The sequence below is a fragment of the Rhinopithecus roxellana genome, chromosome 4 (assembly GCF_007565055.1).
Source record: "Rhinopithecus roxellana isolate Shanxi Qingling chromosome 4, ASM756505v1, whole genome shotgun sequence".
In the NCBI taxonomy this organism is placed as follows: domain Eukaryota; kingdom Metazoa; phylum Chordata; class Mammalia; order Primates; family Cercopithecidae; genus Rhinopithecus; species Rhinopithecus roxellana.
The window spans coordinates 162145819-162217907 of record NC_044552.1 but is presented as its reverse complement, the minus strand read 5'-3'; the positions used below and the strand labels follow the sequence as shown (position 1 = coordinate 162217907).

The 72089-nt window shown below is 33.8% G+C and overlaps 1 non-coding gene across 1 annotated transcript; it reads left to right on the top strand.

Moving 5' to 3' along the window:
- The first annotated feature begins 45434 nt into the window (after window positions 1-45434).
- Window positions 45435-45538, top strand: LOC115897138. The gene has a single exon (XR_004057074.1). It is a non-coding gene; the product is annotated as a U6 spliceosomal RNA (small nuclear RNA).
- Window positions 45539-72089: the final 26551 nt, after the last annotated feature.

The following is a 72089-nucleotide window of genomic DNA, read 5'->3' as shown; positions in this document are numbered from 1 at the left end:
CATTATGTTTTTACATCAAAAACTGTGTGGTTAGAAGAGTGAATAATATATGCTATGTTCTGTGTAAGGTAAGGATAAATAAAACTATATATTTTCATTTTCTTATGTCTGTATGAATGAATGCTAAATAGATACATTTAAAAAATAATAGAAATTGTTTCCCTCAGCGGATGGGGGTTTGGTGTGGACATAGGCACAAGGATAGGAATGGCATTTCAATGTTTATCATCTATCATTTTGATTTTGATCCATGTGAATATATTTACCTATTGAAAAAAAATCTAAGTAAATACAAATTAAAGGCAAAAAACTGCTTTTTATATTCTTTGTTTATTTGTATATTGAGTTGTATGTTTCTTTCTTACTGAGTATAAGCTTTCTTTTCAAAATACAGAGATTGACCCTTTGTAATATATTTTGTAAATATATTTTTCACATTAGATATTTCTCTTTTTGTTTTGTTTGTGGTATTTTTCCTGTTGGAGAAATGCTTCATTAGTCAGTGATCAAATTCATTTTTATTTTATAACTTCTGTGTTTTGTAGGTTACTTAAAATGAGTATTTGCCTCACTATTATTAAAGAAAAATTTACCTATTATATGATTTCCTTTTATTCAACAATAGTCTTTGATCTATATGTTAATTTATTTTGGTGTTTCAAAAAAAGTAGATAGCAATTTTTTCTAACCTTGAACAATTCTAGCCAATTATTATAATATTTATTGAGTGATGCATTTTTCCTCCACTACTTTAAATTACACTTTAATTACACACTCAAATAAACTACCTTCTGTCATCTTTCTTTATACATTATTTTTGATCATTTAACCTATTTTCTGCTGTTATAAATAGAACATTTACCTTCATTATATTCTCTTATTCTTTTCTTTGTTTTGTTTATAGAAACTATATAAGCTTTTATTCCTTAGTCATTTAATCAACCACTTACTAAGTTTTCTTATAGCCACATAGTTTATGGTTAATGTTTCGGGATTCACAAGTATAAAATCATATCAGTTCAAAAACTTAATTAATTCACTGCATAAATTTAGAGTAATAATGTGTGCTTTAATTAGTTTGAACTTGTCTAAATGAAATCACTTCTTAGTAAACCACACAGAATAGAGACATATTAATGTTGCCTGTGTTGTCTCTGGGTGCTTATTTTAATAATTTGCTTTGCTTCCCATAGTCTAGCACTGGTGAAAATAAAAAAAAGAGAAACAAAAGTATAAATGTCATATTTTTTCCTAGTCCCTCTGAAGTCAATTTTGTACAGGTAAGAATAAGAATTGGAGTTATTTTTCACAATCAGTTGCAAAGATTATTTTCAACTTTGTGATGGAGGAGGCTCAAGGTTTAGAAGAGAATGCATTACCTCTAAAACAAAAGTATAAATAATAATCGAGGTCAGATTACTTAGTAATGTATAGCGTTATTTTCATCTCAGACTATTACATCCATAATTCTCAGCTAGTATTTTTGCTCTAGAATAATCAATACTCAATACAATGTAATGATGTTGACTAACACTGCAAACAGTTTTCATACATGTTTTGCAAAAGTCTACAGGACAAATGATCCCTTTTACCATTTGCGTTCATTTACTTCATTTTACTTTTGTTAGTTATTCTTTGTTTCTTAGCAAAATTATTAGCCATTTGAGCTCAGTTGCTTTATAATTTATGTAATTATCGCTGTGTTCTGTCTTAATGTTTCTCTTCAGAATATGTTAAATCCTTTTCACTTTTCGAAAACTGGAAACAGGGCAAGCATCAGGTTCAGTTTTTTTATATGTCAACACTTAGCGACACATACTCAACATTTAAAAAATTATGTAATATCTTGACATATCTGTTACAATAAGATCTATTTCAATATAATATTTCTAAGATCTGTATTGAGAAAGCTTTAATTCACATTCCCATGTCTTCGGTGTGTCCATGTGCTGGCTGCCTTCTTTTGCTGACCTATTCTATTCTAGGAGTGAAAGCGTATTTTCATGTGCACACATAATAGATAGAAACCATCAGTTCCTTCCTTTGTGTGTGGATAAATTTAATTCAGAGGATCATACATTATCATAAATTTAAGTGAAGATAATTAGGGAGTGCAGTGATTCTGGGCAATTTTAAAAGTAACTCAGAAGTATGTAAATTAGGTTGTCAATAATCAATCAATTATCTGAAACAGTACACCATCAGGATTAATATATAAATGTAGAAGTATGTGTTTCAATATATAAGTATCAATGGTGCTTATGATGTGAAACATTGGATATTTAGAAAATGTTGCCAGGTAATGGTCAGAAAATCATGGTTTTAAATATTTTTGTCACTTCAAAGGACACTTCTAAATTTGTGCATGTTTATTAGACTGAATTACAAAATATTTCAGTTGTTCTAAGGAGATGCAATGACAAAAGAAATTTTAAAAAGTAAAATTTGAATGTAAACTTTCTGTTGCAATTAAAACTAAACTTGCAGAGATTACAGTAGATTATGCAAATTCCTTTTTTAGTTAGAACATCACCTTAAGACACTCTAATTTCATTAATATTGACAGTAAAATATCACTAGATTTGAGTTTTAGTTTTGAGGATAGATTTTGTATTTTGACATATTTAGGAATGAGTAATGAAGTTCCTTTTAAAAATTATATCACTTACAACATAACAATTTATGTTTTTATCACTTATAATTAAATTTGAAATTTTCTTTTTTAGTTCCTATCTTTTGAAACATATTTGGAGTATATTTTACATGTCTTGTGGTTTTTTTTCTGAATGCTAATTGGGACATACTCCCTCATACTAACTTCTAAGAATTTAGTATTTCCTCCTTTAACATATTTTTTTCTGTAGAAAAATGTATAAAATATATGCAACATTTATCTATTTTTTTCTTAAAAAATTGCATAAATCATTTGAAACTGTAGAACGTCAAAATAAGATTGGAAAATGCTTGAGTGATGATCTCTACTAGCTATTTGCATTGCAGTTGGGTACCACATTGGAGAAGGCCTGTGCATATAATCTTAACTCTTCCCAGTGAAATCAAAGCATGGTTCCTTGTGACTTTTACCTATTACTTTCAGTATTAATTTCTGGGAAAATAAAAATGTTTGGCATTTATTCTATACTATTCCCTTAAACTATTAGAAAAACTATTGTTTCTTATAGGATTCATGTCTATAAACAATAAGTAATCCCATCCTCTTTGTATGCATTAATTTTAAATGTCATTCTTGATACTTTAATCTTAGAATTTTTAAAAAACTTGGTATTAAATAAATAAGTGTTTTGATGATTTTTGAAGAGCTAGGATTTGGGGCCAGGTAACTTTTTAAGATTATCTTACTTAGTACAAAAACTGTGTAATATAATAAATAACTCCCAAATCTCAGTGACTTGATACACTAAATGTTTTTGTTTGCTACATCACAGTTCATTGATGTCAGCAAAGATGGGAAGTAGATAATTTCCTATGGGAAACTTATGGGTAAGGTGAAGAGATTGCGCAACTTTCATTCAGGTTCCATCGGCCAGAACTCAGCCACATGGCCCAAATCTAACTACAAAGGATTGGAAAATGTGGTTGGGTTGTGTACACGGGAAGAAAATGAGATTCAATTGCTCAATACCTAACATTATTGCTGCCTCAGTCCACTTTTATCAACAAATATTTGTCCCTCTTAGTTTTCCAAATGAAGACAATCCTCCCTGAGTCAATGGTCCAATTAATGCATTCAGCTTTAAGATAAGGTCCTTTGTTTTACATACAATCCCCTGTCTGATGTGAATGTGGCTCTTTGGTTCAAACAGCCTATGAGCTATAATGGCAAAGCAAAGCAGAGAAAACAATTATTTCTTTTTGCAAAGGGGAAGAATAAGAGTCCTATGACAGTCACTGGCCAATAGCAATTCTGAAATTCCTCTGGATAAACAGCATAAAAGCCTTCTATTCTGAGGATCAAATAGTTCCTTGAAGAGGCCATGATTCTGCTCTCTGTGCAGTTTTCTTCATCCATTTTTTTCTAGCAATATTCTATGGAAGGTTTCTTTCATCTGTTGATGGGGAAGGTGTTGTTTTGTAGCCTTCTCCATTACCTAGGGTCGTTTTAATGTTCAACTAACAGTATCAGGCATTTTGAAATCAGGCTTTAATGTTCTCAAAACCAATGCAAATCTCTCCCAGAATTAGTAAGCTTCTGATCCATTTGGTTCCAGCAGGCCCTGTATCAGTACTTGCCACTCAAATACTATTTTCCTAGACATGATTCTGCAATCTTTGCTCTGTATTTTTTCTTCTTTCAACTTGTTAGTGCAACTTGGTGGCTAATAAGCTTGTGTGAAAATGACACATCTTTTATCCATTCATTGTCACAGAGTCATTATTTTCAAGGGAGAAGGCATATTGGGACTTTGTCACTGAGAGTCTATTAGAATCTAGTCTATTACTATTTATGTCTAGAAGTTGTCTTTCCTAAATCTTCAAGAATCCGTTTCTGAACACTAGTTTTTTCCTTTCTATTTTCTATTAGGCCAGTTATTTTTTTTTTAATTCATTTTTTTCCTATAATTATTTGCTAAGTGCAGTCAAAGAAAACCAATGTAGATGATTACTAACCATTTTCCTCTAGAGCTACAAGCTCAGTAAGCATAATAATTTCTTTGAATTTTCACAGGTGATGGTTTTAGCAAAGGTGTTGCTGTTATACTGCATTAACACATTTAATTTAGGTATTTTTAAAAGGTTAATGTTATAAAATGTCATATTAATTTACATTTTAATAAAAATGAAATTTCAATTATAAAAATATTTACCATTTAATTTATGGTTACCAATTGGTCTAAGTGGAAGTGTAACCTTGAAACATCAGTAATGTATTTATGATAAATTCCTAACTTCGATATCAATTAACCTGTCTTTAGAGGTTACAAAAGCAGAGATTAGTGTTAAATAATAAAGTTGAGAATAAGTTAATGCAGATATTTGAATACTGGTGATTTAGTACATGAGTAGTAAAATATTTAACTCTGACTCAAAGTGAAAAGACATTAATATTCACTGATTATACTTTATAGCTAACATGCATAGTAAGATTTGTATAAGAAAAAACATTTTGTATAGGCCTTGAACTTTGTTCAGAATTTTGTATAGGCCAGGCACAGTGGCTCACGCCTGTAATCCAGCACTTTGGGAGGTTGAAGCAGGCGGATCGCTTGAGGTCAGGAGTTTGAGACCAGCCTGGCCAACCTGGTGAAACCCCATCTATAATAATAATGCAAAAAATATTAGCCGGGTGTGGTGATGCACACCTGTAGTCCCAGCTACTTGAGAGGCTGAGGCAGGAGAAGAGCTTGAACCCAGGAAGCAGAGGTTGCAGTGAGCCGAGATGGTGCCACTGCACTACAGGCTGGGTGACAGAGTAAAACTGTGTCTCAAAAATAAAATAAAATAAAATAAAGAATTTTGTATAAACACATTAAGAGCATTTAACTCAGCAATGACAGTTCAGAAGTAAAAGTTATTAAAAACTTACCACCTTTGGTCATGTCTTCTAGAATGCTGCAGTAGAAAAGAGATTCCTTTTAGAAATATGAATCATGAAAGTCCAACAATTGATTTCCTTCCAGTCCAATACATTAGACAACTTTCAAAATAAACACACACTTGCCACAAAAAAGGAGAATAAATTAAATGTTTTGATTTCAACCACTTTCCTCTAATGTTACACTGATGAAAATATTTACAATAACTTGCATTTTGATCACATAATACATGCCATGTGCTGTAATATGTGATTTATACATTTTATCTCTATTAATTGCTATAATTTCATGGAGGATGAAATTTTCAAAAGATGAAACTAGGACTTAAAGAGGTGAAATAAATCTTCCAGTCAAAAAATGCATAACTCAGGACCCAATAGCTCACGTCTGGCTCATTGCAAAGCTAATACCTTAACAACTATGTTAAACTGCCTAAAATTAATTAATGAAAAGTCTTTAATATTTAAACATTACTCCTATAGTCAAAGCTTTTTTTATACTTATTTTAAGGAACTCTTCTTTTAGTTAATAAGTAATACATTCTTACTTACCTAGAACACGAATATTATTACACTTTCTCGTCTCCTTTAGCCTGAGACTACATGAAATATCTAAGGCATGATATTCCTGAGACTAATGATGTCTAGCTAATAGGCTCTTGACCTTTAGCAAAAATGTTAAGGGATAACTATGTTCATAATTATACCTTATATTTAAATGGGTTATGCTTCTCAAATTGTCTGTAAGCTTCCTTATTTTATATTTATTTTAGGCCTGTGAGGAAATAAATATTATTCTATATTTTTGTGGAGAATTAAACACAGCATATATGAAAATCCTTCTGTTAAGGATAACCTAAAAAAAAGACAATTATGAATAAAACATAGAGAGTCAGAATGTGTGGATGGAGTGAAGATGAAGAGGTGGGTAGGGATCTGTGAGGGAAATGTGTGATGTTTCTGGAGACACAGCACTTTTTATATTCCTTTTGGTGCTGGGAAAATTTCCTGTCTTAAGCATCCCACATACTCCCAACTCAGGCAGAAACAAGAATTCCACTTTGCTAATCTCCATTTGTATCCAGGTTGCTGGCCTGTGATGTTGGCTCTGCCAATCAGACTCAACTGCATGAGACGTTAATTCAGATATGGTCAGTGTGACATGTCTTAAGCAGACATATTAGATAGACATCATTATAGTCATTAATCACATAGTCATTATAGTCTCTGAAAGATCATTCCTCAGATTTATCATGTAGTCTTCTAAAAAAGATGAAAGTTTAATAACATTCTTTTTCTAGGTAAGCAAGGGTATACTACTTATGTATACCTTATGTATATTTAAAAGGAAAATATTTTCCAAATGATAGTGTGAGTATAAGATGCTAACATATTCTTTGGAGGTTAATAAAGAAAGAAGAAACCAAGAGGAATTTATTTGAGAATGATGGTGGCATTAAACTTCTAGGGCAGTAGGATGGAGATTCTGCCACTTAGGTCAGCAGCAACTAGTATGGCATTTGTGTTGTATCTACAGTGGCTAAAATAGACACAGTAAATGTGATTTGAATATTGTCTTTGAATGTGTGATCTTTGGCTTAACCATCTGGCTTTTTTATTTGGCAAGTTCTTTAATAGTCTTAAATATTTAAAAAAAAATACTTCAAGAGGTTTTTATTACTTGTATCTGATTATCACTGACTGACACAGGACATGGCTTCCTAAGTCTTTAGGTGTTAAAGTTTACTGTTTAGTATATATTTAGTAATGATCAGAATACTAATTTAAAGATTATATTTTGTTAGGGAAAATAAACTTGCCCATTTTGACTACTTAAATTTAGCTTCTTAGAAATAAGCACCTGACAAGTCCTAGTATCACTAAGAAGAAGACATCATTTCATGTAGCGGTAATTACCTCAACAGAATATATAAATTTCACAGCTCTTAATTCACAACTATGTATTTAACAATATTATGTTGAACATTTGGGCTACAGTAAGTTAGTGCAGTCTCTATCCATGAAGAACCTATATTCCAGGGAGACCATGTTTTTAATACAATCAGTTTCAACAATTTCTCACAGGATGCTTAAATTAGATATTAATGTAAGTAGCATCAACCATCAACAGTTTACTTTTAAAAATGTATACATTTATGAGGTACAAGAGAAATTCTATTACTTGCATAGATTGCCTAGCAGTCAAATCAGAGCTTTTAGGATATCTATCACACAAATAACATACGTTGTATCCTTTAAGTAGTTTCTTGTAATCCACCTCCCTTCCAACCTTTTAACTTCCTAAGTTTCTGTTGTCTATCATTCTACTCTCTATGTCCATGTGTACATATTTTTATTTCCTACTTATGAGTGAAAACCTGTGATATTTGACTTCCTGTGCCTGAGTGTTTCATTTAACATATTGACCTCCATTTCCATCCATGTTAGTGGGAAAGATAGGATTTCATGGAAATGTAGTATATACACAATACAATACTATGTATCCATGAATAGCCCTGTGATAAACATATGAGTGCAGGTATCTTTCTGATATATTGATTTCTTTATTTTCCTTTGAGTAGATATCCAGTGGTGAGATTGCTGGATGGAATAGCAATGCTATTTTAAGTTCTTTGAGAAATCTTCATACTGTTTTCTAAAGAGGTTGCACTAATTTAAATTCCCAACAACAGCATATAAGAGTTCCCTTTTAACCTCATCCTCACTAACATCTGTTTCTTAGTAATAGCCATTCTGACTGGTATAAGATGACATCTCATTGTGGTTTTATTTTGCATGTCAGGTAATTAGTGATGTTGAGCATTTTTTTTTCATATATCTGTTGGCCATTTGCATATCTTCTTTTGAAAGTTCATGTCATTTGACATCATTTTAATGGAGTTATTTGTTTTCTTGTTGTTGTTAAGTTCTTTGTATGTTATGTTAGACAAATCATTTGCAAATATTTTCTCCTATACTGCAGGTTGTCTGTTCACTCTGTTGATTATTACTTTTGCTTTGCAGAAGCTTTTTAGTTTAATTAAGTCCATTTGTCTATTTTTTGTTTTATTGTATTGGCCTAAAGATTTTGTTGTTGTTGTTGCTGTTGTTGTTGTATCTCTGCCAGCTTTTTGTATCAGGACGATGCTTGCCTCATAGAATCAGTTAGGGAGGAGTACATCCTTTTCAATTTCAGTTTCAGTAGGAATGGTACCAGCTCTTCTTTGTACCTCTGGTAAAATTCAACTGTAAACCTGTCTGGTGCTGGGCTTTTTTGGGTTGGCAGGCTATTTATTACTAACTCCATTTCGTAACTCATTATTGATCTGTTCGGGAATTCAGTTTCTTCCTGATTCAATCTTAAGAGGGCGTGTTTGTCCAGAAATTCATCTGTTTCTTGTAGATTTTCTTTTCTTTCTTTTTTCTGTCTTTTTTTTTCTTTTTCTTTTTTTATGGAGTCTCATTCTGTTGCACAGACTGGAGTGCAATGGCATGATCCCAGCTCACTGCAACCTTCGCCTCCTGGGTTCAAGCAATTATTCTGCCTCAGCCTCCCAAGTAGCTGTGATTACAGTGCCCATCATCACGCCTGGCTAATTTTTGTATTTTTAGTATAGACAGGGTTTTACCGTGTTGACCAGCTTGGTCTCGAACTCCTGACCTCAGGTGATCTGCCCGCCTCGGCCTCCCAAAGTGCTGGGATTACAAGCATGAGTCACCCCACCGGATTTCTTCTAGATTTTCTAGTTTATGTGCATAGACATGTTTATAATACTCTCGAATGGTTGTTTGTATTTCTGTGGAGTTAGTGGTAATATCCCCCTTACTATTTCTGATTGTGTTTATCTGATCTCTCTTCTTCTTTGTTGGTCTAGCTAGCAGTCTATCTATTTTATTTTATTTTTTTTCAAAAAACCAGAACTTCAATTCATTAATCGTATGAATGATGGTTTGTATCTGTATCTACTTGAATTCAGCTTTGATTTTGGCTATTTCTTCTCTTCTTCTAGCTTTGGGATTTGTTTGCTCTTGGTTTTCTAGTGCTTTTAGTTGTGATGTTAGGTTGTTAACTTGACATCTTTATAACTTTTTATATGGGCATTTAGTGCTATAAATTCCCTCTTGCCGCTGCCTTAGCGTGTCCCAGAGATTCTGGTATGCTGTATCTTTGTTTTCATTAGTTTTAAAGAACTTGACTTCTGCCTTAACTTCATTATTTATTTAAAAGTCTTTTGGGAACAGGTTATTCAATTTCCATATAATTGTATGGTTTTAAATGAATTTCTTAATCTCGAGTTCTAATTTGATTTTCCTGGGTCTGAGACTCAGAAAAATCAATGTTTGTTATTATTTCAGTTATTTTGTATTTGCTGAGGAGTGCATTCTTCACAGAACTGGAAAAAAAAAAAAACTCTTTTAAATTTATCTGGAGTAAAAGCTGGAGGCATCACCCTACCTAACTTCAAACTATACTACATGGCTACAGTAACTAAAACATCATGGTACTGATATAAGAATAGACACATAGACCAATGGAACAGGATGGAGGACCAAGATATAAGTCCATACACCTACAACTATATGATCTTCAACAAACCTTACAAAAACAAGCAATGAGGAAAGGATTTCCTCTTCAATAAATGGTGTTTAGATAACTGGGTAGCCATATGCAGAAGATTGAAACTGGACCCCTTACTTACACCATATACAAAACTTAACTCAAGATGAATGAAAGACTTAAATGTAAAAACCAAAATTATAAAAACCCTGGAAGACAACTTAGGCAATGCCATTCAGCACAGGCATGGGCAAAAATGTCATGATGCAGATGTCAAAAGCAATTGCAACAAAAGCAATAGTTTACAAATGGGATCTAATTAAACCTAAGAGCTTCTGCACAGCAAAATAAACTATCAACGGAGTAAACAGACAACCTACAGAATGGGAGAAAATTTTTGCAAACTATGCATCCAAGAAAGGAGCATCTATGAGGAACTTAAACACATTTACAAGAGAACAAAAACAACCCCTTAAAAAAGTGGGCAAAGTACATGAACCAACACTTTTCAGAAGAAGACATACATGCAGCCAACAATTATATGAAAAAAGGTTCAACATCACTGATCATTAGAGGAATCCACATCAAAATTACAATGAAATACCATCTCACATCAGTGAGAATGACTACTATTAAAAAGTCAAAAAATAACATGCTGGCAAGATTGTAGAGAAAAAAATGAATGCTTATAAACTGTTGGTGGGAATGTAAATTAGTTCAGCCATTGTGAAAGACAGTGTGATGATTCCTCAAACACATAAAGACAGAAATACCATTCAACTCAGCAATCCCATGACTGGGTATCTACCTAAAGGAATATAAATTGTTCTATCATAAAAACACCTGTGTGCATATGTTCATTGCAGCACTATTCACAATAGCAAAGACATGGAATCAACCTAAATGTCCATCAATAAGAGATTGGATAAAGAAAATGTGGTACATATACACCATAGAATACTATGCAGTCAGAAAAAAAAATGAGATTATGTCCTTTGCAGGGACATGGACGGAGCTGGAGGCCATTATCCTTAGCAAATTAACACAGGAACAGAAAACCAAATACTGTGTGTTCTCACTTAAAAGTGGGAGCTAAATGATGAGAACACATGGACACAGAGAGGGGAACAACACACACTGGGATCATTCAAAGGTTGGAGAGTGGGAGGAGGGAGAGAATCAGGAAAAGTAACTAATGAGTACTAGGCTTAATACCTGGGTGATGAGATAATCTGTACAACAAACAGACACAAGTTTACCTATGTAACAAACCTGCACTTGTAGCCCTGAACTTAAAAGCTTAAAAAAAAAAAAAGGAATACTGGAGTCGTTCTCATAATTCAAAAATTCTAGGCTTTAGAAAGATCTCCCTTTAGAAAGTCATCTTGCTTCTGTGTATGAGAGAAGATGTATGTGCTCTGTGTCCATCTCCTCACAGACCTGTTCAAATAGATATGAGTTAAAGAAATGTACTTCATTGTAGTTGATAATTTTAATCACATCCTGCAAAATGTTCTTAGGTTCAGATGACATTTTTCAGCTAGCAGCATTTCTCTATGGATGACACAGTGCATAGACTCACATTCACAAGCAACCTCTTTGACTCAATTAGTGAAACCAGAAAGCCATCCAGTCATGCAGCCACTCCATCCATGCATATACAGACACAAAATTACCAATTCAGTTTTCCTGATATGTAATCATTCTAAGACTTGACTGGTTCGGTAGCTGTGATGTTGGTTGGCCACAAATTTCACATAACACATCTTCATGCACATCCTCCTGAATAATATATCGCACAAAAACAAGTATTGTTGCCTTATTCTCAACATTGGTAGACTCATCAACCTGAATTGTGTACCATGGTGACTCATTCATCCTCTCTAACATTTGTACCTCATATCCTCTGCTATTTCACAAATTCATCTAGGTTATGCTAATAGCCAAAAGAGGAACACATGCCACCTTTGGAACAAGTGTCCTTAGGGTGGATCAAATATCCACCAAAAGTAAAGGGCTCCTTGACTTTAGCAATGTGGTTAGCCACTAAGAATGATGAACTCAGTGGAAACACATTTGATGAAGTGATGATCTTCAATAATTGCTTCTGTCCTTTGTGTTCACTTTTTTTTTTTTCTTTTGAAAAACTCCAAAGGCTTCTCTTTTAATGCAAGGTGCTTGATCTCCATACGGCAAAGCAGTTTGGATGTTTCATGGCTTTGTTGGGTAGCCAGTCGCCACACATTATACAAAGCAGGCTTGGAGAATATGAATCACCTGTTGCAGTGAACTTGTAATTTAAGTAGGATTCTTGCTATTTTATTTTAAATGTAGTTTTGTTGTTGTTGGCAGTTTTAGTGTCTTCTGCTGTTTCATCATTGGGTTCTTCCCCCTTTTCAAAGAAGCTCTGCAGTGAGGTTTGTTATATATTTATTTTAGATAAGTTTAGCTTGTGGACTTACCGAAACTGTGACTGAGACAATTGTGCAGTGAAGGAAAAAGGCATGGATGAATGTGGTAAATAAAACAATGGATGGGTCAAACACAGACTAAAATAAGTGTAAGATGCTGACTTAAAGCCTACCACCAAATGCAGCTGTACAGTTGTACATCAACTCACTTGCCACTATAAAGCAAGCCACTAGATGCAGCTTAATTGTCACTGACAGTCACTGATAGGGTTATGATATGAGTCTGTGAGCAATTGATTTATCATGGTCTCTGTGCACTCAAACCTCTCTGCTAATGTTAATCTGTATTTGCAGCCACTCCCCAGTGCTAGCGTCACTGCCTCAGCTCCACCTCAGATCATCAGGCATTGGATTCTCATAAGGAGAACACAACCTAGATCCCTCACATGCACAGTTCACAATAACGTTCACAATCCTATGAGAATCTAATGCCACCACTGATGTGACAGGAGGCAGAGCTCAGGTGGTAATGCAAATAATGGGGAGTGGCTGTAAATACAGATGAAGTTTAGCTCCCTTACCAGTTCACTCACCTGCAGCTGTGCAGCCCAGTTCCTAATTTCCTGGGGGCTTGGGACTCCCGGCTCTATAGATCCCTGTTCTGTTGATGTATGTGTCTATTTTTATACCAGTGCATCCTGTTTTGTTTACTATAACTTTGTGGTATAATTTGAAATCAGGTAATGTGACACCTCCCACATTGTGCTATTTGCTTAGAATTCTTTGGCTATTCAGGCCTTTTTTGTTTGTTTGTTTGTTTCATATATATTTTTCTAATGTATAAGGAACCATTCTTTTAATGTATATACTTTTTCTAATTCTGTAAAAAATGATTGGTATTTTGAAAGGAATACCAGTGAATCTGTAGATTGCTTTGTGTATTATGGTCATTTTAATGATATTAATTCTTCTGATAATGAGCACGGAATTTTTTCAATTTGTTTGTATCCTCTACAGTTTCTTTCATTAGCGTTTTGTAGTTTTCCCTGTGGAGATCTTTCAACTCATTGATTAAATTTATTCCTAGGGGTTTTTTTTAAAGCTATTGTACATACAATTAGCTTTTTTATTTCATTCTTACCTACATCATTATTGTTGCATAGAGATGCTACTAATTTTTGTGCTTTGATATTTTATCCTGTAACTTTACTAAATTTATTTATCAAATCTAAGAATTTTTTTGGTAGATTCTAGGTTTTACCAAATACAAGATCACAAGCAGACAGGGATAGTTTTACCAAATATAACATCACAAGCAGACAGGGATAGTTTGACTTACTCTTCCAATTTGGATGCCTTTTATTTCTTTTTCTTGTCTGATTGCTTTGGCTATGATTTCCAGTACTATGCTGAATATACATGGTAAAAGTAGGCATCATTGTCTTATTCCAGTTCTTAGAGAAAATACTCTCAACTTTTCCCCATTCAGTATGATGTTGACTGTGAGTTTGTTACATATGCCCTTTATCATTTTGATGTATGTTCTTTCTATGCCTAGTTTGCTGAGAGTTTTTATCATGAAGTGATGCTGAACTTTATCAAATGCTTTCTCTGCATCTATTGAGATAATCATGATATTTTTCCTTAATTCTGTTTATGTGATGTATCACATTTGTTGATTTGCATATGTGGAACCATTCTTGCATGTCTGATATAAAGGTCAGTTGATCATGGTGTATTTTTTTTTTTTTTTTATGTGCTGCTTGATTCAGTTGGCTAGTGTTTTGTTAAAGATTTTTGTGTCTGTGTTCATCAGGAATATTGGTTTTAAGATTCTTTTTTAAAAATGTCATTGCTTGGTTTTGATATCAAGGTGATACTGGCTTTGTAGAATGAGTTAGGGAGGAGTCCCTCCCCTTGAATTTGAAACAGTTTCAGAGGGATTGGTATTACTTTTTATTTGTATGTTTGGTACAATTTGACTGTGAACCCATCTGGTTCTGGGCTTTTTCTTGTGGGAGGAAGGAAAATCTTGAGTCAATCTTGTTACTCCTTATTGGTATGTTTACGTATTGAAATGATGCAAATTTCTGATAAATAAAACAGAAGAAATTTAAAAAATATATGTAAAGAAATATAAATGTATTTAATTAATGGATCAAAATATTTAAAGGGAAAATGTTTTCCAGATGATATTGTAAATATAGGATGCTAACGTATTCTTTGGAGGTTAATAAAAAAAAAAACTCTTCTTTATTTTATCCTGTTCATCTCTAAAATCTGAGAGTTAAAATAATATCCAAAGGAAATATATTCATACTAAAATAAACTTAGGTAAGCATAGCTAGTCTAATCTTACACATTACAGATTGTTGGTCAGTATTACAGGTTCTATTGTTTCTAGGTAATCTATATTTTCTATTTAGATTTTATTGCTCCTAAACTTAACTGTATAAATTTCCATGTATAGTGGTGTCAATAAGAGAATTTGATGAGATGTTTTCCTACATGATTTAAAGAGTGATTTCTGGAGGGATGACTAATGGGCAAGCAATTTTTCTAGCCCTGATTTTTCTGATACTTCCTAGTTTGGAATACTTTTGCCAATGATGACTTCTATATATTTATACTTCTTATATTGATGAACCATCAAGAAAAATTATGTCCAGATTTCTTACTTAGTTACAGGCAACCAAGGAACCACATGCAAATTAGCATAAGTGGTTGTATTTTGAATAGCATTAAATTACATTCATTTGCCTTCGTATCTTTATGTTTACCAGAAGTAAGACAGGTATAGTTATTCTTGCTTATTTATCTTGAAACCTGTAATTTATACAAAATTTCGTCACGTAATTTAGCTTGTAAGATGCCATGTAGACAGCGTTTCAGAATCTCCAACTTCTGGGGCAATAGTTTCTCTATTATACAGTATTTCACCTTAAATTAGCCATGCAATTATAAGCAACATTAGTAATGTAAATTATAAATTATAGTCCACATTTTGTACCAAGTACTCTGGATATGTTGATTCATTTAATCCATGCAACTACCTTAATTTCATTTCATACATGAAGAAATCATAGCTGAGGAATAATTGAAAGGCATAAAAATAATTTAATCATTTTAGTTCCAAAAATATAGATATGGTATCACAAATACCAAGATATAATCTCCAAGAAGCTGATTCTTAAGAAGGAGACAGAAAATACTAGCTTTGGGTATAGAAGCCATGGTTTCAGGTGTTCTTTCTGAGGCTTTCCAACTGTATGAAAGCCAGAAATTATCTGAAACTTGGAGTCTTGTTTTTTTTGTTTTGTCTTGTTTTGAAACTCCATATTTGAATGAGAAATAACTACTCCTTTGCTAGTTGTTGGATATCAGTGAGATGACGTAGTTTGTGACATTTTGTAATATATAAAGAGCCACATCTGGGTGATAAATACCATAATTGCTGTTTATATATGGCTAATTCTCTGATACTACGATACCACCGGAAAAATTATTTTGTTAAACAGGGTGCACTGAAAGAATATTGATATTGATTGAAAGCTAATTCCAATTTCTAATATAAATTAAATGAATATATTTCTATATCGATTATATATAAAGAAGAAAGGGGCTTATAAGTTCTAAGCTAGTAGGCTAAATCAGTTATAGTTCATGTTCCTCATTCCAATATATAAAATTACTATATAATTGGAATGCATTTTAATATATTATTTAAATGTGAGTTTATGGATCTAATAAATTTGGAATAGATTCTAAACTCTTAAGTTAAAAAAAAATGTGCCATCTTAAATTTTAATTAATTCATTCACTTAAATTACCATCAAGACTCTTGTTTCAGAAATAGACTTACATAAACACAAGCTTGAATAAAGAAGAATATAAATGTGATAAGTAAAAATATTCTTTGTATTTTTAAAAGATATTTTGGCACATACCCCTATACCAAAGATGGTTAAAATAAAGTGTGCTTATGGTGCCCCACAGATAGTGACACTTGTGATCATGTAATAAAATGCTTCATGGCTGGGTTCTGTTCTATAATTCCTTTTTGCTCCAAAAGCATAGTGCCACAAGTTATTTTATCTCCCGCCATTAGATTATGTATCGCCTTTCTAGTCCACATGCTAGGAATAAAACCAGACAACCCTGGTGCTCTAAGGGCAAGAACATTTTCACCCTATTTAGCCCAGACAGTTGGTTTTACTCTTTTTATTCAGTGTGTAAGTGAGTATTAATGTATAGGAAATGTAGGGCACATATACCAGGATCTGGAGTTAGAAGATGAAGATTTAACATTTTGTACCATTGCTTATATTCTATTTGACACTGGGAAAATTGATAAAATTCCCTAATCTCTTATTTTTATATCTGTTAAATAGGGTTAATAATAACCTCCACTTGGCCAGGCGTGGTGGCTCATGCCTGTAATCCCGGCACTTTGGGAGGCCGAGGCCACAGATCACGAGGTCAGGAGATAGAGACCATCCTGGCTAACACAGTGAAACCCTATCTCTACTAAAAATACAAAAAAAAATTAGCCAGGCATGGTGGAGGGTGCCTGTAATCCCAGCTACTCGGAAGGCTGAGGCAGGAGAACGGCATGAACCTGGGAAGCAGAGCTTGCAGTGAGCCGAGACTGTGCCACTGCACTCCAGCCTGAGTGACAAAGACTTCGTCTCAAAACACTAAAAATTAAAATTAAAAAATAATAATAAGCTCCACTCAGTGTTATGGTGATGAAGGAGATGTAGATTGCCAGACACTAAAATGCAGGTAACCATTGTCTCTGGCTGAATTATAGATCTTATACAATGAAGCCAGGTGACCACAGCTGTCCTGGATGTGACGTTAAGGCTAACTCTAATTGGAAGAGAAGAAATATTAATTGCTTCCATCATTCTTTGTATTATTTTTGGTACTGAATAAACCAAGTTCCATTTTTCAAACCACGTTTGTTTCTTTTTAAAGTTTTAGGACAGTATTTGTGCAGACTCCAGTATTTTTTTGCTGTTAAATTCTAGATCGAAAACAACAATCTAGCCATCCTTTGAGATACCCATGTAAAAAAGTTTCACAGAACAAGGCAGCTATCTTACTTTTCCTCCCAATTATGTTTTAAAACATATGTTTACTCATGACTGTACTTGGTTATATTTTGTAAAAAAGAAAGAGAGAAAAAGCGTATGCTTACCTTTCTAACACCAGTTTTCTTTTTTTTTTTTTTTTTTTTTTTTTTTTTTTTTTTTTGAGACGGAGTCTCGCTCTGCCGCCCAGGCTGGAGTGCTGTGGCCGGATCTCAGCTCACTGCAAGCTCCGCCTCCCGGGTTCACGCCATTCTCCTGCCTCAGCCTCCCGGGTAGCTGGGACTACAGGCGCCGCCACGTCGCCTGGCTAGTTTTTTGTAGTTTTTTTTTTTTTTTTAGTAGAGACGGGGTTTCGCCGTGTTAGCCAGGATGGTCTCAATCTCCTGACCTCGTGATCCGCCCGTCTCGGCCTCCCAAAGTGCTGGGATTACAGGCTTGAGCCACCGCGCCCGGCCTTACACCAGTTTTCTTTAACTATTCCAAGCATCTGATGGGAGCCAGTGACCTAAAAATAATCAAATTGCTTCCAAGTTCTCTTCAATGTATACAGTTGCAGAAGAGAAAACCTGGAAACCGAAATCAGAATTTTAGAGCAAGGGGTCTTAGAGACTTTCGAATTCAATCTCTTCCTTGTGGAGGTGAGAAACCTAAGGACCAGTGATTTCAAGTGATATTTGTTAATATCACTAGTGAATAGGGGACTCAAGGCTGGGTCAGAACTATTCCCATGGCTCCATGCAGTGTCTATATACATTCTTTAGTGTTCTCAATTGCTAATTTCTTCTATTCTGAAACAGTTGTTTCCTAACTAGCTTCCTGTGATGCCTTCAGGGCCAGTTTTAAAAATACATCTCAAATTTTGGGGATTTTGTAGCATCTCATGACTTTTCTGCTTTGAGATGATTTATAGTAGGGTGCTTCCATTAAGAAATAGCCTCAAGTACTGGCTGCAGCAGACATGTGCATAAAAGAAACATAAAAAAGAAGACCTCAAAATAGTGATGTATCTGTATAGAGGAACAAATAGTCTGCCTCTGAGATAATATTGAAAGAGGAGTTTTTAAACAAAAGAGAATGCTATCGACCAATTGCTTATGTCCTCCCAAAATGTGTATGTTGAAATTCTAACTCACAGTGTGATGATATGAGGAGGTGGGGCCTTTGTGAGATCATGAGGGTAGAGCCCTTCCGAATGGGATTGGTGCTCTTATAAAAAGACACGGGGAGCATGTTTCCTCTCGTTCTGCTCTCTGCCATGTAAGGATAAAGGAAGAAGATGGCAAGCCAGGACGTGGACCCTCACCAGACACTGAATCGGCCAGCACCTTCATCACACCATAATCTTGGACCTCCCAACTTCCACAACTCTGAGAAAAAAATTTCTGTTGTTTAAGCCACCTGGTCTATGGTATTTTTGTTATAGTAGCCCAACTGATTAAGACAGAGAATGAAACAAAAAAGAAGAAACAAAACCCTGGATACTTCACAGGACCAGAATAAATTATATGTGCTCCCCAATTACAACCTAGCTTCCTAATTGAGTACAATGTGGTTCTAATTAAACTTAACGCTGTTGTCAATGTAAATATTAAAAATCTGTCAAGAAGAAAGAATACTTGTCTAACTTGATCACTGATGATTTCATCTTTCTGCATTTGTTTCCAAACCTGTAAACTGAGAAGGGTTAAAACTAAATTACTTCTAAATTACCTTCTGTTAAAACTTTTATAAATCTTAAGGCATTTAACCCATTATCCTCACCTTTCATCCTTCCTCTGTTGACTAATCAACACCAGCAATTGTATAAAGTTTCATTACCTAGAAAGTTTATATTAAAAATTGCAGCATCTCATTCATATTTTGCACTCATTGGTCAAAGTAGTGCAATATTCTTTGAACCAGAACATCTTTGAGTTGATCGTAATATAAAGCTGGATTAATGTGTTGCATTTCTAATTTAGTTATTGCCAAGTCTGACTAATGTATATAAAATATACTGAATGCTGCGTAATATTTTCTTTCCCATAAGAGAAAGCAGTGTGGAAGGAAAATAAAGTGAGCTATGTGTAAAAATAGACCTTAGTGATAGTTATACATGCTATTGTGAGGCAGCCATTGTATTGTATGACCAGAATCAAGGTCATACAAAACAACTGTGTTTCAGACTGCCTCAGCTTCCGATTACACCTCTGACCAGGGCTGTTGCTGAGGGTGGAATCGGTCCATTATAGAAATTAGTTCAGTTCTCGGGTCTGGGTGAAGGTGTTCGTGAGCCAGGCCACTAAGGAAAAAGCAGCAATGGAAGAGCTGCCTGTGTAACCCTCACTACAGAGCACCTCTTCTCAAATTATATCAGAATATAAGTTAAAATAATTCAAACCAATTCTCACCTTAAAGATATCAGAAGCCTATTTCATCCCGATGTTAAGGCAGACATATTTTGTGTGGGATCTGTTAATAACTTTTGTGTAATTTTTGGCTGAAAGCATGCATATTTAGTCAAATAGCTCCCTCCCAAATTGTTTATTATCTCCCCAAATTCTGTTTTTACATATTTCTCCTCTATAGGGAATTATTTTTGGCAATCACATTATTATAAAAGCTCAAGATAAGATTTTTATTGCTTTAAATAATGAATTGTAGTTTTTACGCACAAAATTAATGGACCATTGTCTCTCCACCACACACCCTCCCTCTCTCCCACCCCCACCAAATCAGTGGTTTTATTTCTGCTTAACAAGTTCCCTGCGATCAGCTGAATTACAGTGACAATAACTAAAATGAGCACAGAGTGTGTACTGAACGAATTGATGTGGCAAAATTCTGCTGACTTTCTTGTTAACACTTGAGATTTTTAGGAACATTACAACATAAATGTTTTCTCTGAATGTCTCTTCTTTGGAAAGATTATATTGAGGCAACAGGGAAAGCAAAAGCTTTAGGCTCTCAAGCTAGATAGAATTTTGATTAAAATGTAGGATCCATAACTTTCTAGTTGTGTGACCTTGGGTAAATTGTTTAACCTAAACTTCAGGCTACTTATCTACAAAATGGGTGGGTGAATTAAATCTAGTCTTAAAGAATTGTGAGGTTCAAATGACATAATATGTATAAGTATATAGCACAGTGAATACTTGGCATATGGAAACACTCCATGGATGGTGTGTTATGTTTAATGTTATTTATGTTTCATTTATTTATTATATTATTCATTATTTGTGAGTTTGTTTTGTCAGATGATTATTCTTTTTCATATTTAGTCATACTTACTATGAAGGAAAGAAAAATAACTAAATGTAGTACACAAATACACGAAATGGCTTGGCAATTTAAAATACGATTTTAATAATTTTGTTGCTTACTTTCTCTAGAAATGTATTTTTATGGTAGTTTGCAAAAATATCAGTTACTAATGGCTGGGTCACGGCCTCATGGAGAAAGCAAACTGGTCACTCAGCACAAACAATTAGAGAAACCCTACCTAGAACATGGCATCTTTAACTTTTAACACTCACACAAATCACCCATACCAGGGTGAAAATGAGATTACACATTTGCAACAAACTCCAGGTGAGGCTGATGCTGCACAGAGGACATAATTTAAGTGGTAAAATATTAGAGGATTCTAGACTAACCCGCAGAACTTGTGACTCATTTATATTTAGTAGACAACCATATTGGTCACCATAAATAAACTGAATCGGTCACCGTAAGTTAACTGAGTGCACTGATGAAGTATATATAATGCTCAATTAAGACAAGTAAAAGTGTCATCTAAATTGGCATTATTATGTAATAATATTTTTCAAACATTTATAGTATAAATGTACTGAGATGCCTTCATTCTTGATATGGAGAAGATCTTGGCTCCCTATTGAACATAAAGGTGTTCTTCGAGAGGCAAGAGACATAATTTTGGTATTATAAACTATTCTGGGCCGGAGACTGATTACCATGTCACAGTAGAGGTCACCAGGTATACCCAGACTGCTTGTAAAGCTGCTTCCTGAATATAGGAGACTGGAAATTTCTGGGCTGTTTGCCTCCTGTACACTAAGGACAAAGGAAGAGGAGAAATTTTTACTGAACTCATAGAGTTAGTTAAAAATGCCTGGAGTAAATTCCAAGTGAAGACAGGAATGAATTGTTGGTGAGGAAAGTAAATACTGGAAGAGACTCCTGAGCCAACAATGTAATGAACAGAGAACCACTGCCATCCGATTTTTAGGAGCTCCCATTTGCCTCTCATCAAATTAAGACGCTGCAGTAAAGAGATGGTAAGGATTTTTACCGGGTGTTGCTGTCTCTAATACGCTCCCTTATAAATGTTCTTGCCCTCAGCATCTAGCTGAAGATAATTGCTTTTAAAATAAATAAATAAGTGATTCCTATTTATGCATATATGTTTAAAATTTCCCTTGGAGTCAGTTATTAAAATATCTGTGTTTCACCTAGAATAGACATCCCCCAAAGATCATTTTTTCTTCTATCAAATCTCTGTCGAAAAATAAAACTTGTAGGTGAAGACTTTTTTTTTTTCACAAACACATTAGATTCTAATAAATTCTATGAAATTCCTTGTTCCTACTTCCTTGAATCCTCAAGATATTGTGGGTATATCAGTAAAATTATGGTTCTTATGTACTTGTCGTATATCCATATTTTTTAACCAATTTGAGTAACAAGTAAGTCAAAACACCATCAGAAGTCATCTATGATCTTTCAATTTATTAAAATCATTCATAGCATTGAATTCACTGCATTAGATGAATATTGATCATCCGAGTTATATCTCTGTTCTAGAACTAACAGTGTTTTTATTGAATTTTGTTTTATTTTTCTTTTGAGTGAACATGCTAAAATTGTAAGGCCAATTTTTAGAAAGTGGGAAACATATAGAAAGCTAATTGTGCTCCTTAGTTTCTCATTATGATTAGTTATCAGTATTCAGAAAAATTTATTTTATTTAAATCTTTGTGAAACATATCTATAGTGTTTTCTGATTTCTGTTAATTGAATATAGCCTTAAATAATGAATTAATTAATTTATCAAAAAATGAGGGCTATTGCTTATCATGAGCTACATATTATATCAAAAGTTATACTCTGATGATTATAATTTGCAGAGAAAGATAAATGATAACTAACACATTTATGTTATAATTACTAGTAGAGTTACAAAATGTTTCCATAGTGCAAATTAAAGTATTAGAGAAGGGTCCACAAGAGGAAATTACAGTTTTGTACCGCTGGATAAAAGTGTGTGCTCTAGGGTCAAACAGACCTAAATTGAATCCCTATTCTATCATTTATTAGTCCAAGGAAGCAGGGCATAAACTGGTCAATAAAAAGTGAAATACAAAGAAAAATATGGATTTGAGGAATGCTTTGTAGACAGAAATATAAAAATAAAAACAATAATTATATATGGTGAGATCCAATAGGGCAGCATTCACATGCCAAATACTTTCAGTGTATCTAAAATAAAAGATACCAATCTGGCATGAGAAGAGTAGGGATAGAATATAAAGTTAAACATTACTGTAACATTTTTCAAAAAGAAAATAAAATTATTTGAGGACTTATAGTATATACTATGATTGAGCATATTTTTTCTTTTAATAGTGCCTGAGTGTTATTGCATAAGAGTTTGCTTGATTCTTCAGCAAACCTGGGCTTTTTCTTGTCACAGTAATTTATTTCATCTGTTAGATGTATCATCACCTTGAAAATAAAAATGTATTTTTAAAAATACTAATTGTATAAAGTCTGACAAAGCTACATGAGAATTAATTAGTTGTGTCAAGTCAGCTACCACTTGGAGATCTGTACTGTGCAGGAGTATCCAGATGGGCTGACTCAAAGGTGGCCCAGGTTTGTTGAGCACCTACTGTGACCAGATTTTGTGGTAACTGTAAGTGTACAGCAAGAAGCAAACCTTTATAGACCTTAAATACCAGCTCATTTATGTATAAAAGAGATCTTTATTGAGTAACTTCTATGTGCCAGAGATTGTTCTGGATATTGTAAATACTGCAATGAATACATTAGACAAAACCCCTGACTTCATGGAACATCAAGAAAAAATTATTCACTAAATTTAAGTGATATAATATTGCATGTATTTTGGACACATGCAAATTATATATAATTGAATTTGTTAATTTAAATATTTGATTAAACAACTTTAACCCTTATATCTGAATAGATGACTTCAAACAATTATATAGTATATTCCTGGATCAATTATTTTGCTCATTGTTACAGTTGAGGACTGAGAGTGACAATCACACTTTTAAATTAAATTTTAGAGTACTTCTCCCATAAGTGAATATCACATATATTAACCTGTGGTTGGTTTGTTGGTTATTTTGCCATGTTTTGATTCTTTTTCATAGATACATCAGCATATCCCTCAAGATGATTGTTAATAGATTTTAAAATTATGACCTAAGTGGAGCTATGAGAGAAAATAAACTATAATTTCCAAGCACCTCTAATGAATTCCTTCAGAAAATCCACTTGGAACCTCATATTTTTCTTAACTTCTTGGTGATTTTAAGGGAAATGCCTTAAAGGCTTTCTACTGTGCTCCAATGCAGATATGAGAATATGACCAAATAAAACAAGTCCCCTGGATAGTAATGTACATTTCAGTAGCAATTCATAGAGTGCTTTATTACAGTACCCTCTAGAACTGCATAAAGCAAACATTAAACTGTAGAGCAATCAGCTAAAAGCCTGATTAAGCAAGTAGGATTTAAGCAAACATTTCAAACAATCAAGATTGATCCCTGAAGTTTCTAAGCAAAGGAGCTGCCTTCTTTTTACCACAAACAATAAGCCCATGGAGACAGAATCAAATCTCAAATGCAAAAGCAGAGCTATCAACATGACCAAAAAGCAAGAGCAAGGCACAATTCCAGCAATCTAAACAATGAATTCATGATTTAGAAGTTGTGCCTCTAGCATAGAGGTAACCAGTGCCTATTAAATGCCATATGTGTATTGCAGGACTGTCCTGAGTGAGTGAGATATGAATAGATGCCCAAGTATACCAAGCAAGTAGGAAGTGCACTCTCCTTTTATTGGATCACCAGCTTTGATAAACAATGTATTAGCTAAATAATTAGGTACCTCTGGTTTTAGAAGCTATATTTTGTATAAAAAATAATAATATAGATATCTTCTCATCTTACTACCAAAGTTAATACACTTTTCTTACTCTACTACATTCAGAATGGCACACACACACACACACACACACACACAAACTGAGAGAGAGAGAGAGAAAGAGAGAGAGAGAGAGAGAGAGAGAGACTTATGTTTCATTTGTGTCCATTTATTGTTGTCTCTTAGAGGTATAATTTGAATTGTTTTAGTAACTTTCTTAAGCAGATAAATTACTTGAAATAGTTGTTATTGAAATTGTGAAGAAAGTCACAAAGTGACAGTCTGTCACCTCTACAAAAGCAAGACAGTAACTACCTCAAAGACTATATATTAATAAATGGATGCTACCAAGCCAGTGACTACCATCCTACCAATGGCTTCGTAGCATTCTCATTATTTACCATCAGAATTGACATCACAACTATAATGATAGTTAACATTTAGTTTCCTACAATTGTGTTAAAGGTTTAAGGTGAAAGAACTTATTTAATTTTTATAACAGCCATTGAGCCAAGTATTTTACTTTTTCTCACTTTACAGATGAGGAAGTGTATGTTTTAGAGATATTGACCAAATTGTCCAATACCACACAGCTTGGAAAAGGAAGTATGTGAATGCACATTTAGGCACTGCCTAGAGAACTTTTCATCAGTATCCAATACTTGTGATTTTATTATTTTTAATAATAGAGTTTACATATAGTACCAGGTTCTTTTTCTTCTTTTTTATGCTCCTCTTCTAGCCAGTTCAGAAAGAAAACCATTTATAATTTTTGTTTTTGCTGACTAGTTACTTTTCCACATTCAAAATGAACTTTTCAGCTGGAACATTACAGGAGTCCTTCAAAAACCAATTCTTCATTATTGTCAAAAATGTATATCTTTTGGTTCTAGAAGAATATTTTAGATAAAGGATCACATAGGGTTAAGTATCCATCTATAGCCCTTCTTCTTCCAAGAGGGGAATTTGTAATAAGGATATTTGCTTGATAGTGGAGGTAGTCATATATCCTAAATGGAGAGTTATTTTTAAATAGCAAGGGTAAACTTCTGCACCAGCTGAAGTTTCCAGATGGTGTGTAAAAAAGTAAGCCAAAGACAGGCCGGCTCCAGAATATGTCCTTTAAATAGCTGCGTGGCAACAGAATTGTAGGAAAATGGTAGTGTCATCAATGATGATAAACAAAATATGTCTGGACCCATGGGGCCAATAACTTAAACAGGAAGGCTATGAATAATAGGTTCAACCATCTGATGAGGATGTCTCCAAAGCTCTTGACTCAAAATAATTTGCAAATATTCAAAATTACATGTCAAGTTTGAGAGGCCTTAAATCCAAATAAATTAAACAACAGAAATCAGTGTAGCCTCTTCCAATAGCATTCACATGTAATGTTTCACAGATGGTTAAAGACTGAAGGCAACACAGTTTATCTAATCCCACTCTCATTTTACAGATGAGCAAACTGATTCAAAACACAACCTACATTAAGCACATAGTATTACAAATCTAACTTAATTACATTAAAAATTAGTAAATAAGTAAATTAGTAAATGAGTAGCTGTCTTTTTCCTCTTTTTTAAATACACTTATAACCTTGGTTAGAAAAATGTATCCATCAAGTGCCATAGGTTCCAAGCATAGCACTAGAAAAAATATATAGTAATATAAAATTTTAAAAATAGAATAAACACAATACATAATGATAAGACTAATTTTGTTTGATTTACCTACAACTGGAGTTTTTCAGAGATTATGAACTGATGAGAAATAAAAGAAATATTAGAAAGAAAGAGAAAACTATGGCCAACTTGAGAATAACTTGCCCTTTCATCTGTAGATGAGAACTTCTGTCACATGGATAAACCTCTAGTTCTTAAACATGTCACAAAATTGTAAAGACACAAAAATTGACAGGTTCCAAGAAGGCTTTTGAAAACATTTTTTATTTCTAAATAATTTTAGATTTACCGAAGAGTTGCAAAGATAGTATAGAGAGTTCACGTGTAACCTTACCCAGGTTTCCTGCAATGTTAACATCTTATGTAACTATCATACAATTATGAAAACCAAGAACTTAATATTGGTATCATCCTATTAACTATTACCAACTTTATCTGAATTTTATGAGACTTTTCACTAGTGTCTGTTTTCTGTGAAAGATCTAACCCAGAACTTCATTGCACTTAGTTGTCATGCTTCCTGTGTCTACTTCAATCTGTGATGATTCCCTAAGTATTTCTTTGTCTTTCATGTTCTTGGCACTTTTTGAAGAATACAGGTCAGGTATTTTGCAGAATGTCTCCCAGTTTGGGTTTGTCTGAGGCTATCTCATGATGAGATTGAATTTATGGGTTTTAGGCAAGCATGTCGCAGAGGTCATTTACCCTTCACACTGTATCATACCAGGGGCACATTGTGTCAATATGTCTTACTCCTGGGATGTTAACTTTGATCACTTGGTTAAGGTGATATCTACCTGATCACTCTACTGTAAGCTAACTTTTTTTGTATTTAATAAATATTGGCAGAGGGGGAGATACTTTGAGACTATGAAAATATCCAGTTTCTCATTAAATTTTGTCCACTAATTTTATCATATATCTTTGAAACTTGCTTGAATCAGTTATTACAATAATGTTTTAATGGTGATTTTTCTATTTCCTTTATTCCCTCTACATTTATATTGTACAATGATATTAAAGAGTCATATCTTCACCTCAGTCCATTTGTTTAATCAATATTCATTTATCTCAATAGGGACTCATAGATGTTTATTTTATCTGGGTAATAATTTAATAATTTAGTTATTTATTTAATTTTTCTAATTGTTTTAGCTTTGGCCAATGGAAACCCTTTCATATCTACTCTTATATCCCTTTGACATGCCCTCATATTTTTAGTTTTGCAGCACTTTCTTACTAACTAGAATTATAAGATACTCCAGGAGCATCTGGTAATTTGTCTGCCACAGTCTTGAAATCAACCATTTCTCCAGGGGGCCCATTTTATAAAAAATTGGAAAATGGATCATAGAAACCAAGATCTAAATAGATTAGTGCATTCATTGCTACTGAAATATTATTGCTTCTAGACCCTTTTAGTGAATATAACTAGGAGATATATTTATACACGTGTGTGTGCTTGTACTAACCATGTATATACATCTGTCTCTTTTGTGCATACACAAACATTGTATATATAGTAATCATGCATGCACAAGCATATATTTTTCTCTATCTCTGTATTTCTATGCAAATATATGTGTACATAAGCATATATATGAACATATGTGCATATATAAAATAAGTTCATGTAGCATTTCTTGTCTATTTTTCTTTATAATTTCAACCTTTATTTTAGATTTATGGCCTACATGTGCATGTTGGTTACATGGATATATTGCATGATGCTGAGGTTGGAGTATCATTCATTCTGCCACCCAGATAGTAAGCATGGTACCCAATAGTTCATTTTTCAACCCTTCCCCATCACTCCTATCTAGTAGTCTCTAGTGTTTATTGTTGCCATCATTATGTCTGTATTTGCCCAATGTTTAGCTCCCAGTTATGAATGAGAACATGCAGTACTTGGTTTTCTGTTTCTGCATTAAGTTTGCCTAGGATAATGGTCACCAGCTCCATCCAAGTTCCTGCAAAGACATAGTTTCATTCTTTATAATGGCTACATAGTATTCCATGACGCGTATGGACCACATTTTCTTTATCCAATCCACCACTGGTGGGCACCTAAGTGGATTCCATGTCTTTACTGTTGTGAATAGTGCTGTGATGAACGTATGAGTGCATATGTCATCTTAGTAGAATGATTTACTTTCTTTTGGATATGTACCCAGTAATGAAATTGTTGGGTTGAATGGTAGTTCTTTTTTAGGTTCTTTGAGAAATTTCCAAACTGTTTTCAACAGTGGGTGAAATGATTTACATTTCCACCAATGGTGTATAAGCATTCCCTTTTCTCTGCAGCCTGTCCCAGCATCAAGGTTTTTTTTTTTTTTTTTACGTTTTAATAATAGCTATTCTGATTGATGTGAGATGGTATTTCATTGCATGTCTCTGATGATAAGTGACATAAATGAATAAGTGACATAAATAAGTGACATTATCATTATGTCACTTATCTGATGATAAGTGACATAAATAAGTGACATATCATTATGTCACTTATCTGATGATAAGTGACATAAATAAGTGACATATCATTATGTCACTTATCTGATGATAAGTGACATAAATGAAAAAATGTTCCACATTTTTTCATTTGTTGACTGCTTGTATATCTTCTTTTGAGAAGTATCTGCTTGTGTCATTTATCCCTTGTTAATGGGGTTATTTGGTTTTTGCTTGTTGAATTGTTTAAATTCCTTATGAGTTCCAGATATTAGAACTTTGTCAGATTCATAGTTTGCAAATATTTTCTTCCATTCTACAGGGTGTCTGTTTACTCTGTTGATAGTTTATTTTGCTGTGCAGAAGTTCTTTAGTTTAATTAGTCCAACTTGTCAATTTTTGTTTTTGTTGCAATTCCTTTTGGGGACTTAGCCAAAAATTATTTGCCAAGAGCAATATTGAGAAGGAAATTTCCTAGGTTTTCTTGTAGGATTCTTATAGTTTGAAATCTTACATTCAAATCTTTAACTCATTTAGAGTTAATTTTTGTATACAGTGTTAGGTAGGAGTCCAGTTTCATTCTTTTGCATATGGCTAGCTAGCTCTCCCAGCACCACTTTTTGAGTTCTTTCCTCACTGCTTATTTTTATCAACTTTGTGGAAGATCAGAAGGCTGTAGGCGTGAAGTTTTATTTCTGTGTTCTATATTCTGTTCCACTGGTCTATGTGTCTGTTTTTGGACCTCTACCAGGTTGTTTTAGTTACTGTAGCCTTTCAGTATAGTTTGAAGTCAGTAATGTGATGCCTCCAGTTTTATTCCTTTAGCTTAGAATTTGCTTTGACTATTCAGGCTCCTTTTTGGATTCACATGAATTTTAGAATAATTTTTTCTAAGTTTTTGAAAAATGACATTTGTAGTTTAATAGGAATAGCATTGAATCTGTAAATTGCTTTAGGCAGTTTGGCCATTATAACAATATTGACCCTTCCAATCTGTAAGCATGGAATTTTTTTTTTTTAATTTTTTGGTGTCAACTATGATTTCCTTCAGCAGTATTTCATAGTTTTCCTTGTAGAATGTTCCACCTCCTTAGATAGATAGAGGTATTCCTAGGTATTCTATTTTTTTGTTGCTACTGTAAATGGGATTATGTTCTTCATTTAACTCTCAGCTTTAATGCCTTTCCTGTGAAAAGGTCTCTGCTTATTTGTAACTTATTTGCCCAACGGTGGTACACACCTGTTTCTCATTATAGGTGTCTACATTTGTTATGGTGTGGTAAAACAGTTTCAGAACTTATCACCTAGAGTTCAGTCTTTGGGTGGTTTTTTTTAGATTATTCTCTTCATCAGCCTTACAGTATTCAGTGAAAACAGTTTTCCAAAGTTTCTAGATCCAACCTATTTCTTTCCCACCTTCTTCAATGCATTACGTCATTTATTTATAACACAGTTAGAATCATTGTTGCAATCTGTGTTCCATCTTTGATTTTCCCAAAATCCTGGTTAACTTTCTAAAATTTGCAGACATTAAAATTGACTCTTCTTTATGTCCAGATTTATGAGGTTTTACAACACTTGTGGTACTATAATTACCCTCACAGTACCACACAAAACTATTTTACCCCAAAGTTTTTCTGCTGCCCTTATGTAGTAAAGTCTTCCACTATTACAACCACTGGCAACCACTAATATCTCCTATTTTCACAATTTTGCCTTTTCCAAAATGACAAAAAATTGAATTATATAACGTAGCCTGTTAGATCTGATTTATTTCACTTAGAAAAATACACTCAACTTGCATCCATGTTATTGTGCAAATTGAGAGTGTATTTATTTTTACTGCTACAGTGTCTTTCAGTGTGTAGGTGTTTCAGAGTTTAGAATATATTGACTGTTTACAGTTTTTGGTGACAATAAATAATGCTGCTCTAAAAATTCACGTATAAAAATTTTTGAGAATGTAGATTTTTTTATTTAGGGTCAAGCTCCAGAAATAGAATTTTTGTGTTGTATAGTAAAGTTTTGTTTAACTTCATAATAAACTTCTCATAGTGTTTTACAAAGTAGCTATATCATTTTTTTTTATTCTTGCCTCCAGTGAATGAGAGTTCTAGTTGTTTGGAATTCTTGTCAGAATTTGATAATGTCAGAGTTTTGTTTGTTTATTTAATTGATTGTTTTGTTTTGGTTTTGTCATTCCAATAGGTGTGTTGTGGTAGCTTACTGTGATGTTGATTTCCATTTCCCTAAGGCAAATAACATTGAGGATTGGCAGTATGTTTATTGTCCATCCACATATTATTATTTTTTTTGGTAAAGTGTCTTCTCAGAACATTATCCTATTTATTTTCAATTGTGCTGTTTGTTTTCTAATTGTTGATTTTTAAGAGTTCTTTAGATATCTTGGTTATAATCCTTTCTCAGATATATCACTTGAAAATATTTTCTCCAGTCTGTGCCTAACCTCTTCATTCTCTGAACAGTGTATTTCGCCTGGCAAAATTTTTGTATTCAGATAAAGTCTAGGTTACCATTTTTAAAAATGAATCCTGCTTTGGATGTTATATTTTAAAACCGTTTGCATTATGCAAAGTTATACAGATTTTCACCCACCTTTGATCCTGGAAGTTTTATACTTTTTTGATTTATATTTAGACATATAATCTATTTGAACTTTAATTTTGTATAGGTGTGACATGTTGAAGTTCAATTTTTGAAAAATGGCTATCTAACATTTTCAGTACCATTTAAAAAATATATTCGTTTTTATTGTATTACTGTTGCACTTTTGTCCAAATCACGTTGGATTTATTTGTGTGGGTCTATGTATGAGCCTGCTATTCCATTTCATCGATGTATGCAACCATACTTTCACCAATGCTACAGTATCTGAAATAGAATAGCTTTATACAAAGCCATCAGTATTGCATAATGTGAGTCCTTCAAATTCTTTTTCTTTGTCTAAGTTGTTCTGGCTACTTTGGTCACTTGTTTTCCTGTATAAATTTTAGGATAAACTTGTTTATTTTTCAAAAAGAATAAATCTGCTCTAATTTTCGTTGGAATTATACTGATTCTATAGAACACATTGGGGGAAACTGACATCTTGAACATATCGAGTCTTGTAATTCGGAAACATGATACAAATCTTGGTTTATTTTGGTCTTTTAATATTTATTTCTTCAATACTTTGCAATATTCAGTATATAGATACCACATTGCTAAAGATTTCATTGTGCTAAATTCCCATTGTGCTAAATTCCCATTTATATAGAAATAAAATAGATTTGTGTTTATGAACCTTGTGTCCTTCAACTAGGAGTACTGACATCTTCAACTAAGTTATAAATTTATCCATTTATCTGCTTAAGTCTATCAGCTTTTCTTTACTTTTTTTAAACTCAGATGTTAGGTATGTGCATAACATACATCTTCTTAAATAATTATCCCTTGTTAATTATATAATTCTGTTGCACCTCTAATGAAGTCATTGTTCTGGAGTTTACTTTGACAGTATATGGCAAATCCAACCTTCTTTTTGTTAGTGTTTAGATAGTGTGCTAAGGGTTCACAAGACGTCCCTCAGCCACAGTGATTCATTAGAAAGACCCACAGGTCTCAGAAGTTCTTATAATCATAGTTACAGTTTATTATAATTAAAATATTCCGAATACAGTCAGTGAAGGAAAAAGGCACATAAGTTGAAATTCAAAGGAAACCAGGTAAAGCTTCTAAGTGCCCTTTACCAGTAGATTTGTACAGAACACATTTAATTCCTCCAGAAATGGTATCTGACAACAGGTGTAGATAGAGGTCAACCAGAAGCTAACCTAAACTTGGTAGTCCAGGTTTCATTTGAAAGTCTTTTTTTTTTTTTTTTTTTTTTTTTTTTTTGTGGGCATACAACACCTGTATAACTAGCCTCAGTTTCTCAAGATCCAGATCCCCAGAGAAAAGCAGGTGCTCACCATATGTCACATTGTTTGCATAAACTGTCTTGAAAACTGATACAGCGTAGCCCAAGGTCTCAGTCTTGCAAAAGTATCCTTATCAGACATATCATTCCAAGAACTTGGTTTCCAGGAATTGACCAAGGGCCAGTTATAAATGCAAGTCTTTCTTGGGAATATGCAGGGTTTGAACAACCCAGGCCTGCTGAGTTAAGCCATTTCCATACACATGGTATAACTTTTCCATCCTTTTTATTTTAATTAGTCTGTGTTTAGATTTCTTAAAGTGGGTTTCTTTTAGATGACATTTAAATGGACCTCGCTTTTTATATAATATGGTAATCTCTGTCTTCTAACTGCTGTGGTTATACCATTCACTTTTAATATGGTTATTGATATATTTGAGTTAAAATTTATCATCTTAAGCAAGACTTTTTAATAAGGGATATATGGACACTTGGTGATCCAGGAGGAAGCTTCAGGGCCCTCTGCAAATCTGCAGAAAATGTATATAAAATCTTATGTGTGTGTTTGAATGAAATTATTTGCGGGGAGAAGCCACAGGTTTTATCAAACTCTCATAGGCATTTGTGACATGTTTCCCTTAGAAAAAGAAGAAAAGGTCATTGATATAATAATAAATATCAATTTCTTAGCACATAACTGTGTAAGCCAGCACACTTGTAAGAGTATTGCATTTATTAACTCCCTCCTGATATTCCTAAAGATCCTATGAGGAATTTACTATTATTATCTCTATATAACAGATGAGGAAAGTGAGAGTTAAAACTACTTCTATGGACTCCACAGCTCATAAATAGCTGAGAGGATGCAAACACAGGTGTGTGGCCCTAGAGAGTACACTCAGCAATACATTGTAATGTCAGTCATAAAGCTCTCATAAACATTGAGACCGTAAATCTGTCCATATCAACATCAACAATGAAACGACATTATTTGTAGATATAGAGTTTCATTTGCAAAACTTCAGAAACAGTTTTTAACTTCTACTTTTTGGCAGCCAAATGTCCAATAATTGATTTTAAAAATAGAAAACTAACCCAAAGGACCTAGTGTATTATTTTACAAGGTAGCAGATAGAGATGTTTTAAATGTGAGAAACATGGGTCCAGTGAGTAATGCTAAATCAATACAGTTTTCCCTTACAGTTTGTTTATTTTATAAATGACATATCTGGCCCCTTGAGCCTTTTCCTACTTAATTACTTACAGCCTAATTACCAGTGTAATTTTAGGATCTGAATAATACCTAACCTAACATTCAAGTATATTATTTCTGTGAGACTATGAACAATAAATAAAGGAAATATCTGTTTCATTTTGCAAATAAAAAGAGTGTATTATCTAAAATCCACAGGTAAAATTGTATTTTAAATCTATTTGCTTTTAGAAGAAATCACCTGCAAAAATTTGGGGAAAGAGCTTTCCGTGTCAATATATAAAAACAACAAAACAGCTCTGTAATAAGTATGTTTGGTAAGATCCCAAAATAGTAGAGTCGAATGTAGCTGGGAGCGGAGTAAGTGAGTAGTTAAGCAGTTCAAGATAAAATGAGGTGATGGATCTTGCAAATCTTTTTAAGGGTTTGGGTTTTGTACTGAATGAAATTGATTCATTTCACAGCTTAATTTGTCCAGGGAAAAGGGTGGAAGCAGGGAGGCCAGTGAATGTTGTTTTGCAACAATCCAGGCAGAAGAAGATGCTGGCCTTCATTATGATAGCATTGGAGGTGATGACAGTTGTTTAAAATCTGGAAATATTTTAAGAATAGCGTTGCTTTGGGAAGAGATATATGATTATGAGAGAAGAAAGAAATAAAAAATGGCTCCAGGGTGTCTGATCTAAGCAACAGGAAAAATAGTTTGACATTAACTCAGATGGGAAGATGTGAATGAATAAATTTCAGAGGAAAGATTGAGTTCAGTTTGGGGCATGTTGAATTTGAGGTACCAGTAACACACTCAGTAGTAAGTGTTGAGTGAACGAATGAATAGTACTCTTAGATGAGACAAAGGAAGTGTAAAATCTTTGTGAAAAATAAACTGGTATTTTTGTTATTAAGTTTTAGAAGCATTTCTAACCCATTAGGTGCCAAACACTTTCCTAAGTTCTGAGAATATACCAGTAAAGAAAGCAGTCAGAAGTCATTGTCTTCATGAAGATTGAGTACAAATAGGAAGAGATAGAAATTTTAGAAATCAGATTAGTAAAATATATAATGTGAGAAAGGGTAGGGAATATTGGGAGTATCAGCAAGGTGGGGATGGGTGCTATTATGAAAATAGTATGCCCCACAAACGAAGCTTGTCATACAATACTCAGAGAAGCAGTCTTAGAAGTTGCAAAATTTGTAAGGTGCCTATTTATCCGCCAAACTCTTTATGAGGTAGAGGTCTGTTAACATCACCTGTAATCTTTAATTCAACCTAGAAAGACATTTCAAATGGAAGGACTCTACAAACATCTATCAAACACCACAGCTAATCATGAAAATACCCTGAAGTTTGCTCATGCTCCTTCAATTCCATCATTCATATTTAAACAATTCAGCTCCCACTGGTGACCTGGTGAGGTAAGGGAGTCATGCTTTTCAGCTGCTATAGACAAGATATTATCTGTTTCCAGTGGTGAAATTTTCGGATAAAATTTTCAGATATTTTTACTCAGCTAAATAACATCAAAGACTGGATCAAAGCCAGTTCACTCAGTATTGTGTTTCTCCACATTTTGTTCTGACACCATAAACAAATAGATTGCCTGCAAACACTCATCTATGAAGGGAGCGGTTTATTATGTCTAGAATTTTTATCTCTGTCACTTAATCATGGGAAGTGAATTTGTGCCAACTTTGGTAAACAATCTAATTGATCTAACTAGAGTAGAGGAGAAGAGAAAATAAGAAAGGAAAGTAGAAAAAGAAGAAGAGACTGGGAAAAGAAACAGGGAAGGAAATAGAGACCTTCCTTTAAAGAATTGCAAACACTTTTGCTGCCTAACATTTTTTTTTTTTTTTTTTTTTTTTGAGACGGAGTCTCACTCTGTCGCCCGGGGCTGGAGTGCAGTGGCCGGATCTCAGCTCACTGCAAGCTCCGCCTCCCGGGTTCACGCCATTCTCCTGCCTCAGCCTCCCGAGTAGCTGGGACTACAGGCGCCCGCCACCTCGCCCGGCTAGTTTTTTGTATTTTTTAGTAGAGACGGGGTTTCACAGTGTTAGCCAGGATGGTCTCGATCTCCTGACCTCGTGATCCGCCCGTCTCGGCCTCCCAAAGTGCTGGGATTACAGGCTTGAGCCACCGCGCCCAGCCCTGCCTAATATTAATAGGCAGAAAAGCAGTGATAAGCATTGCCATAACACAGTTTAAAGGTAATGTTTGACCTTGAAGTTAAGCACTATTATGTAAATGAAGGCAAATTCTCTCCATGTTCTGGTAAGACCAAGGTTTGAATTTTCTCTATACTTTTTTGTGATAAACGTATTCATTTTTGAAAGGGAAACCTAAAGTCTATTATTTACTTAAGTAAGGTAGCATTCATCCTTTAACACCAAAGAAACCAGCAGCTATCATGGCTGAGTTCTGATTTAATTATCCACATTTTAAAAAGCCAATATATTTAATAGAGATACCCTAAACAATTCACCTTCAGATTGTGAATCATGATGATCTGTAAAGCCCTCCAATGCTTAGTATTTAGGATATGGTTGCAAGCACGGAAAGAAGATGCCACTAAGAATGAAACTGTGAACCTTTCATATCATATTCTATTTATTCTCACAGTATTATTTTGATTTCTTTTAAGAAAAATATCTGGAGGTTGATTTTATGTCTTACACCAGGGTTTTAGTTGACTATTATTTGCCTTATGTTAAATTTGATTATAAGACCAAATAATAAACTCCAAACCAAAAGGGATTTAGAATATCATCAATTACATGAATATGAAGCATTGTTAAAACTCAAATAAACACAATAAAGAGAATTCAAAGAGATGAGAATGAAGCAATTTGGAAAGTGATGTCTTTAACAATTTCATTAAATTCTTATTCATTTTAGAGTGTCTCATCCTTCCAGTGTTTGTCATCACTGATTGTTCCAAATAGAATCTAGTTTACTCTCCATTGAACATTAGATGTGATGGGTTTCATTAAAATGGCATAACTTGGGAAATTCCCTGGGAAATCTTACAGACACCTGAATGAATAAGCAATCTATTAAATTATAGATATATAGCTTTGATGATAAGTTCAGTTTCACAAACTCTAGCTTTTTTGGTCCCATGGTACAAAAACTCAGCTTAAGGCACTTGAAGTTAACACAGTGGAAAAATAATGGAATTCATATAATGTAGCAATAGATTATAGTTGACTGTAGGGTGGCAGGAGAAGGGCTTCCATAGGGAAACGTAAGCATGCTCCATTTCACTGAGTAACAAAGAAAAGGAAAAGTGTCAGATATGTGAAAGGGTAATGTGGCAAGAAGGAAAATAAGTTAGGGGAAAAAAAGAGGCCAGCAAACAATGGCATAAGCAGTCTTGACACATTCAGAATTGTTAAGTGAAAGTGATCACATGAGGCTTCTGAGCTACCTAGACATGCAGAACATTTAACAGAAGATAAAAGAAAACTCTAAAATCATTACTAATGTGATTTTAGAACTTAGCCAGGAACCAAGTAGAGAAAAGCAAGGTGGTGCTTCTACAATGAGGAGCTGACAATGTTTATTTCCACTTTTCTGTGCAATTGCATAAACAAAGGATAAATATGTACACTTCTTTCTCAACTCTGTACTCCATCATTTAGATTTGTGCATCATAAAAAGTGACAGTAAAATTGAAGGTAGACTTCTGTTTTTTACTTTATTAATTTCCATTTTTTGTTCTATCTTTTAAGAATCACACTTTTGGATTTATTCTTAAAATAGTATTTTCTAAAAGAAGTCCAAACTATGACCCTATTTTCTCAGATCTAACACTGGCTTGGCAAATGATGTAAAGATTTGTACTAAATTACTAGAAGGAAGATATTAGGATGTAGAAGAAATAACTTATTCTAAGAAGTTGAGTGAATGATAACCTTATATTTCAAAAAGGTACTTTTTGAAAAAATATTGCCTTTTTAACATTCAACTTCATATAACTAAAGTAAGAACAAAAATTATTTTCATAAAATAGTTCCCCCATAGAATCCTGTTTGAAAATAAACGTATCATTATCCATAAAGCAACTTATAAAACTTTAATTAAAATGTTGTACTGAACAAACAAAAGAATTCACATACATTTCAGACTCAAAATTTAACAAAATGTTAGCTTAAGATACAAATCTAACGAATTTCAAAATGGAAATATTTTGAGTATGTTCTCCAACCACATGGAATTAATCTGAATACCAATTGAAAACTAATTAATAAGTACAAACTGCTTAAACAGTAATATATTTTTAGAAAATCAAATGAACAATGAAAAAGTCAAAGTTGGAACTAAAAATATTTTAAATTTAATGATAATATAAGCAACATATCTAAATGCATGGGATGTAGCTAAAATAGGACTTAGAGAGTAATATATAGCTTTATAGATATACTTAATCAGAAAAGTCAAAAATCTGTATCTAACTTTGCTGCACAAAATACAGCAAATCTAACCCAAAACCATAAGTCAACTAAAATAATAAAGTTAAGCTCAGAAACAAATGACATCGAAAACAAATGTACAATAAAGAAAATCTAAAGGTTCAAGACTGAATAAGAAAATCTAAAGGCTCAAGACTCAATATGAAAGAGAAAAGAGAGAGATACTGCCAATATCAGGTTTGAAAAGCTTGACAACTCTACAGATACTAAAAGCATTCATCCAGCAACTAAAGTGAAATGGACAAATTGTTTAGAAACACAATAAATATATCAAAACTGATACAAGGAGAAAAAAATGTATATTCCTGCATATGTTAGAAATTATATATTTCATAAAATTATTTCTATAAAAAATGTTCTATCAATTAAGGAAAAAACACTAATTCTATGAATTCTACATAATTTACTTTAAAAAACAGAGAAAAAGGCAGTTTTACAACTTATTTCATGAGACCAGGATAATGTTGACACCAAAATCTGACAAAAACATTACAAGCACAGAAAACCACAGTCCATTTTCTCTCAAAAACATGGATGTAACAAATTTATTGGTTCTAGTGATCTTAAAAAGCTTATACATCATAAATAGTGTTGGTTACAATTTAAAGTGGTCTCAACTTTTGTAAATCAATGTAGATATAGTGTCACATTGACTGCAAAAGGTATAAAAATCTAATGATTATCTCAATAGATGTCAAAAAAGTAGTTGATAAAATTCTACAACCAGCCAGGTACAGGGGCTCGCACTGTAATCCTGGCAGTTTGGGAGGCTGAGGTGGGAGGATCTCTTGAAGCCAGAAGTTTGAGACCAGTGTGGGCAAGATATTAAGATCCCATCTTTTAAAAAGGCCGGGCGCGGTGGCTCAAGCCTGTAATCCCAGGACTTTGGGAGGCCGAGACGGGCGGATCACGAGGTCAGGAGATCGAGACCATCCTGGTCTACACGGTGAAACCCCGTCTCTACTAAAAAAATACAAAAAACTAGCCGGGCGAGATGGCGGGCGCCTGTAGTCCCAGCTACTGGGGAGTCTGAGGCAGGAGAATGGCGTAAACCTGGGAGGCGGAGCTTGCAGTGAGCCGAGATCGTGCCACTGCACTCCAGCCTGGGTGACAGAGCAAGACTCCGTCTCAAAAAAAAAAAAAAAAAAAAAAAAAAAAAAGAAGAAGAAGAAGAAGAAGAAGAAGAAGAAGAAGAAGAAGAAGAAGAAGAAGAAGAAGAAGGGGAGGAGGAGGAGGAGGAGGAGGAAAGAAGAGGAGGAACAGGAAGAAAGAATAGGAGGAAGAAGAAGAAGGGGAAGAAAAAGAAGAGGAGGAAGAGGAGGAGGAGGAGGAGGAAGAAGAAGAAGAAGGAGAAGGAGAAGGAAGAAGAAGAAGAAGAAGAAGAAGAAGAAGAAGAAGAAGAAGAAGAAGAAGAAGAAGAAGAAGAAGAAGAAGAAGAAGAAGAAGAAGAAGAAGAAGAAGAAGAAGAAATAATAATAATAATAATAATAATAATAATAATTCTGGGCATGGTAGCACACACCTATAGTCCTAGCTGCTTGGAAGACTGAGACAGGAGGATTGCCTGGGAGGGCCAGGCTGTTCCAGGCTGCAGTGAGCCAAGATCATGCCACTTTGCTCCAGGCTGGGTGACACAGCAAAACCTGGTTTCAAAATAAAATAATAATAATCTACAACCATCTGCCACTACAAACTTTTAGCAAACTCGAAATAAAAGGAAATCTCTTTAATCTTAAAAAGAGTATCCAACAAAAAACACCAGAAAATATCATACTTATCATATTCATGGAATATGAACACTTTCCCCCAAGGCTGGGAATGAGACAATATTGCCTGAAATCTTTTTTTTTTTCATTTCAACATCGTATTGGTGGTCATAGCCTGTTAAGAAGAGATATAAGGACAGGAAAGAGAAATTAAAACTGTTATTATGCACAGATGGCATGACTGTGAAAGTAGAAAGTCTGAAAAAAACTGACTTTAAATAATAATTCAGAAACATTTAACATAGTTGCTGGCTACAAAAATACAATGAAAATTATATTTCCATATGCCTTCAACAGAGAAGAAAACATAAAAAATAATTAATTGTAGAAGCCCAAAACTCAAATATCTAGAAAAAAATCTAATTTAAAAATGGGCAGGATTTATACATTAAAAACTAAAATATTTTTAAGAACAGTTAATGCATACCTAATTAAATAGGCGTATATACCTTATTAGTCATTTGAAACCTCAAAGTTGTAATTAAGATAATCTCTCCAACTTTATCTACAGATTTAATCCAATCCAAGTCAAAATCTCTCATCTTTGGTAGAAATTGACAAATTGATTCTAAAATTTATAAATAAGTCAATATTGAAGAATAAAACAAAGTTGGAGGATTTAAACCACCAAATGGGATGACTGATTTTAACACAGTAGTAATGAGGGTAATGTAATGTTGGCACAAAGACAGAGATCAATGAAATTGTAGAGTTTAGAAATAAACCAACACTCTTATGCTCCCCTTATTTAAGGGGAAATGGTCAACTGAATAACCATATGATAAAAAATTAAATTTTGGTTCTTACTTCATTCCATATAAAAATAAGACAATTTTAGATGTATTGTCAATCTAAAGATGAAAGATGAAATGATCTATTCATCAAAATCCCAAATGTCCAGAATAAGTTAAAAAATAAGTTAACGGCTAAATAAATCATTACCATTAAATTTATTTTTGAGAAATGTTTAAAGGCACAGAAAATGTCAAAACTTAAAACATGGAAGAAAATAGTATGCAAATTTGTATATAGAGCGTGATTCCAACTCATGTATAATATGGATGTAAAACTGGGAATAAACCAAAACAACATTAAGGGCAGTTATCTTTGGGTGGTAGAAATATTGATAATGTTTGCCTTCTCAATCTTTTTTGTGTGTGTTTTTAAATTTTATTCAATGTGTATACATTTTATTAACCTGGAAAAAAGTTTTTTCTTAATTGCCCCAACTAGTTCATAATTCAACTGATATTTTTCATCTCATGTACATCTACATAAAATCATTTATACCATCCAGTCATGGCAAAGTGTACTTCCCAAATGATAAGTATGATAAGTATGACTCGCCTGACCCAAGTTAGTTATTTTGTAGTATTTTAAAAGGTCTGTACATTATTTATTTGCTGGTTTTTACTTCTCATATTTGATTTTTCCAGACATGTGGAGAATGGTTCAAAAATTCACAGATTTAAATTTTAAACCTCTGACTGTGCTCTTAAACTTAATGATTAAAAATAAAGCAAACAACCTAATTGGATCATGAGCAAAATATATGAGACATTTGTCTAAAAATGATGTACAAATGGAAACTAAGCATGTGAAAAAAATGATCAACATAATTAGCCTTTAGGGAAATGTAAATAAGTACAATAACCTATCACTACCAACCTAGCAGAATGGCTAAAATAAAAAATAGTGACAATAACAAGTGCTGGTAAGGGTTTGGGTAAATGGAATCATTCATACAATGCTGGTGAGAATAAAAAATAATACAGACACCATGAAAAACAGGTTGGCTGCTAACTTAAAATCCAAACATGCAACTACCCTAAAACCCACTGACTGCATTCCTGGGCATTTATACTGGAGAAATGAAGACTTAGGTTCACACAAAGAAACCTGTACATAAATGTTTATAACAGCTTTATTTGTAATAGGCCCAAACTGGAAACAACCCTGATGTCCTTTAATGGGTGAACAGTTAAACAAATTGTGATATATCCATACCATGGAATACTACTCAGCAATAGAAAAGGGAATACAGTATTAATACACATAACTTGGATGAAACTCCAGGAAATTATACTTAATGAAAAAAGCCAATCTCCAAAGGTTATATTTTTATATGATTTCATATATATATAACATTATCAAAATGACATAATTGTAGAAATGTAGACTAGATTAGTGGTTTGCTAGGGATTAAGAAAGAGGTGAGAGCCAGAGGAAAGTGGGTGTTGCTGTAAAAGGGAACATGAGGGATCCTTGTGGTGACAGAAATCTTGACTGTGGAGTTGTATAATAGTATAGCAAGATGTTACTATAGGGGCAGAAGGAACTAGGTAAAGGATACACAGATCTCCCTTTATTACTTCTTACAATTACATGTGAATCTATAATGATCTTAATATTAAAATTTAATTTAAAAACTTAAGCTATAATTATAAGCCTCCATATATATTAGTTTTTAAAAAGTTTAAAAAAAAAGGATTAGGCAATCATTAGACAAAGAACAGAAAACATTCCATGTAATCAAGTAATCGGGTTTTTCTGCCACTACATAGACATAGTTCAGTGTAACTTCATGTACTCCAGAGACACTAATTTGAGAGATAGCTATTGTCATCTGTTCATTTCTACTGTTGGTTTATGTACTTCTATATATGATGCATCAATGAGCCTTATGTACTGTCATCTTTAAATTAGTGTAATAATAACACCAACTTCTTACAAGTAAAAAGGAAACCTGAAAAACTGGATTTCAACTTTTTAATGAATTCTACTCTAAGTCTACTGAGCCTGAGCGAGACCGCAATAGGAACAGTATAACTATGTGCGTTACAGCATTCTGTGCAAAAAAAGATTAATATCTGGACAAGTCAAGTACCCTTAAGGGAAGCAGTTCTCTGCGTAATTGAAAAGAGCTGGTTTACATATGTCTTAGGAAAAAAAAGATTTATCTCTGAATAGAACATTGGTAATAATGGAAACAACCTCCAATTGTATCTGGTGACCCAATGAAATGCAGCAAATATCTAAGTTAGGTAGTTGTCTAATGTTAACTCAGCACAGTAATAGGAAGACCAATTTATCTTTGAGTTTTATGACTTAGAACTTAGGTACTTGAGGCGTTGACAAGCACTGTTGTCAGGAAACAACACACAAAAAGTAGTTGTCATGAGATTTGCAAAACAAATCCAAGAAATGATGGTAAAACTGCAGAAATTATTTTAATCTATTTTAAGGAACAGCTTCTGAAGCTGTTGACTTCCTTATACATAATGCAAATCAGAAGTCTGAAGTTTCATTAAGTACATCATTGTCAGAGTACCTAGAAAATATTACTAACAGCATGAATGTCTAATCTTCACTCTCTCTGTTCTGTTTTCACCAGATATTGCCATATGCAGGATCCATATATATTTTTAATATTGGAAGGTTTCTCATCCTCAGTACAGTGTTTTCCTTCATGTTCTAACCTTATAAATAGTCCTTTAAAAAAGCCATTGCCCATTGTTTTAGCAGGTAAGGTTCTAAAAACCATGGCATGTATTTGGGTTATCCTGGTCCTTATTTCTTTATAGTCAAGCAGGAAATGAGGCAGGAACAATAAGGACCTGATGAACATAAATCTCATGATCCAATTATCGTCCACCTGGGACCGTACTTTACAGCTACAAATCTGCTGACTGTCCCTATATGGAGCTTGAAAATACTTGTCTTCAGTTCTTTCTTCTACAGGAGAGCTACTATATTGCTATTGCCCACTCTTGACAAACATTTTCTAATTGCCTCTTCAGACCTAGTTGAAATTTGAATTAAATATGCAACCCCCTATCATTGCTTGACTCAAGGCAGCATCACACACTTCCTGTTTTAGTTGTGTTATGTTCATCCCTTAAAATCACCTTCAGGCACAGATGTTCAAATCTGACTCAGGACCAGGGTCAGATCTAATGAGGAATGTGGAGAAAGTCAGCTAAGGTGAGTAAAAGAATGAAGTGTGACTCTCCATTTGAGGGAAGTTCCTGGTTTCTGAGTTCTCTATGGAGGCTCCATCCCACTTCTCAGCCAAGTGAGAACATTACAAAACAGAGGAAACAAATGAAGCCTTGCCCTAAACATTCAGCTGGCTTACAGTTTTCAAGTAATTTGAAGAGCTAATTAAAAGTTTGCCTGAGTTATTGTGCTTTAGATAATAAACCTGATAGTTGCATTCAGAATCAAATTATTCATGGGAAGTATAGACTTTAATATAGAAGCTTGGAGTGGGTTTGGTCTAGTTAATGTTAACACAGAGACAATTTATATTTTGTGTAAAATTGTGAAAAATTTGTGAAACGAGGGATAACTTTAACTCTGATATTGTAAGCTAACTTTCTCAACAAATGCCAAAGGAATGCAATAATTACTTTAGTCTGAATCTAGTTACTCTTTTTATGGGCAGCAGCATTTTAACAGATTAAAAGAATGTAACTGGCAACACTCATCAGTGAATTAGTTTGAATGACTGGAAAATATAGTGTCCATAAATCCAATAAAATAAACATTTTCACATGGGACCTATTTATTGCATTTTTTCAAGCCATACATCTATATTCATAATACACAAATTTATTTTTTAGTTTTAGACAGAGTCTCGCTCAGTCCCCCAGGCTGGAGGGCAGTGGTCCAATCACAGCTCACTGCAGCCTCGATCTCCTGGGCTCAATCGATCTGCCCACCTCATCCTCCCAAAGTGCTGGAATTGCAGGGCATGAGCTGCCATGCCAGGCCATAAATTTATCTCTATATAAAACAACATTCTATATATACTTGGGAGAAAATAGTTTTAAGCAACCTTGATGTGAGTTTTAGAAAACAAAGATATTAGGCAATGGAAATAACTGTTAAAATGTTAATAATTACTGCCTTTCATTAAACTTATGCATCTGCACTACATATTAATCATCTGACAACAATTAAAATGTCACTTTCCAGAGAATCAGAATTTCAGATATAAAAGCCCACGTAATCTAGGCTCTCAGTCCAAATTGCACAAATGTAATAACCAATGTCGGTTCTTCAAAGTAGGCCCATGGTAGTGCTTATGTATTGTTACTAAAGAGATAAGACACTTGCTCATCCAAAATATTCCTAAAGTAGTGCTTGCTTTGGCACCACATATACTAAAATTGGAATGATACACAGAAGATTAGTATAACCCCTGTGCAAAATGTTCCTAAAATCTATAATACACCTGATTTTCCCAGTAAAAGTCACCACTTTAGATCAAGGTGCAAACACTCATATTTAAATGTGTTTTTTGCAGTAAGTGATTTTGTCAGATTGCCCTTAAATTCTTTAGCAACTCTTATAAAAAGCAGCCATAGATATAAGATTTAGAAGGACTAAATAAAGCCTAAGACTATAGGCTCCTATCGAGCCTACAAGTAAGGATTTGGACCTGTATTAATATTCTGTTGCTGCTATAACAAATTACCACTTAATTACCTCTTAATTAAGAGGCTAAAAAAACATTTATTGTCTTATATTTCTATAGGCCAAAAGTCTGAGTATGACTGGGTTCTCTGCTTAGGGTCTTCCAATTCCAAAGTCCAGTTATCAAGCAGCCTGGCTTTTTGTCTGGATGCTCTGGGGGACAACCTCTTTCCAGACTCAAACAAGTTGTTTTGTGAAAATCAGTTTTGAGCAGCTGTAGGAGTGGAGTGTCCGTTTCTTTCTGGTTGTCCTCATGTTGTAGAGACAGCCTATAATCCCCAGCTTTTGAACTATTGGGGTTTGAGTCTCCTCCATCTCAGAGGCAAAAGATGTATAGAATCTTCATCTGCTTCTTCCTGCTTTGAATTAATTTCTTTTCCTTCCTCTTCTGCCACTCTCTTCTGTTCTTAAAGGACTCAAGTGATTAAATTGGGCCTGCCTAGATAATCCATATAAACCTCCCTCTTTTAAAGTCAATTGATCAGTAGTCTTGCTTATATCTTTGAAGTCCCTTCTCAGAGGTAGATAGGCTAATATTTGAATAACTAAAGATAAGAACCTTGAAGTATCAACTTTAGATTACCGCTTCCATAGAATCCCAGAAGCATATCTGTTGCACTGGGTGAAAACTAGGGAAAGGAAAACCAGCTTTACCAGAATTATTTATGAAAGCAGCCATTAATCCAAAACTACTTTTTAAAAGAATTTTGGACTTTTTTTGTAGTTTTTTTCAATGTGAGATTTGTTTTATAATTTAAACTTCATCATTACAGAAAATTTGAAAAAATAGAATAAAAATACAAAAATGTCACTGATGGTCTCAACATTCAAAGGTAATAACCTCAACATTTAATGTGCTTCTTTTCACACACTTAGAAAGTTTGGTATGCCTGCTTCATAATTTTGTATGCCTAAACAAAATTGTAATCACATTTCTTTGGATTTCTAAATGGTAGAAAACTATCTCTGGGACAGTTTTTCCCTGGAGAATTTTTGGGAATTCGAAATTGGATGTTTATACCTATCATTAGTGATAATAATTAACTGGCTTTCCTGTTGAAAGCTGCATACATGGGTAGAGGAGAAAGCAACTCAATCTTCCTACAGGTTTAATCAAATGGCCAGTTCAAACAGATGTAGTGCAGTAAGATGGTGATTTCTTCAAATCTTGTGATGCAAGTCAGTGATATGTTTGCTATTATGAAAGTTCTATTCAGCTCTTTAATCTCCAAATGTCCAAAGTCTTGAACTGTTAATTTGGAGTTTTCACTGTCAACTGGAATATGATTCCAAATAACTTTATGAAGTATACAAAGGCATTTAATCTGAATTTTAATATAAGTAAAAGTAGTTTATTATTGCCTTCACATTCAAAATACATCTTAGCTGGATATAAAACTTATTGCACTACAAACTTTTCTGTCAAAACTCTAACAGCCTATCCAATTATGGCATTTGTTATAAAGAAGACTGAATTCAGGATAATTTGTGTTCTTCTGGAGATAAGCAGATTTTTCTACCTGGATACATATAAAAGTTTGCTTTAATATATCATTAAAATTGAAAATGGTTCGAGCATTTTCTAAATATAGGTATCTTTTTATGCTTTCTTTCTTGCAACAACAGTATTTTTATCTATATCCTGAGTTTTACAATAAATCACAAATCAGTTTTATATTACTACTTCTGATTATTTTGGTATTATCTTCACTGACACTGACACTGACAACTGACAGACTAAATCTTTACTTTCCAGCTCCATAGGTGTTGTATTCCCTGTCACTGTTTTCATCTTTTTTCCCCTTGTACATTGTGGGAGAGTGACTCTGAAGGAGTGACTCAGGTATTCCACAACATTGATCCAATTTCTCAGTGTCAATTCAGCTGTTGCACTTTCACTTTCCCTAAAAACAGTTTCTGTTTCATAGAATCTATTTCTTATTAAAGATGTCAAGCAGCGTTCTATAATTTCCTTCCAGTTCTTAGAGGAAATGATTTTCAGAATTTCTGAATCTTCAAGATGTTCTCTTACCATTGTTTCACAACACTAATTCATAATCCCAGGTTGTCGGTATGCATCTCCTAGAAAGGTGAGAGCTATATCCAGTCTGTATTTGCCAAAAGGCAATGTATAAGAATATCTTTGATCCTGTTATCTGTTCATTCCAATGCCAATCAGCTCTCTCCAATGGCAAACTGAAAACATAATTGAGGGTCTAGATTTTAAAACAGATTTGCTTTGTTAAAAATACTTTTCTAGCAGGCAGCTCTTTCAGAAGAGCTTGTCTCCTACCTCTAGCTTAATGTTTCTCTGATTAGGTATAAAAACCTGATCTTGAGTGCCGTAACTACAGTTAGCATGGTCTAATGAGAATTCAGAAAGACCTAGTTTTGAATTTCCACTCAATTACTTTCTAGTTTTATAGCTTTGAACAAATTTCCCAATCTCATTGAATTAGTTTTGCAATCACATACTTCTCAAGATGGTCATGTGAATTATATGAAAAGGCACATGTAAAGCTCATGATACTGCCTAGACCACATAGAAGAAAATAAGCTTAGTTATTATTACATTCAGGAGTGATGAGTCCCCATCAGTTACTCTTTCTTTTTGTTTAGGTTCTCTTCCTTAATGTGGCAGATTTCAGCTAAATATAAAAATCAAATTTATATTGATGGATGTAATGGGGAGGGGCTGAGGTCAGTATGTTGCCTCGGTAAGTGTCATACTCCCAGGACAGAGACAGTCAATTGCCTTTCCTGTGGATATAGATCATGAATTTAGGAACCAAAAGGCAGAATGTGTCTCCTAACAGATTGCAAACATAAGGCTGTTTAAACTATGACTTTTATTTTTCAATCCCATTTCCTCGGGCTCTTTGGCTGTAGTAAATCCCTCAAGGGTATCGTAATACATTGACAGTCATCTCTTATTGTTAGTGTGAACTTGTAATATGTGTATACCCATTCCTTAATAAGTATATTTGTGGATAGCTGTTCTACTTCACAGGGCTGTTGTTGATACCATTTTGGAACAAAAAGTTATATTTTAATGAAATTTTCTTATTTAAAATGTATTGATGTCATATTGCTGCATTTCCAGTGGGGTGTTTTCCAGATGGTAGTTATGAGATAAATTAGTCAAAACTAATCCAATACTGGATTGGAACAAAAATGAACAATTGATTTATTCTATTACTACATAAAACCTATAGTATGCTACTGCGCATTATCAATCTCAGAAGGAGGTGCAGCATATAACACTTCTCATGTTAGCTGGACCACAAAAACAGTTTGAGAGGTGAGTGAGTAGCTGCAGTGAGCACTCTGAGTTCTGCTGAGAAACCTTTGCGTCCCCTTTTTGGACACTGCACCCCATCTTCCAGCTTCTGCTCATTTTTCTGCTAAAACTTCTCAGCTGAAAATGACTTCTGGGGATCTCTCTGAACCACTAGAACTATCTTTTCAGTTGGAAGAGCTAGAAATGCATGGAAATTTACATTCCTATTCAATCCCACTTCTACCCACTCCCAACTGTTGACACACAGCCAATGACTGGTGTCAGGGTACAAAAGCCCAGCCCTTTTGCTGAGAAAACTCTCAGCCATAATCTAGAACTCCTAATGGATCAGGGCGAGTGCAGGACATCTCTTGAAGTTATTAATACAGCCTTCCCTGGAGACCGTCTTCCCTGCTCTGCTTCCTTATATTTGCACCTCCCAGCAGTTTCTTCTTAATAAGTCACTTGTTCCTAAATCCTTGCCTCGGGATCTCTTTCTAGCAGAACACAGTCTAAAGCAGTATAATATTTTGGACCTTTCACTTCAGAAAAATAATTGGAAATACTGCTGTACAGCATGATAATTGCCTTCAGGACACCCAAAAGTGGGTTTTAGAATCTGTGCTTCAACAAGCAGCTCAAGTAATTTGATGCAATTTCACATTAAAGAATAATGTAACAAGAAGTATATATTAATTAATATTAAACATGCATTTATAAAGAAAGCATTTCACAATTGCTAATTGGCTTCAGCCTCTATTATTGCTTTCTTCAGACACATTTCTGTGCTTTCTTTTGAAGCCTTTTACCCTTTTTTTTTTTTCTCAATTATTTTAAGCAATCACTTCAGGAAAGTTTCACTACCAAGAGTAAAATTTATATTAACCTATTTGAATTTCAAATAATAGTCTATTAGAGCTGGGTGAGACCTTAATGATCATATATTTTAACCCTGTCATTTCAAAGATGAGGAAACTTAAATTTAGAGAAGAAAAGTTATGGCCCAAGGTCACACTGAGCCATCCCTTGTCTTTTGAATGTCAGTCAGATATTTAATCTTTACACAAGGGTGCCTTTCTAATTTTACAGATAATGAGTGAGCCGGAATGCATTACATTTCTGGACTCTTCATTTTAGCTATAATTCTATTCACAAAAATGTGATCATTGCTTTACATAGAACTCTTATTTAACATTCTAAGCTCTACAAATTGAAAATTGATTTTTCTGTTTATCTTCAAAGGAAGAAAGAAAATATTCAAAAATTCATATATGCAGCAAAATGCAGTGAAAATTACTAACGCTTGCCATGACTTCATTTAAAAATGTTTAGCTATTGTAATAAATAATATTGGCCCCAAAACAGAAAGGAAACTCTTCTTTGTTCAAAAAACACAGTTTAAACATGGTAAAGGAACAATTAAAACTTCTCTATTGCTTGTGTAAAAATTTTGGTGCAAACAAAGATAGTTTTGAGAGGGAAAGAGGGTGCTATTAGTAAGTATGCTGAATCTGTCCCAGCATATTGGGATGTGTGGTCCTTCTTTCCCTAACCCTACAAATTGTGCCTCCTCCACAAAGAGTTCCTCATTGATCTTACAAACAAGCTCTTTTTCTCATATGACCATTTGTCCTAGACATTTCTCTTTCCTTTCTGGTAAGTTATTCCTCACCTCCCACTCACCCCCTTTCTCCCCCACCCTCACCACACACACATACATTCAGTCCATTTTGTATCCTGCACACTGGCTAGACTAGGGCATTGCTCATCATTGATGCCTTAGAAAATAATGTTTCGATTTGATTGCTTAAGATTCAATCATATACAAGCTACTAGACTTAACCTGAAAATAACACAACTGCATCCAGTTAAGCCAAACTCAGTCCTCTTTCTGTATTTTGTCTCCAAACATAGAGATAATTAAGATGCCGCTAAGAAGTGGCAACAGTCATTTGCTACACACATACGAAAGGGCTGCCAAAAAAAACTTCTTAAAAAACAAAATATGGGCCAGGCGCGGTGGCTCAGGCCTGTAATTCCAGCACTTTGGGAGGCCAAGGTGGGCGGATCACGAGGTCAGGAGATCAAGACCATCCTGGCTAACACGGTGAAACCCCATCTCTACTAAAAATGCAAAAAAGTTAGCCAGGCGTGGTGGCGCAAGACTGTAATCCCAACTACTCCGGAGGCTGAGGCAGAAGAAAGGCGTGAATCCAGGAGACGGAGCTTGCAGTGAGCAGGGATCATGCCACTGCACTCCAGCCTGGGAGACAAAGCAAGACTGTCTCAAAAAAAAAAAAAAAAAAAAAAAAAAAAAAATATATATATATATATATATATATATATATATATAAAATGTGTGTGTGTGTGTGTGTGTGTGTGTGTGTGTGTGTGTGTGTGTGTGTGTGTGTTTGGCTTATTTATTTCTTACATTTTAGATTTTGTGTTAAAGAATTCAGAAGCATTATAGGTGTTTAGTGACAAGTCAGATCATTCATTAGTCTCCTATTCCTTTTTTGCAACTCAAGCTCAAGCTAATTCTAATAGCTAATGATTCTTCTAATTACATTATAAGCTCTGTGAATATTGATCTCAATGCAAATAATGGAAAAAATTAATGAATAGAAGCAAAATAAAAATATATTGTAAAATCTCTTCTTTATAATACTCTTGCATGTAGTATAATTCTTTTTGATACTTACCGTAATCAGCATCTCTGTCTCACTTGTTCCACTATAATAAGACTGATTAAAACATTAGTCCATAGAAATTAAAGCAATATGCAATTATTGCACTGAGGCATTCATATTACAATACCATTTTACACTCTTCCTCATGGAGTTTGAGTGAGTTTCAACTGTTACATCAACCACTTTAGGAATCAATTTCTGTTCCACAGACTTCAAAAAATTCTCTAATTTAGGTTTTAAATTTATCTATATTTCCAAATACCAGCATCATCATTTGGAATCCCTTGGCCTTGAAAGTACTTGTTCCATGTTCAAGAAAAGAGAAAATGGCTCTAGGGTGTTAAAAATTCAAGAACCAGGATCAATTTTGCTAACTATCCTTGTCCATAATTAGCCTAATTTGATAATTTGTAAAGCCTACCACACATAATTCTTTAGTAAGCAATTTTGCAAATATTTGCAATGAGAAAGGACATATAGGATATTTAATAAGTATTGAGCAGGTTTTTAAAAGCTTTTTCATGTATTATCTCATTTTATCTTCAAAATAACTCTTAAAAGCAGGAATTATCGCTTGCTACGGAGATAAGAAAACCTAGTTGATATAGGTTAAGGTACTTGTTCAATGTCTACAAGGCCACAAAATGGCAGACCTATGCTTTGAACACAGATTATTTTCTAACTACAATCCCATGCTTTCAAATATAACAAAGGCCTGTGAACTCTAGTCATAACTGAAGCACATTTTGAAATTGCTTGTATCTCACTTGCTTGTTTTTAACAATATTAATTTTATTATCAGTTAACTCTTGATGTGAAAACATGTGTTACATTAATTGGGGGTAGCTAAAAAAATAACCTTGAAAATTCAAGCCTATGTGATTTGGGGTAAATCAATGTCACTATCTATTATCTTCATCTTTAAAATAGAATCCACTTGCTTGTTTCTGAGTTTCGAAGACTAAGTGATAAAGTACCTGGTATAGGATTTTCTTTCCTATAAAATAATGTTCACATGTAAGATAGTCGTTGTTATAAGACTAGATTGAAAATTTACTGCAAATTCTTAGCTAGGAAATTTTGTTTTCACAAAGTAGCAATAAAGCGAGTGTTTACAAATCAGCCAATATTTTATATTGCTATGTTCTGCATGTCAAATTTCATAACTCCAAATCTGCACATGAAATCCTAAATTCCTAAAAGGAGTAAAGATATCAGAAATTTTTCTTAAAGTCTCAAAAATTATTTTTGTCTAAATACTTTCTATATGCTGATTATATTTCTTTATAATAGGGCAGACTTGTCAGCACGAGTAGCTCACTGAAGGTCATATATGCTAGGTTACAACATCAACGTACAGCTTCTATCAACTGTGAACATATGTAGGACTAGGTGTTATTACTCAACAATTTTGTGAGAAAAGGGACATTATTAATTGAAAAATATCTATTTGTGAACATTGATTTTAAACTTGGCAGAGAATAAACCATTTATTTCCCACTTCCTTCTTCCTCTGTAGAATTTAAGAATTTGCATTTTGCAAAGCATCTAAGATGGATGAGCCAGAAAAATTAAGCACTTTGCATAGAGGGCAAGACTCAGAGAGGCAGAGGGGATATTATTTTTGCACATTGCAGTGCAAATAGGCTCCATCCTAACAATGACAACTTCAAGTGTAGGGAGAAACACTACACTTGAAGTGTTTCTCTACACTTTTTTTTTGTCTACATGTATAGCACTTTTCCTATTATATGATGTGCAAGACCAAAGGCAAATCATGTCCCATGCTCATCCCCATTCTGAAATATTTTGCACACCCGCATCAGTACTTCTGTATATGTTTTCAAAAACATTCTGTAGCCATGATTGTAGTTAAAATATTAGTGTGGTTACTTTGCAACTTAACTATAAATTGCTTAAAGTCATGAAATTGCTTTCCATTCATAGTAACTAAAACCATTTTCAATATGCTAGGAAAAAAGTGGGTATCTAGTTGGTGTTCTGTAGATACTTCTTTGCTTGCACACTGGTTTCCATCCTATGACCCTTTACCCATTTCTGTTTCTTGTGATCTCTGAGCCACAGGAAACTGATTTATATGAGCTGCATCACTCAGGCCCTCTTGCCATATAGCTTCCCACAGGGTTCAACCAATGCTAGGTGCCAGAGAAGAGCAGAAGGCCAAGAAATGGAGAGATCAAAATATTTCTTTCCACCCAACCCCACCCCCAGATTTCCCTGTGGCACCTCCCTCGCTGAGAACCTGGTAGACTCTGTGTTCGTTTATAGGCACAGCTCCTATTGAGCGGTCCCTCCTCTGAGGCTTCAGCCATTACCCCTTCGGCACAGCTCCTATTGAGCAGTCCCTCCTCTGAGGCTTCAGCCATTGCTCCTTCTGTTTTAGAGTAGCAGTGGTTTCCCTGTTGTTCCTTTCCCATTCTCACTGCTTATTAAATGGCCCCATTCATTAAATTCTTTTAGTCAATCTCTTTTGTATGAGTTCACTATTTCTTGGAACTCTGATACAGCTTGTGAACATATATTTAGGTTCCAAATCCTTTTGAATGTGATATATGGTAGTGTCTTTCTAACTAATTTAATAAATTTTTTTAATACTTTTAAATTTTTCTGTAGGTTGTTGAGGTACACACGGATGTGTTTCTGTTTGTTTGTGTTGTCTATGATTTCTTTGGTTTCGTTGTCTGTGATTTCTTTCAGCAGTGTTTTTTAGTTTTCCTTGTAGCCGTCTTTTGGCCCCTTGGTTAGATATATCCGTAAGTATTTTATTATTTATTTATTTATTTATTTATTTATTTAAGATGGAGTTTCACTCTTGTTGCCCAGGCTGGAGTGCAATTGCTCAATGTCGGCTCACTGCAACCTCCACCTCCTAAATTCAAGCGATTCTCCTGCTTCAGCCTCCCTAGTAGCTGGGATTACAGGGGCCTGCCACCACACCCAGCTATTTTTTTGCATTTTTTGGTAGAGATGGGGTTTCATCATCTTGGCCAGGCTGGTGTCAAGCTCCTGACCTCAGGCAATCCACCTGCCTCAGCCTCCCAAAGTGCTGGGATTACGGGAGTGAGCCACTGTTCCCAGCCAGTATTTTATTTTTTCTTTACAGCTATTGTAGAAGGGGTGGAGTTCTTGATTTGATTCTCTGTTTGGTTGCTGTTGGTGTGTAGTGGAGCTATTGATTTGTGTACATTAATCTTGTGAGCGAGCTGGGCTTGAGAACTTGCTCCTGGCTACCTGCCACCCAGCTGTGAAAGAAAAGGGTTTTGGTTTTCCCGCCTGGGGAGTCTGCACACCTGATTCACGCCCTCCCCTGAGTTCATGCCCGCCCCCCGAGTTCTGGCGAGGAGGCTTCTCGCCCAGTTCAAATTGGTACAAAGTTCAGCTGGAGGCTTCCTTCTCTCTCTCTGTGGTGATTTCCCCCCAGCCTCTGGCTACCCTGCCAAAGGATCCCTGTGGTGCCTGGCAGGAATGGCCTGCTTAGGGACCCAGCAAGCTCCCAGGGCCTTTCCAGCTGCTTCCTCTACCCCTGCATTTTTCTTGGCTCTCTAAATTGACTCAGCTCCAGGTAAGACTGGAAACTTCTCCCGCAAAGTAGACCTTCAGTTTTCCCACTGGTGGTGCATGTTCTGGTACGGAGGGTCTCCTGTTCCCACTTCCGCAGTTTGGGCACTCACAGTATTTGGGGTGTCTCCCTGTTCCTGCAGGAGCCGTCGGCTTCCTTCAGAGGGTCTGTGAGTCCTCTTGGGATGCCTGGTTTGTTCTTGCAGTTGTTCTGGAGCTAAAATTCACAATGTGAGCCTCCACACACTGCTCTGTCTGTTTAAGTCAGAGCTGCAATCTAGTCCTGCCTCCCGTCCACAATGATGAGTCTACTCTCAATAAATTATTTTTAAAGGAAAAAGAAAATATTTGTGTATCCCCCACTATCACTTAAACATATTCAAACATCAAATAAGCTATAAATAACTTAAAAATACAACAAAATGATTAAACAAAATTGGTAGTTTTATGCCAACCAATTAAAAATTCAAATTAATAACATTTGCTATGACAAATGTTTTGCAGAAAGTAAAAAGCTACTTCAAATATGATGCCACGAATACAGTTATGAACTTTATGCAAATTTATGGTCTTTTCTCCTTTGAGAATTTTATGTGAAAGACATCACTACCTATACAAGACATCAGGTGGAAAACGTCGGTACCATCTTCAATTATTCTTATTCACCCTCCCCAGAATTCAATTGATCCACTTCCAATTTTAATGCCACAATAACATTGCAAGTTACCATTATTTGTATACTGTATTATTATATCAATGTAATGTTTCATCTAATATTGTCCCATTCCAAACTATTCTCCAATTTGAATCCTGTGTCATTGTTATTGCATGCAAACCTATATGTCATGTCACCTCTTTTCGAGACCTCTGATGGTCATTTATTACTTCTTTGATAAAGTCAACACTCTTTGCATAGCGGTCTCATATGAGCTGACCCTTCTTTGGAATTCCATTACAACAATAAGAACCAACATCTTACACTCAGTGTTCCAGTCATTCTACATATCTTAACGTTACTCTCCCGGCAATTCTTTGTTGTGTGGGCTTCCACACTTGAAGTTATTTCCCTAACACGTTTTCCATTGCTCTTTTTTTTTGCCTGGCATACTACTCCAATTCATCTTAAGAGTCTCATTCTCTAGGACTCCTTCTCTTAATCTTACTTGGATCTGTTTTAAAAGATCCCACCCGTCTCTCTCACACACTGTTAAAATGTTCAGTTCACACATCTGTATGCCTTCTCTTAGGCTCTCTCTAGACAGAAGATATATCTATCTTGTTGACAGGTTTATTTCCAGCCTTTGGCATGTTTTGGGGATATTTGTAATTGTTGCTTAACAAATGAATCAATATACAATAAAGGAAACATTGCATTTGAATACACTGCCACATTTTTTACAGTGATTTTTGGTTTTTTAATTTAAGATTTCTGCATTTCTATCTCAACAAATTTGAATTTGAAATGATAAAGGGTCAGTACCCATTTCAAAGTTCCTATTTGTATCTTCAGATACTATATGGAAAAGAAGCTTTGGATATTTTCATTCTCTTAAAATTCCAGATAGTGATAGGATCTTTAAAAAGCCTTTTAAAAAATCTGAAAATTGGAAAAAAAAAATAGGCATATCGAAAGAAATATTCTCTTACCAATTACCTTTAAAAGACACATTCTGGTGTCTTGTATATTACTAACTAGTAAAATAACATTTTACTTGTGATTTTATCATCTGTGTAAAGCTACAGATAACTATAAATAAAATAAATTTAATTTCATTCTATATAAAATTTCAAAATGGTGGCTAAAATAACACTAATCTTAAATTTTCCACAAAACAAATAAAAAATGGTCATACAGTGAAATCTTTGTTATATTAAATTATATTATTGAAGAGGTAATTTCTATACATAAGAATTTCAAAATATTTTAATGAGATGCCTTCAATATGATGCTAACTCAAATTACAAATAATGTGTATAGTGTACCTATATTTTTTATTGAAAAAATGATAAACTGATTTGAAAATAATCTAGAATGATATGCAAAACAATCTTAATAGATGCATCTTTAGATGACAAGACAGCAAATATCCTTTCTTCTATGTTATCTGTAATTCCTAGTTTTGCAGAATAATTATGAATTATTTTTAAATAAAATCTTAAAATATTTTAAATTAGGAAAACAGTTGCTTCTATGTCACTACAAATCTATATAATTCTTGAATGAAAGCAAAACCATTAACATAATGAATAGTTGAAAAGTGCAAGCAAAATCATTATTGTTAAAATCAGTTTGATTGCTGTAAATCAAGAGAAAACAGAAAACGTTATCTAATACATATTATTTACAATACAGTGTATCTGCTCTTTTTCTTTTTTATAGCACCACAAAAGGTAAATTCATTGTCATCTTGAACACTAATTAAGTCTATTTTAACCATCCTGATATTATTAATGCATGAACAGATTACTCTAAATGCAAGTATAGATACTTTAAATTTTCTGCTAAGTAAATATGCTGTTCTTCCTACATAGAAAATGATATTTGCTTCTATTTCTTTCAAATTGTATATGGACAGGGAGTATTATCTTCTCTAAAGAAAATCTATTCTTACTTATTTTTTAGTTAGGCTTTCACATACCTTTGGGAGTGACTACCGTAGAAGAAAATTTATTATTGTTGTTATCATTATTATTGATTATTAATTAAAGCCATATATTTGCCAAGCTTTCCTACTCTCGTCATTGATCTTACACAGTAAATTATGTCTATGAAGCAGTATTTTATGTAACTGTCTAATATGCAGTTATGATGACGTATGGGTTTGCCAACTTCTTTTATTTTATAATTATATTAAGTATATAAAAATATGAACCTGACTTCTTCATTAAATTGATTTGTAGATAATTTCTAAATTGGTACTAACTTGTAAAACCCGAATAAAACATCCTGGACTTAAAATTAAGTGCTTAGCATTGAAAATAATGATCTATTTTTGCTAAAATCTCAATATTTGTACCATATTGGACATTGACTGGCTATTAAAATTCAATCCCAAAATTATTTTAATTATTAATACTACTAATAAAATTGAAAACAAAGGAATTTATTCTACCTTTATAGATTATGCAAAAACAACTGAAGGCTAATGCTAAATTATTAAATACTAAATAAATCCTCCCAGAAATAACAATGTATAATGACACCCAAGTTCATAAGATTCCTGGGAATAACAGAATATTCCATCTTCAAAAATTTATCAAATTATATCTAGTTTTCAACTCTAAATTTGCAAGAAAACAGAAGTCTTTTAAAGACTGACACTAAAATTTATTTAGATCCTATGGAGCAAAGCTGACAGGAATATATAGGACTCCACAAACTGAGCCTGTAATACTGCTGTCTCTCTTTTTTTTTTTATACTTTAAGCTCTAAGGTACATGTGCACAACGTGCAAGTTTGTTACATATGTATACATGTGCCATGTTCGTGTGCTGCACCCACGTCTGGACCTGAAAGTTTAGAATGTGATTCATGCATTAAGCAGATATTTTATCACCTTCTTAGAAATCACTGTAATTCCATCCTTGTAACATGCACACATAGGAAACACATGGGAATCGTGTATGCCATTTTTCCTTTTTCCCTAGTCCTACATAAATTTACTACTATGATTTTAAAGTACAATTCCAGCAGCATTAAGATAAACTTGGAAATGTGAAAAGGTTGTATTGGCAATGTAATAATTTAGGGACAGATTTATAATTTGATAATCACAAGTCCCTGGACATACAAATATGCACTCATTGTTGACTCTGGTCATTTTCCCTTATTGTTGCATGTGGTAGCAGGCAAAGCTTGGAGCTCTAGTGGACTGCTTGTGGTGCTAAAGACGCCAATCTAAAATTTAAAAACAGTGGAGTTTATTAGAAATTGAAAACATAAATGGCCTCCCCGGTTGCTCCTTAAACTTTTCGGCCTTTTCATTGTCATCCCTAAGGTCTACCGAGAAGCCTACGCTCTCAGCAGGCACAACACTGCACATCACTGAATCAGAGAATTTGTTAATATCTTTATAGTGAAAATATTTAAGCTCTATATTTGATTAGACCCCAGACAGAGTATCATCAAGAAGAAATAGCACACCCCAGAGAACCAAACATTTGTCTCATTTGGCCTATTATCACCTAGTAGCCAGAAAAAGGATGCTGCTGGACTCCACATATAGAAAATGCCACAGTTTTAGCTTTTCCCTCTAGATATTTTACTCAGTTGTTTTACCTTTGATTCACATGTAATGCAGTCAATTTATTATTTTCTCCAAGATCTTTGAGCTAAATGAAACCAGGATATTTTGAAAATACTGAGAAATTGATTACTCATAATTATACCTGACATAATAAAAGAAATGAGCACACTGGCCAAAGTTCTGACACACTACGGTTCTTAATAAGTCCAATTTATACGTAGAAAGTCAGAGACATGAAGAAAGAATATGGTAATACGCAGAACAATAGTATAACTCCAAAGCAAAAGAGTGATTCCCCTATGCATATTGGCAACAATAGAGAACATTGTTCAAATAAGAGAACAAACAAATATTTCATAAAAAAGCAGATGAGATTGATACCAGAAGGAAAGATGGACGGAAAGAAACAGTAACCAAGTATTTGTTCTTTAAAATAGCAATATTCAATACAAGTCAAACTTGCCTTAATAGTTTATGCTATTAGCTAGGCAAATGCTATAGAAAGACCATAAAAGCTAAACCCCAATCCCCTCAGACTTAGACATATCTAGATTTAGGTAGAAGACAGATGGAGGCTGGACTTCCAGGGGTCCACTGAAATGTAAACAGATATTGATTACCAGGTCTCATCACTTCAAATGAATTTTCTTTTACTATCACCTATAACAATAACAGCAGGGAGCAGGCCATAATATTACCCAACCTACTGGACTTATGACACTGGAATCTGACCTAGGAAGCAGCAATCAGGGTCCCTTCCGGAACATTTTAATTTGGATTGAGAGAGCATGCAAGCAGTGAGATCACGTTCATTTTCTTCTTTGTGCTTTGTGGGACAGAGCAAATCAACTACAGGAAGAAAATTATGAAGCAGGTGCACAGAACAGAACATGGATTAACTGTCCAGGATCCTGATTGTTTTCTAGCATTAGGAATCCTTCCAGTGACCTGACTGCATTCTTGTAAGGGAGAAAACATTTTCCTACTTTGTAACATTAGTGCCTGAAATAAAAATCACTTCTGCAACTATTATAATTTTTATATGTCTATTAACTTCTAGTTAGTCTTGTCCATATAGAGCCATACCATTGTCAGAGTGTGTCATGGTAGATTTTTACTTTTATTAGTAGTCTTATTTTTGGTGATTTGCTTTGGTGAGAAGTGGCTTAGTAAAGAATATGATATATGCTACCATGTCAACTAAATGGTGCTCAGCACATTTCTAAGTAAAACTTGGTTTGAGGGAGTGATGTAATAGTGATTTACATATATCCTTTTTAAAAAAAGAGTTTCCTGAATTTTGAACGCTTTTAAACTAAGAATATATCACATAAATAATCAAAGAAAAATAACACAAAGTAAGTTATCACAGTCCTGTCCCTCCAAATGAAGAAATGGACTTTATTCAGTAAGTACTGGAAATTCTGAAAAAGAAAAAGGCTCACTTTAGTCAACATGTCTGTGAAATTTAGGTGTTAGAATTCTTTAATAAATAACATAATATATACTTACAACACCATAAACTGTTATCCATAAACTGCCAGAGAGGAAGAACAAAAAGATGAAAATCAAAATTGTGGCAGGACAAATAATGACCACCAAAGAAAGGTGTCTAATATCTAATCACTGGAACCTATAATGTTACTTTATGTGGTAAAATGGAACTTTGAAGATGTGGTAAAGTTAAGAGTTTTGAGACTAATTGATTATCCTGGATTATCAGGGTGGGTCCTAAATACAACTACATGGGTACTTGTAAGGGAGGCAGAGGAAAATTTGAAACAGACAGAAGAGAAGGCAATACGAGCGTGAAGGAAAGATCAGAGTGATGCAAACACAAGCCACAAAAAGCTGGAAGAGGCAAGGCATTAATTTTTTCCTAGATCCTCTGTAAGGAGCACAGCTCTGTACACACTGATTTTATCCTAGTAAAACTGATCTGGATTTCTAACTTCCAGAACTGTCAGAGAGTAGATTTCTGTTGTTTGGTTGTTTTAAGCCTTCTGGGTTGTGGTAATTTGTACCAGCAGGTCTAGGAAACAAATGCAATAACCAAATATAACCAATAATGAATGATATTCTTTTCTGAGAGTTACTGAGCAACTGTTATGAACTGGGTGTTATGTTATGCCCAGGGCTACAATGTTGTACCAAATAAAAACCACTCCTTTCCTGCCAGAACTTGCAGTGCAATGAAAATCAGTTAATAACATTAGGGAAGAAGCCTACACCTTATTTACACGAAACATGGACTGCATCATTCAACAGTAACCAGGAGGGCTCAAAGCCCTGAGATTTTTCTGCTGCATGATTGCTTGTGCCATTCCCTAGGTCTGAAATGCTTGACCTGGCTTACTGATAATAATATAGCAACGGGTATTTTTTGGTTGCTTACTTTGCCATGGGCTTTTTGCATGCATTATGTTCTAATTCTAATCCAAACCTTCAACCTAGATACTATTATCCCTATTTTACAGATGATAAACTATTTACATTTACTTAATTTAATCAGATATCTTTGTGTTTATTGATATTCAAATTATCATTATAAAACCCCACAGACTGCAATTAGAATACAAATACAATGTAAACAAACATAAAATAAGTTATTAAAATTCTAGAAATATTATGATTCTACTTCCATAAGAGATATCAAATCTGCTTTCAAGACTTTGATAGATTCAATCATCAAAGTGGTGAGTCTAATATTAAGTTACAGAATAGCCATCGGTATTTGTGTTGGTTCAGTGGGAAAATAGCTTTGTTGTAATAAATTATTATTGGACAATTTCAGGATAATTACTAAATAATTATTCTGGTAATAAGCAAATATAAGGCTGAAAATTAGAGTTCATTATTAGTCTTCAGAATCATAATCTAAATTATTTGGGTTTAGTATGGCAAGTTACGGCAATAATACCAAGGTTTATTTTTTCTTAATATAATTTCTAAGGAACAAAATACTATTTAATTGTGTATCATAATGTGATGTATTCTACATGCTCCATGACTTCAAAAATAGAGCAAATGTATACCAAATCCTGATAAAATATTTGGGAAAATATACACAACACTGCAGTGTATATCTGTGTGTGTGTGTGTGCATGTTTGTGTGTCTGGGTTGTTCACAGAAACAGATATCAGTTTTTACGTTTGGAATAACACTATGAGATGAAGCAAAACGTCTCTAAAACGCAGGTGCTTAGCAAGGTAATTCATCATAGATTTATGGTGATGACTAAGTGATCTAGTACATGTAAAGTACCCTTGAATAACGCCTGGAGCATGTTTAGGTCACAAGAAATGTTAGAAAGTATTATAATATATGAAATTATAACTTAATGTTCATTATGAAAAAATACATTATCTGATATCAATAAGCAATGTATGTATTCTCTGCTGTAATTACACACAAATGTTTAGTGTGCTTTAAATTCTTTTCTAATGGACTATTTGGCTCCCCAACAAGCACCATGAGTTTTAAAATTCAGTTGAGTTTAAAACCTAGCTGCATTTATTAGCTGAATAAATTTGGGCAACTTAAATAACATTTCTGATTATTAATATATTCATTCTAAAATAGAGATTATACGGCAACACTGTGAGCATTAAGTAACAGGAGGGTACAGTGCTGATGAAGTGCCTTGGGGATTCAATAAGTAAAAACTATTAATACTACTGCTAACAATGGTAAATCATCCAGTCTCCAGTGAAAACACAATATACTTATTTGTTAAATGCATGTGGGTATTTTCCAACCCAAATACGATAAAATTTTAAGCTAGTGAATATTGTGATCTATGCATTTTACTTTAAAAAAGTATTCCCCTCAGCAAAGACCACAGGCAGACATAGATAAAAGGTTTTGACAAACATTTGTTAAAATACTGTTTACCTAAATCTTTTCTCTAAGATCTGATAAATAGGCACACCACCTCATAATCTACCCCTTAAGGATTGAAATCTTCTTGTCTTGAATTTCAACCAGTGCAGGAAACCACTCTCCAATGTATCTAACTTATGATTGGCAAACCTCTGTTTGAATGTTTTGACAATTGTAAACTATTACTTTCCCATCTGTTCCTTTTTCATGAATACAGTTCTATTTCTGAAAGATTATTAATATATTTGGCAATATTATAACTCCTCATAACTACTTCCCTTTGGCCAAATATATCACGATTGGCATATTTCTATTATGAGATTTACCACATTACATCTTGCATCTTCTTTTTGCATGTCTTTCTTCTCCAGTAGATTTGGAGCATTTTGAAGGCAAGTACCAAATGACAGCTTTAATTTTGTTCCCAAACCACATAAGATTTCTGACATGCAATAGCTGTTTAATAATGTTATTGAATAACTGAACAAAGTTTTTTTTGTTCTGAAGCCACATAAAAGAGTTTACACCTTGTTTTGCATGATGGATATAAAAAAAAATCTAATATCAATTCTACTGTTTCTCCCTTAAAATATTAATTTTCAACTGTTTTTAACGTATGACTCCAAAACCTATGTCAACTATTATTCATCTCGTATCACTTACTTTTATTATCCAAACTTATTTTTTTGAGTGACAACAAAAAGCCTTAATTGAAATAAAGAAATATGTGTTTATTTACTTATTTTCAACTTTTATTTTTGATTCAAGGGGTAAATGTGCAGGTTCATAACATAGACACAAAAATCCTTCGCAAAACATTTTAAAAATAGAATTTAACAATTTATAAAAATATTATACACGAAGGAGTTTTTTGCAAGGTTGGTTCAATATTGAAAAATATAATTCTTTATGGAGCAGGCTAAAAAGAAAAATCACATTATTTATTGATCAGAAAAAAACAAATCACAAAATTTGACACCCATTCACAAAAACTCCCAGAAAAATAAGAATAGAGGGGAACTTCGTCAATCAATAAAATGATCTATGAAAAACCTGCTGCTAACATTATTTTTAATTGAGGGGGAGTGAATGGTGTCCCACTAAGATTGGGAATAAGGCAAGTATGTCGATTCTCACCACTCTCATTCAATGTAGGGCTGCAAATTCTAGTTAGGGGAATAAAGCAAGAAGAGGAAATAAAAGGCATATAGATCAGAAAGAATTAAAAGTGTTACTATTTGCAGATGACCTGATAACACAGAAAATTCATGGTGGTTGCTAAAGGCTGGGAGCTGGGAAAAATGGGGAGATGTTGGTCAAAGGGTTCAACATTTCAATTATGCAGAATGAATAAGTTCTGGAAATCTAATGTATAGCATGGTAACTACAGTTAATAATTATATAATGTATATTTGAAAATTGCTAAGAGAGTAGATCTTATGTATTCTCACTGAACACACAAAATGTAAATGTGAGTTGCTGGACTTGTTAATTAGCTTGATTGTGATAATTACCTCACAGTGTATACATACATCAAAACATCATGTTGTTCACCTTAAATGTGTATATATATATGTCAATTATACTTTAATAAAGCTGAAGACACATAAGATGAGCTATATTTTCATATACTAGCAATGAATACATGGACACTAAAATAAAAAATACAATGCCATTCACAATCATTCAAAACTAAAACCCTTAAATATAAATCTAACAATACATTTAAAGGACTTGTATGCTGAATTCAAAACAGTGACAAAACAAATCAAAGAGCTAAACAGTGAGGAATACATGTTCATGATTGAAAGACTCAACATAGTAAAGATGTCATTTTCTCAAATCGATGGGTAGGTTTATGGAATTCCTATCAAAGTTTTAGCAAGAATTTTTATAGATATAGACAAAATATAAACAGTTAAGAACTTGGAGAAAATCCCATGGAGTATATGTGCCACATTTTCTTAATCCAGTCTATCATTGATGGACATTTGGGTTGGTTCCAAGTCTTTGCTATTGTGAATAGTGCCACAATAAACATACTTGTGCATGTGCCTTTATAGCAGCATGATTTATAATCCTTTGAGTACATACCCAGTAATGGGATCACTGGATCAAATAGTATTTCTAGTTCTAGATCCTTGAGGAATCACCACAGTGTCTTCCACAATGGTTGAACTAATTTACACTTCCACCAACAGTGTAAAAGTGTTTGTATTTCTCCACATCCTCTCCAGCATCTTGTTGTTTCCTGACTTTTTAATGATAGCCATTCTAACTGGTGTGAGGTGGTATCTCATTGTGGTTTTGATTTGCATTTCTGTGATCATAGATGAAGCTGGAAACCACCACTCTAAGCAAATTATCACAAGGACAGAAAACCGGATACTGCATATTCTCATTCATAGGTGGGAAGTGAACAATGAGAACACTTGCACGTAGGGTGGGAAATATCACACACAGGGGCCTGTCGGGGGGTGGGGGGCTGTGGCAGGCATAGCATTAGGAGAAATACCTAATGCAAATGATGAGTTGATGGGTTCAACAAACCAACATGGCACATGTATACATATGTAACAAACCTGCATGTTGTGCACATGTACCCTAGAACTTAAAGTATAATTTAAGAAAAGAAAGCAATTGGAAAAAATCTAGATGAGAGAATTTGGTGAAAATTTATATTTTTCAAATATTTGTAGGATTATTGTCTGGAAGAAGGACCAAATATGTTCTCCATGTTTCTAAGATGTGAAACCAGGTTCTGTAAGAAAAAGAATTATGTGAAATTATATGTTAGATTAAAATAAAGAAGTTCTTCGCATGTCAGTCATAAAGTCAAAGATAGGATAGACTTCCCCACCAGTAGAGGAATTCAGTTGTGAATCACCTTCCTAGGATCATAATAAAGAGAATATTAGCATCAGATCAAGAAATAAACTGACTACAAAATGTCACTTCTTATCCAGATACAGCTTTAATGTCATGATTCCAAGTCAGAAGAGAGGTAGGGTAGTGTTATCTCTACTTTAGAGTCGGACAGTATGAGATCTAGCAGATATAAATACATAAATGAGTGTTGCTCATAGTATTAATGAAAGTATCATAAAATAATCATGATTTGTCTATATGATTGAATCCTCAGCAAATTATCATACATGAAAGGAATTCTTAACGTTTTTTTCCCAAGCTGTATTTGCTTTATCTTCTTTGAACTAGCAAAAAGATTTTGTATCTACTTGCCTTTCACAGTCAGATGGACACCTGACTTTGAGAAGAATAATGGTGCTATGTGCTCACTCCATGGCTAGCTTTTCACATATTGTATGCAGTAATACACTTTTCTTGTCTTTTTCATTTATATTATCCTTTACAGCTACCTAATCAATTGTTCTTCATGAACATTATTATATTATTGAGTTTTCTCAGAAAACATATTTATAAAGTAAATGTGCTGTTTGATGAATACAGATGTAATAATTATTATAATTCCTGTCCATGTATCCACTAGGTTAATAATTATCAATTTGTAAAGGTTAATCTTTGAATTTATATTTTTCCGAATGGACCTTATTTCTGGACATTCTACTAAATTACCCTACGTTTTAAAACTCTCTAATATCATCTTCTAAAAATTTGGTTTTACAAAAAGTATTTTTCAAAGCTCTATACACATTATTAAATAGTAATAGGAACGATTGAGATTAGAAAGTAATCTCAGTTCCATGACTGCAGTGAATTAGAAGGCATAAAAAATCAGTAGGCATATGGGAGAAATAAAGATAGGTATCTTTATTTGACACAACTACAGTAAAGAACTGAAGGATTCTATGATTATTAACCTCAATCCTCCATTATAATAGAATTATCCATCACATTTTGAGGAAAGAACCTTCACACTACAAAATGTATTTGTTGAATTTATTTTTCTCTTTTTTAAAAATTGTTTTATCATTCCCCCAAAATACCTCAATTTCACTTATTTATAAAACATAAAAGTAATTCACTGTAATTTTTCTAAAGCTCCCCATCAAACAGTAATTCCTCTTATATCTTCACAATAGTGAATATAGATGACAATTTCAACTTTTACTTCCCATAAATGTTCTCCCCACTTGCTCTGCACTCCTGCACACCTCTCCACATGACTCTTAGGGAGAAAAAAAGAAAACCTACATGGAGTTTATTATTTGTTTAGATGCCTAGCAAAATGCCAACTAAATTCTTTTGTTCAGATATTAATCCACTCTCAATTATTTATCAAGCACGTTTACAAGCATAACGTTTTAGTTCTTTTTTTCTCCATAACTCACCCTACCTTCATGTAATGAAATCATACTCAAACCCCAAACCGTAAGTCCAAAATTAATAAGCATTCTCATCTAATTTAGTCTTAAAAATGTCTCCATACACCTGACCCAATTGTTTTTGAAAAGCTCAGGCTCTGTGTTTTGGAATTTTCAATTATATTTAAAAAGTAAAGAGGAGATTTTAAAGGGCTTTATCAGCTTGTCTTATCCTCTTCCATTTGCCTTAAAATTTCTATAATCAAAAGGAAAACTGTTAGATGAACCATGACACTCCCATCTTTTTGCAATTTATAATAGAGAGATGAAAGTGGTGTAAAAATTACTTCCATCCTAGAAAACAGTGAATGACTAACCTAGTTTTTGTCAAGACAGAGGACTATGTTTATACAAGTTAGAACTGCTATGCTCCATCTTTCTGAAGAGTTAATTATCTAATCAGTCTTTCTGGGATATCTGCTTACTCTAATGTTCCCATATTACCAAACAGGATGATTCTCAGGAAAAAAATACACTCAGAAATTCACAGGTAAGTGTAACCAGATCCATGATGCTATATCTCCTAGTAATCACTGAGTTTACCCAGAGGAGTTGGCTCCATCTTTCACCTATTTTAAAAATAATCCTAAATAACACAAAATACAGAAATTAATTGCCAGAAAATCATGAATCCAAACCTGAATTTCATGCGTATTTAGGACGAAGGAAAGAACAATTTTAAAAAATAAGATAGAATAAACAAATTTGGATAATGAGGAAAGGGAGAAGAACAGGAAGGGAGTGGAGAGAAAAGACAGGGGGAGGGTCATGGGGGGGAGAAAATATAAAGATAGCAGAGAAAGGAATACACAGAAAAAAAAAAAAAAAAAAAAGCAAGGCATAGCGTACTCCCTCTCTAAGCCAGATATAGCCGCCTAGAGTCAGTCCGAAATCAGACCTCATATCTTGAACTTCACTAGAGCTAAGATAGGATATTTAAACAAATAAGAAACATTTACACAATCACATCCTGTGGTGCACAATCTTAAGTGACCAGCCCACTTGGTAGGAGCTTGGTAATTTGTTGATTTGATTCATTCAAACTAATATCTAATCTCCTTAAATGTTCTTTGAATACAGACTAAGCTTTCTACTTTGGAGTATATTCATGCCCTCTCCCTACCCTCACTCAGAAAGCAACAATGGAAGTGTGCTTCACACTTGGCAAAGACTGCTGAATGAAACAATATGTGATGGATGTTCTCAAGGACTTGCAGATAACCCGTCTCTGCATTGTTTTGATCTCCATTGCTTGGTGTTTACTGATTGTGCTTATTAGGCATAAAATAGCTTAACAGCAGTTTAATAACATCAAATACTAAAGACGGTTACAAAAAAATTGCTGGATAACTCAGTGTATAAACAGACATTGTTGGGGAAAGAGTTTCAGTGACTTAAAATAAATTCTTTACTCTTTGTTATGACCCATGATTGGAGGAAAAGTGTTCTCTGGTATGTGCAACAGGAATAGTTTCACTTTTCCAAAAGAATGATTTTTATTTTCATCTTTTGAATTCCAAGAATCATGTAGCACCTTGTATTTCCCAGTTTACTTTTTGGCTGCTTGCTACAACACTGTACCAAATTTATACCATACAAAGAGCAAATATTTGGGATAACAATCTTACTACTGGCTTCAAAGATAATTCAATATGGAATTAATTCCCATGATTGCCAAATCCATTATACAACTTAGTGGAATGTAAATGAGAGGAAAGAAAGGTATTGTTTGGTGAAAGCAGAGTGTATAAGTGAGAAATAAGTATTTTAGCTACATGATACTGGCCTAATTATGTCCTCAGTGTTTAAGCCTTATCTTTATTCTAATCAATTTTAAGCTGATTTTACGGTATTAGAATATAATTTTACCTCAATTAGAGATGTGATAAGCTGAAAGTAGCAAAAAGCCATATAAACATAGACTTTCAAAAAGTAAGCGGTTTCTTATGCAATACTATGTCCAGGGTTTAGTAACCCAGAGCTGGTGTAGGCTCTGTCTGTCTTCCTAATCAATGTTTTTATGTGGTTTATTTTTCAGACATATGTAAGAGGAAAGACAAGGATAAAAAGGTAATTTTATATAGGGACTTCTTTCTATATCTCATTGGCCCGAACTATATCACTAGGCCACCCTTAACTGCAGAGGAAGCCAGGAAATCAAGTTATTTTAAATGTCTACTCTCCATTAAATGAAGATAAATAGAAAGGGAGTTAGACAGGGTAGAAAATGGGACCCAAAATTATGTACCATATTTTGTTAATATGTTGTTTACCTGAGTAAAATCTCAAAGGGACTGTCTAAAAATGCAGTACACACAAAAAGGTCATCGAGGAAGAAAAATTGAAAACATAAGAATGTATATTATATTCCTGCAAGTATTAGGATTTTATTTATATATATATATATATATATATCTTTATCTAAATAATTTATTTCTAGTTTAAGTTCTCATATTTTCTAAAACATCGACAGTGGCTTGGAGATGACTGTTTAGTATGACATACTATGACATCTGAAGTGAAAATTGGTCTTTGAGTTTAAAGTACTGGATTTCATCTGATTATATTACTTATTACTTAGATGATTCATTATATGTAACATATGTAACATTTCTGAGTCTCATTTTTCTCATCCAGAAAAGGGTAAAAATTTCTGCTTTAAAAAACTCTTGTGATTATTATATGAAATGTAATATTTGAAAGTGCCTGGCATATAATATATGCTCAACAAATGTTAATTTCTTTCCAAGTAAGATTTGAAACAGAGACCATGAGACTATTCATGCACAATAATCAATTTTAAAGAACAATTTCTAAGTTGTCTTCTGCGTAGCAAAGAAATCTAGGATAAAAGCAAAAAATCTAATCTAAAATGAAAGCAACATTCTATGCTAGCTACAAAGCTAAGCATTTTATACATTTTATTATGTTGTCTGTAAGTTAAAAATTTAATATATCATAGTATTCTTTTCTTGGTAGTATGTAAATGCATAATAAGATAAAATGTTTACTTCATACCCCTTAAACAACCAAGAAAAACATACATTCATATTTGTGCATTCACAATGACACCATATTTCTTTTTTTCCATTGTGGTATCTTCATTGCAGCTGTTGAAAGCTATGCTATGTCCCTCTGGGAAGAAAAGAAATTCTAAATAGCACATCATGACACAGCATTTCAGAAAAGAAAAATAGGTTCCTGAAAATATATCATGAAATCAATATATTTCCACAAGTGACCAGCTTAATCACCCAACCCTCCAGTCAAAAGAATTCCAATTGAAATGCTGTACTGCCTCTCTCTCTTCAAAACTGAATCTACTCAACAGTACATTGACCGTTTTATAGGAGAAAGTAGATCTGGAGAGTTATGTATTGACTTGACATGAGGGCATTGCAAGTCTAGCCAGAAGGCTGCAATGCCTGTGCTTAGAAGTAATCAATAATTTTTAAAAATCACACTCATGGTTCTATTTATTTCTGTCAAATATATTATGGTGATCCTTTACATCCTATGAATGGCACAAATATAACAAAAATAAATTTTCTACTGGATAAAGGCATTACTTGTTTTTTTGTTTTTCTTTTTTAAGGTTTACAAGTCACAAAACTTACAATTTCATGTTCTTCCAAAAGTAAAAAAGAAAGCTTTTTCTACTATAATAGGGTCCAGAAAAACATCATGAATTTTAGTGGAATATTATATGTATATGAAATATTTAAAGTTCTTTTACAAGTATCTTTTACTCAGGATTTCTTTCACTGTATTCTACAAAACTACTTAATAGAAACAAAAAACACCATTTTCCCACTTTTCTTTCTCAAAAGCAAAGGTGAAATAATGACCAGTACAACTGAGGCAAAAGTGAACTCTCATGATTTCATTATTTGCTTGGCAAAACAGAAGTGCTGCCTGCCACAGCATTTCTTTCTATAAAAGACAGACTATTACCTTTTCCATATCACAAAAGAACTCTTCTCATTTCTGAAATTGTTCCAGAAATGCCATGCGGCTATTTTAGTTGGAGACTCCCCTCTAGCAGAGTGATGTATGGTCTGCAATATCCTCTGTTTGGAGCTTATGTTCTGATAAAGAAGATGATTGAGACAATAACTCTTTATTGTTTCTTCATCAGAGTTGTGTCTCTGCACTCTGTCAAATACTTCTGTATTATCATGTACTGCTAATCTGACAAAGTCTATCTATTACTTTATTTTAAATTAAGCCATGAGGTTGTTTGTGAGTCTGTAAGTCTAGAGTTAAGACCCAAACAACCGCACAAACAATAACAAA